Source organism: Gossypium arboreum, chromosome 12 (assembly GCF_025698485.1).
Source record: "Gossypium arboreum isolate Shixiya-1 chromosome 12, ASM2569848v2, whole genome shotgun sequence".
NCBI classification, from domain to species: domain Eukaryota; kingdom Viridiplantae; phylum Streptophyta; class Magnoliopsida; order Malvales; family Malvaceae; genus Gossypium; species Gossypium arboreum.
The window spans coordinates 7560876-7632964 of record NC_069081.1 but is presented as its reverse complement, the minus strand read 5'-3'; the positions used below and the strand labels follow the sequence as shown (position 1 = coordinate 7632964).

Sequence of the window (72089 nt, the reverse complement as noted above, 5' to 3'; positions counted from 1 at the left end):
CATAAAATGGCATTTTTTCCAATTAGGCACCAAATTGGTTTCTTTACATTCTTTTAGCACTTTCTCTATATTATCCAAATATTCCTTAAAGGAATCCCCATACACTAAGAAATAATCCATGAATGCATCTAGGCTTTCTTCTAACATGTCAACAAAAATATCAGTCATACATCTCATAAATGTTGTTCGGGCATCACATAACCCAAGGGGCATACGTTTGAAAGCATATGTGCCAAAGGGACATGTGAACATAGTTTTTCTTAATCATTGGGATGTATTGGGATTTGATGATATCCCAAGTATCCATCAAGAAAACAATAATATTCTTTCTCGGCTAGCCTGTCAAGCATTTGTTCTATAAAGGGAAGAGGAAAATGGTTTTTTTTTGCGACATTTAATTTTCAACAGTCAATGCATACTCTCCATCCAGTTATTATTCTTGTTGGGATCAACTCATTCTTTTCATTCTCGAAAATTGTCAATCATCTTTTCTTCGAAACACACTATGTAGGACTCACCCATTCATTATCAGAGATTGCGTAAACAATACTGGCTTCCAACCACTTAAGTAACTCCATTTTCACTACTTCTTTTATGGTTGGATTTAGACATCATTGTGCATCCACCAATGATTTTTTCCCTTCTTCTAATCTGACCTTGTGTTGATAGATGCGAGATTGATTCCCTTAATATCAGCTATAGTCCATCCAATTACTTTCTTATGCGTCTTTAATATGCTCAATAACCCACATTCCTGTTCAGAAGTTAATCCTGTAGCTATTATTACTAGCAAGGTGTTCTGCTCTCCCAAATATCCATGCTTTAAGTGTTCAGTTAATGGTTTCAGTTCTAATTCAAGTGGTTTAATAATAAAATGAACCATTTTAGCTGTGGTAAGGATTACCAACTTTGGATGTTCTCTACTTTTACGCCATCAATCAAGTTGAAGGGCTAGATTGCTATTCTCTTGTTCTACGTCAATCAAGCTTTCCTCCACTGGTTCATCCTCATTATGTTTAATAGAATCTAATGTTGTTGATTCTAGGTTATCAGATGTAGGCGAAGATTCTACCAAGTTGGCATTCTCTATTTCCCAGTTAATTCCCCATGTAAGCTCGTTTTCGTTGACCTTTTCTAATATGTCAATTATTTCTCCTCTGATTTTTGCCCAGATGCACCCTCAGCTATAATATCAAACTGTCTCTTGTTTTATCCATCCAATCTATCATAGAAATGTTGTAGTTGGATTGCAAAATTTACACCTCCTCCCAATATTGACCGAATAATCATTTTAAACCTTTCCCATGCCTATCCCTATGTCTTAGCAACATCTTGCTTAAATTTAAATAACTTTTCATATGCAATGATTACCTGGGTCATAGGCACAACTCGGCATAAGAATAATTGCACAAATTTAGTCCAAGTTGTAATTGTATATGGCAGAAGTGCATTTAACTAAGCTTTTTTCTTGGTCCTCTAAGATGGACGAGATTAGCAACAATTAAAATCAATATTGTAATGTTGCTTCCCTGAAAACAATGCCAAAAACTTGATCGCCTCCAAACATACTAAAGTCCAAAGTTTGAATACCGCAACTGAAGATATGAATTTGAGGCAGTGTCCGCAAGTATACAGTTCAGGTTATAATATAGTTTTTACAATGAAATTGGTGAGTACTTTGAGGATCGTACCCAATGAAAGCGAGTACTAAATTAATATTAACCTAAACATAAATAGATCTAATTAGTACTTTAAATAAATTATATTACGAAGAACACATAAATAAAGAAATTATCTATAAATCTAAGGAAATAAATAACATGCATAAACTAATGTCAATAGAAAATTTAATTTTTAAACTCAATCAAATCTAAGCATAGGTGGTTAGCTTGCTTTGGTGGTCATAAATAATTCTTATTTTGGGTTTCTAATCAATCAACTAGTCTTTACCCTAACAAGACCTCTCCATCTTCCACTAAACTAACAAGCCAACAAGAACTACTTATTTCTCAACCTCACTGTCCACACCAGTTTAGGGGTAAGGGGTTCGCAGATAGGCAATACTAATTTTGGGTTAATTCCCACCTAACTGACTTCCTAGGGTTGTTAGGCTTAGGGTTTAAGTTCTTCTTATCCCAAATAACTGATACATTAAGAAAATCCTGCATAACAATTAATTAATCACACCTGTACTCACTAATCACCCATAAGAGGATTAGTTCCTCATGGAATCCCTAAACACAATAAACTTGATAAATAGAATAAGCATAAAGAACAACTCAAGAATAAGGTTTAAAAGAATCCTGATGATATTGATTGATGAAAGTGCAAAATCCACAGAGAGTTGGTTGAACCCATAATTCAGATTCTCCATTGAGCACGAACAAAACAAATGACAATAAATCTAAAGCTTAAAGAAACTAAAAACTAAAATCTAAATTACATGGAAAATTTTGAACTCTGAAAATTGTCATTAAACAAATGTCTAAAGAGTCTAGTTATAAAGTTCAGGTTGGTTGTCATGCTTAGACCTACGTCAGCTCACATTTTTATGTAAAAAATACATTTGTAGATCAAAACGCCCTCAGGTTGTAATTTTTTGTCGTGCAAGGCTGGTATCACAACATCTAATGCCTATGTCGTGACATCAAAGGCAGTTTGTTGGGTCTCAAGTTCAGCTTCAGGGGTGTGTCACGACACCCTCTGGTTGTGTGGCCAAAGACAGTATTGGAATTCTTGTATTCTGCTCCCTATGTTGTGACATTGGACTCTCGTGTTGCAACACTGCAACTAGCCTCGAACTCTTATGCCTTTGAATGGTGTCCTGCACACTCACTAAGTATGTTAGCCCACCTTTAGGCCTCATTCAGCCCCTAAGGTCATAAAATAACTCATTTTACACCTTTTATTGAATTAAACCTAAAATAGAAAAACTACTTAAAACATAACAGAATTACTCGTATTCAAGCTTCTTAAGAATTAAAATTAGTTTAATCTACTACAACGAATTACGATAGACCAGTAGAGCCTTCATGAAGGAAAAGAAAAATGAGAGTCATCGACGAGTGACACGAGGATTCGATATGTACTTCTATGATTTGATATCAATTTATTTGTTGCATATTCAGGAAAATTTCATGCTTAAGTATCGAGGTGAGTATATAATTGTCTGATGAATTGATTCATTGTGATTGATATTGAATATCAAGATATCAGATTGAATTGAATAGAATAGAAAGTAGCATGCTTTAATTAATATTTGTTATGTGATTTGAGAAAATTGTGAATTGATGATTATTTGAATTGAGATTGTGAAATTGAATGAGAAATATTATATATATTGAATTGTATAATAAAAATTGGATTATTGTTACCTTATTAACTATTCGAGCAAAGTCGAATATAGTTGTCATGCCATAGGATAGATTGTGTACGGGTTAATTCGACTACATGTCAATGAACGCTAGGCATATTTCTCTTCAGACATTCCTATGAGTTTTGGTCACACCTTTCACATTGATTATACCGATGAGTGTTAGAGGGAATTTATATACTTCGAACATTCTAATAAGGCACTAGGTGTCAAATTGGTGTGTTGGTTGGAATTCATGTATCCGTTCGAGTCCAAGTCATGTTAATAGGGAATATAAAATGTAAATTGGTGAAGTGATGCTCATATTGAAATGATAAAATAAATTATATTATAATTACCTATATGCAATATATGAATATCAATAGCATGTGAAAGACCATGCGCATTGGTTATACAAGCTTGAGGGACGATATGGAAATATGAAAAATCAATAAATTTGGTATGCAAATGAAAAATGATATGTATAATGCTTAAGGCACGCCATTTGGGATCCCCCACTTCCAATTCGGACCTTTTCCATAAATAACTATATATTGTCAAGGCTCCACGAGCAGCCCAAAGAGGATTTAAGTTACCATATCATCTGAGCTGAAGAGCCATGACTTATCATAAGGATTCTATCTCCCACCATTAGCGAAACCCACCATAAAATGGGAGTTACTGATACTGTTCAAGCCAGCATTGAACAAGTAGTAGATAAACACCTTTCGGAGGGTAATGTCCCGAGACACAACAACAAGAGCCCCTCTTGTAGATCATCGAGTTGCAACATTTATAATGTTACAACGTAGCACTGGAGTATTCCAATGATTGAACCCAAAGGAGATGGCGATTGATGATAAATAATACACATGATAGAGTCTAAGTGGTTGCTGATATAATTTTATAGTATGACAAATCATGAAAAGAAAATTATTGCAAGAAAATTGAATGTGCTAATCTAAGGACTAAATTGAAAAGAATATAAAACTAATAATTTAACCAAATGACTGATGAATTGTGGCTGGTTGATTTTAATGTGGTTCACTGATTCTTAAACAAGGGACTTAAATCGCACAAATTACTAAGTGGATCCATTTCATCTTCTGATCTCAATTTTCCTGACTTAGACAAATTAGTTCCTATTTATCTTCTAATCTCACCGGTTAATCAGGGACTAATGAACGGGTGCGCAACAAGATTACCTTCCAATCTCACTTGCCTAAATATTCCCTTAAGGGCGTCACTTTCTAAATTTTTAGGTGTATTTGATTTAGTCCAATTTATTATGATTTTGTAACACCCCTTACCCGTATCTAAGGTCGGAACAGGGTACGAGGCATTACCAGACTTAACCATACACATAGACGAAAACCGAGCCATAAAATTTCATTTAATTCAAAACTTTTCAAACTCATATTTAAAGACATATAACGTGGCATAAATGAGCACTTACACATCCATAATCATGCAATAACATGCCATTCACTTTAAACATATTTGCTTACCATGTTGTATATAATATACATTCTTACATTAACTAGAACTAGACATGCTAAATCTTATTCTCATTTTATACCATCATAATGTAGTTACCAATTTGTCCATTAAACATCCATATTTAAGGAAACATTACTCATTTCCATTTAATTCATGATCCACTGGTCTGCATTTAACTTACCTGATGTATTACCAATCATGCATAACAAACAAAGCTAACTATATCATCACATCAAAACATAGGACATGGCATGATTAATTAAACTTATAAACCATAATGGATAAGGACCGCATCTCATGATCATATACGATAACTCAATGTAGACTGATACGTATGGTCAAAGTCATAATAATAATACATATCACAAACCAACTTCCTATACATGCCACTCACTTGATATTTCTAATATTTGAATTAATTCTCTCAAAAATTATAGTTTGATAGTGTGACTTTGCCTCCGATGATCTCCAACCCCGAGCTGACCTGCCAATACTAAAGAAATGTTGAGGATGGATAAGCTTTACGCTTAGTAAGTCCATATGAAATTAATAAGCAATTACTAACATGCTTTTCAAGATAAAATACTATAATTGTACAATTACACATGTTCAGGTTAAGCTGTTTTATCGAGTTACAGTTGCTAAATCATTCATATCTAGAGCTACAAAACTCCAAATTTAATTTCGTTAATTTTCCCTGAAACTAAACTCATAGACCTTTCTCCCATAAAATTTCCATAATTTTTGGTTTAGCCAATTAGTACAGTTTATTCATTAAAGTTTCCCCTATTTTGCTGTCCAATAATTCTGACCTCTCTTCACTAAAAATTATTTATCTCATATTTCGGGACTCGGATGATGTCCTTGTCTATTCCTCCTAAAAGTAGACTCATTGAGGATTCCATTCATATAAATTATAACTCATAATTATTTTTTTACAATTTTTAACGATTTTTCCAAGTTAGAATAGGGGATCTCAAATTCATTCTGACACTGTCTCACAAAAATAGAACTCTTTTGCTCCCCCTGTTTCTTTTATATGAAAATAGACTCATTAATCTTTAATTCCATAATTTTTTTTGAAATTTAATTCAACTTACAAGATTTTTGGTGAATTTTCAAAGTCACGCAACTGCTGCTATCCAACACTGTTTTACTACTAAAATTCACTCTTACATAATTTCATTTAATCAATTTTGTCTTATTGAAGTTCACTCAAATATCGAGCACATTGCTCATAATTTTCATAAACATATACCTGCACTTATTCATCATATAATCATGTTCACACATATTTTTACTTAATCGATTTTCCCGTTGAACTCTTTGGAATAATAATTGATACTCAGTTGCCTGCACATATTTTCACACTTGCAGACAAGGCTATCTGGTAAGCATAGTAGCCTGCACTTAATACTACACATGTAACCAATTATTTGGCACACGTAGGAGCCTACACTTAGTACTACACACGTGACCTAACCATCTGATACACGTAGTAGCCTGCACTTAATACTACACACGTGATCGAAGTTATCGAGTACGCATACTAGCCTGCACTTAGTACTACACATGTGACCAATTATCCAGTACACGTAGTAGCCTGCACTTAGTACTTCACACGTGACCTCACAATAGATCATTCATATTGTTTCTATTTCAAAGGCTCAACCGGGAAATTCCTCACTTTCCAACATGTTACAAATTTATTCATAGTCCTTTTTCAATTTGCAATTTTCAACAAATAATCATTCTATAGGCAGCCACATTTTATATGATAACAAAATATAATAAAATAAAAAGAATCGATAAATTACTTACGTACAAACTTGTCGAAATCTCATCAGGTACAACTGTGTAGAAATTCATACAACCCATGTAATAGTAATTTAACATTCAATTCATGTAACAATAATTTTCCATTCAATTTCACATGACACAACAAGTATCACATGTTCCATATTATACACACCATCCATCAACTTCTCCTAAACATATTAAATCATACAATTTATGCCATAACAATAGAAAATTACAATTCAAGTATGTATTGCATTATTATTAACACACGAACTTACCTCGTATACGAAAATGACCATTTTTTACCATTTTATCCACAACTTGGTATTTTGCCGATTTTAGCCCGAATTTCAATTTTCCTTGCTCTATCATTACAAATATAGCCTAATTAGGACTCACATTATTCAAATTGACCCAAAATCATATTTTGGAAAAATTACAATTTTTCCCCTAAACTTTGTCAAAATTACATTTTTACCCCTAGGCTCGTAAATTAAACTTCATCCTATTTTCTTATGTTTTATGACATGATGATCATTTTTTCCTTCTATAGAAATATCAAATTCACACTCTAACATGTACTTATGAACATTAGGTATTTTTACTGATTATGTCGTTTTATTCGTTTTCACGTAAAATCGCTTAGTAAAAGTTGTTTAACACAATTTCAAGCTTCATATTCTACCATAAAACATCAAAATAAACACATTTCACCTATGGGTATTTTTCCAAATATAAACCCTAGGTTAAATTATTGCTAGAATAAGCTTAACCAAGTTACCGTGATTTCAAAAATGTAAAGAACTTTAAAAACGGGGCTAAGGAGCACTTACAATCGAGCTTGGGAGTTTGAACAAACCTTAACCATGGCTGCTTCTGGTAGAAACAGTTGAATGAAGAAGATGATAGCTAATTTGACTTATTTCCCTTTTTAATTCTTTTAATTATTAGTTTACCAAAATACCCCTAACTTAAAAATATTTTATTACACCCATTTCATGTCTATTTTTGTCCAGAAATTAACCAATGGTCTAATTACCATTTAAGGACCCTCAATTTAAAATTTCATAACAATTGGACACCTCTATATGTAGAACTCAACTTTTACATTTTTTACGATTTAGTCCTTTTGACTAAATTAAGTACCCGAATGTCAAAATTTTCGAACGAAATTTTCACGAAATTATTCCGTGAAATCATAGACCATAAAAATATAATAAAAAATAAAATTTTCATCGTCGGATTTGTGGTACCGAAACCATTGTTTCGACTAGGCCCAAAATCAGAGTGTTACAGATTTGGTCCTTTGTCCAAAAATTTTAGCTTACCCACATCTAGAGGTGATCATAGGTCAGGCCGAGCCGGGCCCAGACAAATTTTTAGGCCTATCTATTAGGCCCGAGCCCAAAATATGGGCCTAAAAATTTGTCTAAGCTCGGCCCAAAATAAAATTGCTAAGCCCGAGCCTGGCCCGGCCCGACCCATATTAATTTTTTTGCTTATTTCATTAAACAAAAAAAATTTAAAAATATAATAAATCAAATATATTTAAAAACATAAAACAAATATTAAAACAAATAAAAATGATACTAAAACAATTCTTAAAACAATACACAAATTGACAATATAATAAAAAATGGCTATATTAAAAATTTAAAATGATTAAAATAAAATAAAAATATATATTAATATATAATTCGGGCCAGGCCCAGGCCAAAAAATCTTACCCGAGGCCCGACCCATTTTCTAAACGGGCCTCGTTTTTTTGCCCAAGCTCATTTTTCGGGCCTATATTTTTACCCAAACCCTCCCATTTTTCGAGCGGGCCTTCAGGCCGGGCCGGGCTGCCCAACCCATGATCAGCTCTACCTACATCTCCCTTTTTGGTTTACCTACTCAAGCTGAAAGTTAAGAGAATGAACATGAAAATGAAAAAAAAAACATCCATTAAAGTAAAGCTTAAGAAAGTATAAAAGTTGGGATTTTTTTTCAAGAAAACTTAAAGAACATGGGACAAAAAGGATTCAATAAGAAAATAAACGGAAAGAAATAAACATGAAAGTACTAACTTAACAGATTTAAAGTAAAAGAAACTAAAATACATTAAACTAAAGCTAAAAGTGTCTTACAAATAAGGTACAGGGACTGAAAGTGTAAATAAACCTAAGCTACAATGATAACTAACTTAACTAACACTAAAAAATCAAGAATAAGAAGTAAATGCAGAAAAATAAACTCTAAACTAAGGAAGAAGAAGAGAAAATGAAAAACCCTAGAAAAAGTGCAGAAAGCTAAGAGAAAACCTAGAGAAAACTAAACCTAAAACTAAGCTAACGTGTGTGTCTCTCCTCCTCAGCCAATTTTGGTTGTTTTAGGTTGTATTCTGATGAGTTTTCGTCACAAAAAATTCCCCAAAATGGGCCTTGGATGATTGGTGGATCGAGTGGACAAAGACTAACCTTTTTGTCCAAGTTTGTCCCCCTGACGATGTCAGTGTCGCGATATCTAGAAGAGGATATCGCAATATCTCGGGCAGTGTCAAGCCTTGGTGTCTTTTTTGAAGGGCAGATATCACGATACCACTGAAGGGTGTCTACTTCTTTAATACTATTGGAGGTATCACTATTCCAAGGTGTGAATATAGTGATACCATTTTCCTTAGTGCCATTCTTACTTGTTTTCAACATCCAACACATCACTACACCACTCAATCACACGTTAGGCCCCTAATGGAACTATTGGCCAAATTAGGTTACAAAATGAGCAAAATTGAAACATGTTCACTTATTAACTTAAAATCTAAAAATAAAGAAAAATTATGCAAAATACGTTATTTTGCTCGAGAATAAACTCCTTAAGTATACCAGGAAAGCCTAATTTGCCATATCAATTTGTGGCAGATCATGTGTTTAGCAACCTAATAGCCTTAATGATTCACGACTAGTCCCAATCGAACATGTTTTCCCATGAAAGGACATAATGCCTACTCCATCATTGGCATCATTTCCGAAGGCATAACTAAAAAGCTTTATCATTAATGCAAGCATTCTAGAACCTTTGATACATCGCCTTTTCCTTGAAGCGTCCTCAACACACACAAAACAGAACTCTTCATTTGCTAATCTATCCACCACATTGTTTACCTGAGTGGCTATCCATTAGGATAACTGTTTGGAAGGTCTCGAGGTAGGCCACTTTATAACCTACCTCTCAATTAGGGATCAGTTTTTATACCTCTACCCAAGAATGGCATTGGTAGACATGAGACAACCTAGTAATGACCCCTTATTGTATGCGACTCACGAGCAACCCTTCGTTAGAAACCCTCTATGATGCCCTTACGTCCAAAACCATCCATGAATCCCTCTCAAACCATCTTGGAACCACCCTAAAGACCATTAGCTACAGACCCTTCATGGGGACCACTAAGGCATGGCACCTCACACAACCTTAGCAAGGAGAATATCAGAGTAGGACCACATAGTACTATACATGGAAACAATTGACCTATAACGGCCTTGCCACCTAGCTGACTACACAGATAGGCCTACCATTCGTATTGTTGGCTATGTGGAACTACCAGATAGGGGCACCCTTCTGTATATACCGATAGCATAAGAGATAAAGGATCCTTCTTCCTCCTCAAGAGAAACCTAATTGTTTCCCTTAGCTGTGTTCATCCTCCTCTATTCACCTCTCCTTCCCATCCTTCAACCTCCTAAACCAACTCTAGCTCTCTGCCTGTCTCAGGTGAACGACTCTCTAGTCACTACCACCTTCTCCTCCTTGTTGAACACTTGTAATTTTTTTAGTAATCACATTTTAAAAAAAAATACATTCTTTTGGAATTATAATATAAGAAAACACTAAACTTTACCTAAAGGATTACTAAATTCTTATGAGGTGTAAAGTGAGATTGGGATCCTAGGTTTCATGATATAAGAACTCAAACAATATTTTTAGGTTAATTTTCAATTTAATAATCAATTAATTTCTAGTTTAAAATCTGAAGAATGAAATTCCATTAAATTGGCTGTATTAATCAAAGCTAGTGTTCGAATTTCGATATCCATTATTTTATTACGAATTGTGATATGTGCACTTGCAATAGAACATATAATATGTGGAGCTCCAAATCCAAATTAAGGGATGTAAAATATTATAGGTGCATCCGTCGCACCAAATTGCGAAGCAAAGGATCTAACTTAGGTGATCAAACCAAACCAGCCATGAGAGAATCAACTTTAGATCTACTTATATATTCTTTATCATAAGAAGGTTAGAATAAGTCGCACCAAAACGAAACTCCTTCCTCTTGTTATTGGATATTCTAAAGGAAGAAATCATATCCATGTAGAAAGCTTATAATACAATTAACCTTTTTTCTTATAAATAGCAAAACAAACTTTCAAAAACACCACCATTTCTCCATTTACATATAATTTAATTCTATCATCTTTAGTACCCACTTATTTGTTAATTTAAAAGTGAACTTGTTGGAGCTTTCGAGTAGTATAATATGCTGCTCTAAACCTCCTTTTGCTTCTCTAATCTTTAATACATTTCATATCATATCTAACTTTATCTCCCATTCAAAAAGAATTAAATGAAAATATTGACTAAAATATTATTTTTAACAATATTAATATGAAAACTTACATAATGGTTCATATGTGTTTCATGTTGAAATATTACTATTTATTTTATATGTCACGTTAATAAATAATTTAAAAGCTATAATTTTTAAAATATATATTTTTAAATTCATAAAAAATTGAAAAAAAGTAACATGTTATTATGCAGATTGTCATGTTTAAAAAATCATATTTTAATCAATATTTTCTTTAAAATGATAATTTAATTCTTTTAAAAGATTAATAATTAAATTTAAATTTTTTAAAAAATTGAGGCCAAATTTAATTTAAAAATAAAGATAAATCTGAAAAAAATATTAAAAATAAATTTATTATTATATAATAAATTTTGAAATTAATCTTTTACCAAGAGCAAACCAAACGTCCCGCAAATCTTACTGAAATCTATCAAAGGTAGATAAAGAGTTCGGGTTAGATCTAACCACTATCCTCCATCATACAATGTCAATTATTTTAATTTACTTTTCTTTAATACCAAAAAAAAAAAAGCAAACAGGAAACTTGTTGATTCAATAATTTTAACAGCACTACAATGAATAGACGTGTTTTAATATAAAGAATAATAATTTATGTAGAGTAGATAAATTTTATGTTTTATCAATAAATAATAATATATTATATTATCATTAAATTTTAACTCAAAATAAAAATATGGGGACTAATTGAGTAATTTAATCTAAAATTTTTGTTTGAAATGATAGTTTAACATGTCAAATCAACTTACAGTTACACCGTTAACGACAATTAATGGCTCAGTGACTAAAATGTTACAACTTATTAACATAAGTGACGAAAACGTAACATTTCGAACATAAGTGACTAAAATGTAACCTGAAGTAAACAAAAGTTACTATTTTGATAATTTACCCTATAAAGAATAATAATTGATGTAGAGTACATAAATTTTATGTATTGAGTACATAAATTTTATGTATTATCAAACAATAATAATGTAAGATATTATCATTAAATTAAATAAAAATATAAAGGATTTGTGAAAAAAATTATAATTTTATTTAAACATTAATTGTAACTAATATAAATAAATATTAATAACTCTCAAGTTTAGGATATTGAGTTTAAGAGTTTAAGGTCTTGATCGGTCTAGGATTTTAGCATTTATTTATAATTAATTATTACTTGATTATGTTCAAACAAATTTGTTAGTATTTATTTATAAGTCCGCCGCTATTTTTTATTTAATAATAATGTATCATGTTATCAACTATTAATGGTACATGAAATTTATGCACAAACAGTATATCAAATGTTCTCCCTTAATATATTGTTACTCTCTATTCGTGGCTATCATCTCTTGCTTTTTCAAACCATTAAAACTCTTTAGGGAAAAAATATTGTTATGCTCAGTAATATTTATTACAGTCAGGGGCATAGTTAGGGGGCTGACAAAGGCCTCGCCCCCTCCCCCCAAAATGAAAACCATTTAGGCCTTTAAAATTTTAAATTTGTAAAGATAAAATTGCATTTTGGCCTCTTAAAATGATAAAAATCTTATTTTGATCATTTATAAATTATAAAGATATAGGTCATTAAAATAGTGATATTACATTTTATTATTATAAAATTACAATTTAATTTTGGCCCCTAAAAAGGTTTTCGACTTCACCCTTGATTATAGTGATATTTATATAAAAGAATTAATAATAAATATACAATTTTTTAAAAAATTTCATTAAAAAACTTTATACAAAATAGAGACTATAAAAATCAACGATAATAGTACATGTATCACCATTAATTAAAGAATTCATAGGCTCAACCCTAGAAAAAAACTCAAAAACTAAACAAATTAAAACCCAAACCCTTTAGAAACAAAGCCAAAGTAGGCAATTCAATCCACAAGTTGAGTAGATCACATGAAGAAGGGGCGATCGAAGTGTGTAGCAAGCATAATCATGAAAAAAATCAACATATCAACATGCTTTGATAAAACAAACCAAGACAAGATTAGAGTAGATGGTCAACCACAAAAGGTAAGCTCTTGGCAAAAATCGTTAAGCCCTAACGACATTAGAACAATGGAAAGGAGGCCCATTAGCCATAGAGCTCGAAAAAAAGAACAAGGGAAATAAATGTAGTCAATACTGTATTGGTGGACTTACTGTTTTTCTACTGGAACCGGTACCAGTCTATTTCAGTATATTGTTTTAGATTTATTGCTATTTTTGTAAAAAAATTCATATATGCATATAAAATGTATTTACAAATATAAAATAATGAAATTAAATAAATCTCAAATATAAAATGCTCATCAACAATAAAACTTTGGTTGGTTGGAGTGGTAAAAAAGATTTTATAAGCTTCACAAATACAATCCATCATTAAACACAAACTCAAAATAAGAAAGTAAAAATTATTGCATAAATTAAGCAAGAAGGTTATCTCATTTTATGCATAAAACAATTCATAATTCAACAAGTCTAAAATAAATAAAAATTTAATTTAAATTTAAAATATATTTTGAAATTATTTTGGTGTAAATAAATAATAAAAATTTAAATTTAAATTTAAAATATATTTAAATTTCTATTTTTGGTACCAGTCGATACACCATATTCCGACCAGTACGGGCAAAATCAACCGGTACGACTGGTACCAAATGAAATTTGCACCAGAATGGAACCTAAAGTTTGTTGTTCCGATTTACTACTAGAACAAAGCGTTTCAGTCGGTACAAGCGGTACTGAAATTGTACCTATTACAATTGGGGAAACACAAAAAGAAATATCTGAGATAATCAAGGAGAGAAAGTTGACAAGAACAGCGGTCGTAGTGACGAGAAGAGAAGCATGACCAAGGGATCGTGGAGAGGGTAAGCGGAGTTGTCTAGATAGCCAAACGACCACTTACACATAAAGTATTGTTTTTTCTTTCAAACAGCACATGGTGAAAATAGGGAGAAAAGAAAATGATTTGTTTCTTGATACCTTTTCCATTGAAAGATTTCTTCCTTTTTAAATTCAATAAAAGCAATACATTAAATGTAATATTTCTAGATAATTATTAACTAAAGTCTATAAACACTTTTGTTATACCTCCACTCCTTAACACCTCATGTCATAAAGAGAACATCGCCACAACACCTTGATGCCATCAAGGATAGTCCCACATTTGATCCAGTATTATTAATGCTTCCAAATTCCCAAGCTCATCTACCTCAAAGATGTTCACATTAAGATACATCCAAGCCATATCCTAACATGAGTCTAAATCGGATGCTACTAAGGCAATTATTATATGAGGGACTAACTCCAAGTCCTCTTTTAGCCTAAAAGTACTGGGACCGTATTGTAACTTTTGGGATTTACTTTAGAATTTCAATAGATTCCAAGTACTTTTGCTATCCAAACCTACAATTTTGGTGATTGGGTTATGGAACTTTAAGATTTACCATACTTTTCATCACTAAATTTAAGGATTTCTCTAAAATTACTAAGCATTTCTCAACTTTTATCTCTTTTGTGTTATTTGATTGCTCAACTTAGCATGAAATTGATTAGGTTTTGTGTACTAATGATGGGTATGAACTAAATCTAATTGTGATTGATTAATTGAAGTGCCAATTGACTGATTTAAGGTTTAAGGTTTAAGGACTAGATCGTAAGAATTAAATTAAATCGAATGAATTGAGGAACCTAGAATTGATGACTCTAGGAGAACAAATAGATAAGTAAGATTGAGAGATCTTATCGAGCATAAATTTCACTATACTAATTTAGTTTAGTGAGGTCGAAAGATAAATTGGACTAAGTGTGGGTTTGGATGAGCGGTGCGGTGTATTTAACTTACTTTTTATCTCATACTATTGTATCGCTATAGTATCTAATCTCACCACCACCTCTATTTTTACACTAACCATAAGTAAACGCACTGTCTATCTAAACCCACCCTAAATCACTTAATTAGGTAAAATGGTGACCAAAAGGTAAAATTGGACCAATTAAGGATTTAGACAGTTTAGATCTCTATTCCAAGAATTAATTGGTTGGCATGGATGTTAATCAACTGATTGCTTTTCCCGATTATTGAAATTGTGAATTTGGTTTTATTGCATTTTTGTCTTCTAGGTTATAGTTTAGTTTAAATCCATCTTCTTTATAAATTGTAGTATTATGCTGCTTGGTTATTACCTAGCTAGACTCCTTGCTTGCAAGCTTAATTTTGTTAATTCATCTTATCATTTGATCTCCTTGTCGTTCTACCTTGGGAATACTTCGTGTTTCATTGTAACACATATAAATATTACAACTCGACACTGCACATTTGTAGTTAAAACCACACTTTTAAATTGTTTTATAACATTGTTTGTTTTTTGTGCACGTATTATAGCGGTCATGCACCGTAAGGGTAGGGCAAACTAAGATGACCTAGTTTGCAGCTCTAACATGTGGCTCTAGGTCAAATAATTAAATAGGTGGCTTTGGCTTCGAATGGATAAGTTGGGATGCTTAGCCACAACTTCATTGATGTTTTTGTTGATGACTCAAGGGTATGTGTCATTCACTAACATGCAAACACCTTTACAATTTAAACATAATTGACCATACGCTTAAACCACTAAGAAGGTAAGAAACCACCAACTTAGATAATGTTCCTATCGAAGGCAAGCTGACATGTTGGTTCTAAAGCATAATATACTATTCATGCTTTGTAGGCAAATACTTCTCCTACCTGCTTAAATCTATTATATGAAGTTGATTGAGATTATTTGGGTTATCCAAAATATCTAGCACTAACCTAAACTATCATTTCACCTGGTCAAGGTGGTGTCGCTCAACAATGTGGAAACAAATGATGGCACCCGTGACCTTTACTCATATGTTGTCACTGGTATGACATTAATAATTGTGTTGTCTAGGTATGACCTCCACATATACTACAAACACTTACATTAAATACAATTATATTAATTTACAATACTTCCATTGAATATGAATATAACATCATTATACTTCTTAATCAGCTAGTTGATTGATTTTTCATCACATCCAAGTAAGGTCCCTTCTAAAACCGGTATGATCCAAAGGACCCTTAAATCTGTTCAAATATAAAATGAAAAAGACATTATAAATATTCATCATTACATTTATATTTTTAGCTTAGATAATAAGGAACTTCCATGACTCAAAACGGATGTTCACTGATCACGCATTTGTATCCATGTTCAAGTTTGCAAAAGTAGACAAAAACAATTTATTTCAACGATTTGATGTCGAGTTTGTTGGGACTTTATGCCTTTGGTGTAGTTATTTTGTCATTCATGGTAATTTTTTTGAACGTATTGGTTAATAAAATTTCATAGTTAAATTATTATCTTTCATATATTGTCCTCATTGGTTTTTGCATGAAAAGCAAAATAAAAAAGTATTGGTTCACTGATTACCCAAGATTTAATTAATACTAAGTTGCATCATATGGTCGGATAATGATACAAGAAGACAACTTGTATTAGCAGGTAATCCAAATGGGTTGTAGTATGAGGAATCAAAATTGAGCAATTGATTCAAAGGACTATTATATTGTCTATCGAGTCCAATTAGGGAGATACATTGTCTTGGGTATATAAGTGAATGACTCTTAGAAAAGACATAATGTTTGGATTGATAATACATTAGATAGGATCCAATTTGAATTAATCTTGAATCTGTTTACGAATAAATTTTCTTGTGCACTCATAATGTTGCTTACCTTAATCTAGAGTAAATGGCTAACTATGCATATATAAATTATATGCTTTGATATATTGAAAGCTTGAGCTCGGCCAATGTTAGAGCCAAAAGTTGGTTTGTTGGGTTTATGACTTATATATGGCATAACTTAATTTATAATGGTGGAATCCATAGCTCGATTAAAGAATAAATAATATTCTTTCATTGGAATTACAGGAATTATAAAAAAGAAACGTGGCCATGGGTTTTTCGTCAGGAGAAAATGATTATTATTGTTTGTTAATAATAATATTTTCATCATAGAAAGATATAATGGTGACCATGAGATAAATAAGACCATATTGACTGAATGAATATAACCATAAAAGATTAAGGATATCCTATGAGGGTAATCACTTATGACAAGGTCATTGGATAAGGCATAAATCTTAGTTGACTTCATAATGGTATATAATGGGGAGCTCAATTATGGTACTTTTAGTGGATTGACTCCATGACTAAATAACGTTGTAATTAATAGATAAAGAGTCAGAACTTAATTACAAATTACTTAACCCTTGATTGTTTATTTCCAATTGATCCCTTCGCTATCTTGACACAACTTTTTATGTATTGCATTTAGATTCGATATGATTTACAAATGAAAATGACGAAATTAAATAGGTTACGTGTAGTACTATCCCCAATAAATGCATTTTCTCTAATAAGACAAAAGATAACTTAAAATATTAATTTAATTTTCTTGAATTATTATTTAATTGATTGTAATTAATTAATTGAGTTCAAAGTGAAAATTAATTGAATGTTACCATTTATAGATTTTAATTCGATAAAGTCATCATGACTTTGATGAAATTAAAATTGGGTTAAAAAATAATTTAATTAAATAAAATAATATTTTGGGAATAGAAAACTGATTTTGGGTTGGATAAATGTTTGGGTTTTTTTTTAATAAAATTAGACAGCATATATAATTGTACTAAATACAAGAAAATACTTAATAATACCATACAATAAAGGGTGGGTGAGACACTCGGTTTCCTAGTGTGTGTGTGTTGCTTGCCACATACACTCTTAGTGGGAATATGAGTTTTCTATTAAAAATATTATTTTCCCCTCTTCCTATTCAGGTAGAGCTCTTGTATTTTTTTTCCTCTATATAAAGGAATCATGGGAAGTCGAAAAATATATACTCATAGATACGTGGTTGCTCTATAAAAAATTAGGGGAATTTTGTGAGATTTGAGTATTTTGGTTTTGGTTATTATAGAGAGAATTAATTTTCCACAATGAAAAATTAATGCTTTCATATTAAGATCTATTCAGGTTTAAGAGTCTACTCTCTTAGCAACCGAGGCTACGAGAATAACAGAGAATATGATTTGGTAGAAAGTCAAGAAATTGACAGATCTCGCTAAACCAAAACACGAAAACTAAATTTGGCAATTTTTTTGTTATAGACAACATAAAAAAAAGTTATGTTTTATGAAATTCTTTAAATTTTTGATGCACAACAAAATTCATTTTCGTAACTAACTTTTCCAACTGAGTTGCCATCTAAAGTGCCTTGTATAGATACACTAGAATTATTGACCTCGACTAAATGTATCGACCATATCAAAATCTTCTAGTAGAGAAAGATACACGGCATGGACCTTATTTCTATACAAGTTTGGGAACAATATTTCTCTTATCATCCAAAGTATCTTAACTCAGGCATATCGATCATATGCTCCATGGTTGCATTACGTAGAGGGGTTGTTTGAGAAGTTTCTTCAACCATGTGCATTTGACCCAATTTGCATTGTATTATTTCTCCTCCTTGTTCGAGACAACCTAACAACCGATGACATAATGATTCCAAATCAATGTTGCTATCTCTGATTATCACATGCCTATTGATTCGAAGATTGATTATTAAAGCGACATCTTCTAGGTTATAGTAGCTTCCCTATATGGAAAATGAAATGTATGCATTTTTTTCGTCCATTGTTCCAATAAGAGTACAAGCAACTTCAGTATTGTTACAAACTTCATTATTATAGAAGCTCCTAATAAATTAGGCTTCCTTAAGTGGTTTTGAATACATCCATTTGGCTTTGAAAAGCTTAAACCATGTCGAGTAGAAACAATTCCATCTCTTTGTTGTTCAAAATATCACAAAAAAATAATATTAGTTTTTGTTAAATATAAATTTTTTTATATAAAAATAAAAATTAATTTTAATAAAATCTAATAAGAACAAATTTTAAAAATCGAGTAAGTAATTTGACCATATTTATGTCATGGTTATGTGTTTTTTTTTTTTTTGAAATCTTAGAGCAACTATTGAGAAGTAAAAAATTTAGGGTATTTTTGTTAGGTGGGAGAGTTTTAGGTTCTTCAAGTGGATTTTCTATGAGAACAAATGAGAATGGTGTGAGATATTATTTATAGTAAGAGACCTCAAAACCCATTCATAGGGTTGTACACATGACAACAAATAGTTATGGACTTAGTGTAGGTTTGGATGGGTGGTACGTTTATATGTGGTTAGTGTAAAAACAATAGTGGCGGTGAGATTAAATACTATAGCGTGAGACAAAAAAATAAGCTAAATGCACCACACAAAAAAAACCATATTACATAAATTTTGTAGAGATTTGACCTTGCCACAATCTTGAAACCATGCCAAAAAACCATATTAAAAAAAAACTTTTTCAAATATATATAAGTATTTTTATATTATTTAAAAAATTCAAGTCTTGTCTATAAAACTTAAACTTTAACAAAATAAAAATTAAGGGTATATTTGATAAACTAAAATTTAAGTGCTTAAAAGTGAGTACTAAATTTTTAGTTTTAAACTTTATAAGTGATAAATTTATATTAGAAAAATATTTGGTAAACAAGTAAATATAAGTACGGAATGTAATTATGTTGTTTGATAAAAACAAATATTAATTTAAAAGATTATTTATTTTTAATTTCAATCTTATTAATATAATATTTTATATTATTTTAGATAGTTTTAAGTAAAAGATAAATATGGTCATTTCAATAATTTTTAAAAAATATAATTTATTTAAATTTTAATAAAATAAAATAAAATAAAATAAATATTTTGATAAGTACTACTTACCTATTTATCTTATTCAACACTTTTTGTTGAAAATAAATTTTACATGGTTTATCAAACATACCTTGACATAAAGAAAATATTAAAATTTTATAAATAATATTAAGAAGATAATACATATATTTTTAAATAGAATAAAAACAAAATGTTTACAAAATCAAAAGGATTTGATGGTAAAATTGACTAAAAAATAAAGAAAATAGAGAGGAAATAAATAAACTGTCATTCATTTATTTATTTTTCTGTAATTCATACATGTTGGTTACGTTAGTGTATTTTATTACGTTATAATAAGATTAAAGATAATATATATGTAAAGAAGAAGACTTGTAGAAGAAGATTACACTAGTGTTGGTAACTATTGTGCAATCAAAGTAGACATCACATCTTTAACTTATGTAGCATAATTATTCTAATTGATTATAAAGGAGATCCTTGACTTATTATTGGTCCACGTGCATGTCCAATATTGATCAACATCCCACTACCCGTTGAGTGAAACCCAAATTACATAAAAGGAAAATAATATAATTATTTAAAAGAAATTCTCCTCCAATCCAAGCAAGTGACCTTTTTTTTTTTTTAATATGTATATATTGTTTTATGACACATTGTCCACCATTTGAATTTCAATTCATAGTGGCACCAACCAAAATACCTCTTTTTAAAAAACTTTTTTATTATTAAGTCGGCATGAAAATATTTTTATTTTTAAATAAAATTAAAATATATGATTGTTTGTAAAATTTAATATTATTTTATTATAAAGAATTAGCTGAAGAAAGTTGGGGGAGGTGCGATGAAATGAAAAAGTGAAAGAGAAATATAGGAGGATAAAATAAGATATTTGTTTTACCACCAAATATTTTAAAATATATTTTCAGTTAATTCGGAATTATTATAGTATTACTATGGGTGCACGTAAAAATAATACCATAAATAATAACTTAACTCCTCTTAATCAAAGAATATGTCCTACTCGTAATGTAAATAAAATAATATTTATTACTCTATAAAAATAATTCAACAGCAAGTAACACTAAAATTGAATCTTGTAATTTCAACTCAATTAAAAGCTTGTGAAATAAAATGAAAGTGAAAAAGGTGAGCGTTATAGAGAGAAAGAGAGAGAAAGAGATAGAGAAAAGGCAGTGTGTAAAAATTTTGTAGTTAATAGACAGAGACAGAGAGAGAGGCAGAGGGCATATGCCCACCATTAACGCTTGTCTTTCAATCCACACGCTTCAACCCTTTGCAAAGTTATTCTTTGTTGCTGTTGTTGGTGATAGAGTGAGTTTTCTAGAGAGCCAAAGTGAAAAAGAAGAGAAGGACCCAGGGCCAGTGAGTTAGAGAGAGAGAGAGAAGTCTTTAGCTTTTTTTGTGCTCTTCCAGATGCTCTTTCAATGGGGAAAAATGAGGATCCAGATCTGCAGCAAAGAGAGCAGAATCTTGAATCAGGGAACGATCAAGGGCGTCCAGGGAGATGTTGGATGCTTTTCTCAAGGCTTTCAAACGAGCTCAGTTTCAAATGTGTTTTTGTTTTGTTTCTCAGTTTGTCGGTTTTGTTGCCAGGGATCTTCTGGATCCTTCCTTTCCGTTCTATAACCACTGGATTTGATGCCAAACAAGCTATTAAGCTCAGTGGTAAGTTCTTCTTTTCTTTTTAAAATTTTAATTTAGTCTCTCGTTTTATTTGTTTGACTAGGGTTTAATCATTGAAGCGGTTTTTTTCTTTTCTGTTTGATTAGGGTTTTTACGGTATCTCCGATAATTGCGCTTAGGTTAATTTTCTTTGCACTTTTTGTTGTTTTAATTGGATCCTCAACTTTCGAGGACTAATGGGTATTTCCCTGATTGATATCTATTTCACCTTTCTGCTTCAATTAGGGTTCTTGGTTGGCTCCTCTTCTAGTTGCACTTGGTTATATTTCATTTTGTAGATTCGAAATCTATCTTTTAAATCTGGAGTTTTGATATTCTAAAATGTGGGTTTTCCCTTGTTTTTCTTTCATACCATTCGGGTTTTCGGATGTTATTTGTTTTGCCTTGTTGTTTTATTGGTTTCTGCTAATTCTTTGGGTAAATAGGTATGCATGTACCTCACCTTTTACTGCAATTACTATGAGGGCAGGTTCTTTATTGATTTCTAGATTGGAACTATATGTGTGTATCTATATATTCAATTTTATGTTTAAAGCCTGGTTCAAGTAAAATTGTATAATAGAAATTGGTTTTTTTCTTTCTATTTTTAGAGTATTTCTCCTTTTTGTTACATGGGAAACGGTTAATGGCTTGTTTCAATGCGTTAACCCCCCTTTTTTTTTTCTTTTAAACAAAAATCTCAAATGTTTGAGGCAAGGATCTGTGGTGATTGTTTTTTTCATACCATAAATTGATAAACAGTTGATCACATAGAAACTGGTAATCTTTTGCAAGATCATGTGCCATCATACGAGTATTCAGTTCTCTATTGAACTCAATGGCCTTTCTTGGCTTGTTACTTCATTTTTTAATGGAGCTGTCAAATTAAGATAATGGACATCAGTTCCTTATTTAGAATTAGCCTTTCCTGATTTGGTGACTTTGGTCTAAATGCTTAGTGAAATACGAGTAATTTTTCTTGTTTGTTACTTACATGCATTCATTTATGCTTTGCAGCCTCAGTTCGTGCTTACTTTAAACTTCAGAAACCAGTTTCAGAGCTTGTTCAGTATGTTGAAAAGTTAGAATATGATATCTATGAAGAAATAGGCATGCCGGCTACTAAGGTTTTACACCCATCTTATGCCATTTATATTTACATGTATTTACTGCCCCATTATGGGAGAAGTTGATCTAAATTTACTCATTTTCACAGGTGGTTGTCTTATCCATGCACCAGTCAGGTGCATCTAACTCTACTGATGTGGTGTTTGGTCTTCTTTCCGACCCCATAAATAGTGCAATAAACCCAGTATCTCTAAGTGTGCTGAGATCATCTTTAATTGAGCTGTTCCTTCAAGAATCCAATCTGACTTTGACTACTTCAATTTTCGGGCAGCCTTCTAAGTTTGAGATTTTGAAGTTTCCTAAGGGCATCACTGTAATCCCTGTACAACCTGCTTTCATCTGGCCAATAACCCAAATGCTATTTAATTTTACTCTGAATAATTCTATAGCTGAAATACTGGCCAACTTCATTCAGTTAAAAGATCAGCTGAAATATGGCCTGCGTCTGAGACCTTATGAGGTACGGTATCTGTTTCTAGCAACACTTGCGCATTTTGATTTCACCAATGTTTGGTTTTTGGGTTCCCATGACCACAGATCTGATCTAATAGTGTTTGGAAGTGGGAATTGGAAGATTTCTTGCTACCAAATTATTCAAAATCAATTGAATTGTTGAATAATAGTAAATTGATTCTCAAAATGGATAAAGAAACACACTGCATCTTAAATGTTCTGTGTTAACTGTATTAACACTCTTGATTAGCAGCTCCTAGGATATAGGTATAACTGTCCAATCATTTTTTAGTAACTGCATCTTAGCCTGAGTTTAGAAAATTAAACCCTTGAAGTTTCTTCATTGCAATGGACCAGAAATTGGGAGTTCGGAGGGAAGAGCATATGTCCTAATGTTTGATTCCTATTTATGGTGCTACTTGCTAATAATTATTATTATTTTTAATTGCAGAATTTGTTTGTGCAATTAACAAACCAAAAAGGGTCGACGATATCCTCCCCAGTCATCATTCAGGCTTCAGTGACATCATCTGATTTTGGTAACCTTCTGCCTCAGAGATTAAAGCAATTGGCTCAAACCATCACAGAGTCTCCTGCTAAGAATCTTGGTCTTAATAACTCAGTCTTTGGTAAAGTTAAAAGCATTAGTTTATCATCTTATCTCAAGGGTACACTTCATGCTACTGCTCCCACTGCTTCACCAGCTCCATCTCCAGGGCCATCTATTTCCCCACATCCTACTTTTAAGCCTACTCATCCTCCAGCATCATCACCAAAGAGTCATCATCCCCAACCTTGCCGTAAGTGTAAAGCTGCTTCTCCATCTGGTAATAGTCCCCTGCATTCACCAGGTCCTGAAAGTGGTCCCTACCCTTCTTTTCCTCCTTTGATTTCTCCTGCACCCTCTACTACAGCTCCTCCGCCCTGTCCGTACTCTCGCCCTGCCACTCCACCAAGATCTCATTCTAACCTAACTCCTCATCATCCACATTCCACGTCACAGTTGTCCCCAGATCTACCACCATTACCTTCAGTGTCTTACGGGTCTCGTCCAGGCCAGGGTATAGACAGCGTGAAGGGCCCAGTTTCTGCACCCCTTGCTCAGTCACCATCAGTGCAATCACCTTCATGTAAGCATCTAACGCTTAGTGACTTATACTATTCTCCCGAAAGAAATATTTATATGATTCTGCATATGTATTTTGTTTTTAAAAAATGCTCTCCTTTGTATTGTCGCAAACTTGGCATTTTTGTGTTGAGCTTGTTTGTTAAGATTCATCCGTCTCCCATCTATCCATATTTTGTTAATGATGCTTTAGCTGATTGTAATGATTGTTCTTGTGATTGTTGTGCATTTGCAGCTAAAGCAGTTAGTGTTCTACCCAAGGAATTCTGGTTATTGGGATCTTTAGGAGTCTTGATCTTTCGTCTCCTTTTATGATCGAATTGATTCATTATGTGCCATGCCACCCAAAGTTCCAAGTCATCCATGATAGATGTTCATTTCCAAATTTTGATATGGCAAGGGTGGTATAAGCACGTACGAAAAGTTTCATAGTTTTTCTTTTTTTTTTTCCTTCAGGCAAGCAATGTACATGTAAATGAGATGGATGATGAGCTGATGGTCCAAGCCAGAAAGCTGGCAGGCCACTCATCTTACTTCGAGTGTTTATGAGAAAAAAAAAACGCAGGATGTTTTTCCCAAAGGGAATAACACCTAGAGATGGTGTGGCTACGGAAGAAGCAGGCATCACAAAGAACTCTCTTATATTGATTCAAAGTGTAAAGAATATATACCCTGCTTCTTTTTGAGCCCCTATATGGAAATTGTAAAAACTAGTGTCTTATAATACTCATGGAATGATAAAAAGAATATATATATATATGACTTCAGTATGTTAAATAGATTCTAAAATTTTAAAATATCATTTAGCAGTCAATAGTTATATTTTGTTACAACCTTGCTAGGATGTAGGCATGTTGGTGTGGGATTGTAGCTGGTGTGTCGGGTTCATTTTCGCATGTTTGGTGCACCATACGAAACGGAAGAAGGAAAGAATTTATCGTGTACAGCACTGAACTGGACTTCTTAGTCAAATAAAATGATAAAATCAAGTTGAAAAGAAATGTTTCATTTGGTTTCTTTATCACATGAAATCAACAAATCAAGCTGAAAACTAAGTCTTGGAAAATAACAACCGTGGATGGTTGAATTTTTTTTAAAATAAAAAATTAGAGAACAAGAGTAATTTACATTTAACATCACTCAATTTTCATATAAATCATTAATTTTAATTTAATCAAATACCATTAAATTAAACCATTTCTATTAACAAGGTTAAAATGAACTAACGAAAGTCATTTTTACAGTTGAAAAACAAAAAATTCAATATCCTTTTATTTCATAAATGAAATCATTGAAACATATATTGATGGTGCATAAAACTTATGCATCGATAATGCATCAAATATTTTATATATATATATGAGATATGATTGGAGAAGGATCTACTTGCACATTATATCCTTTCGTATATTTTTATACGATTGATATTTTAATGATTCAATCATATTTATTCATATAGATCATGCATGTCAAATTTGATGTAAACTAAAAATTTCTAGCAATTTGTTTTATGTAAAAAAAACTTTCAAACATTCAATAAATATTAATATACACTTTTTAGATCATTATGATAAAGATATCAAATTTGTTCGAAAATTTACACGATGACAAATACAATTATATTGATAAATTTAATAATTGAATTGTTAGAATATTAATGGTACAAAAATATATAAAAATATGTAAAATGTTGTGAAATAATAAAGAAAGAATAAACTAAAATGTGATAGAAGAAAGAGTGTAGAGAGAATGTAAAAGAGAAAGTGTATCTTCTTTCTTTTATATATATTTCATGAGTACATGAGCCCCATATATATAGGGGTTAAAAGTAACTCTTTAATTATTATAGGGCATGTAAATGGTCATGACCTTTTATCTCTCATATTAATGGGGTATAGGAAAAGTCTCATAACTTATGGGGTATAGGAAGAGTTTTATAACTTATGGGGTTGATAATGACATCCACATAAATATTTCATAACACTCCCCCTTGGATGTTCATTATCTAATTATGCCTCGTTAAAACCTTACTAAGAAAAACCCAGTAGGACAAAAACTTAGTGAAGGAAAAAGAGTACATAATTATACGTTTGATATGCTGCCTCATTAAAAACCTTACCTGAAAAACCCAGTGGGATAAAACCAAGGTTAAGGGAAAAATAGTACAGTGCGTATTAACTCCCCCTAATGGCTACATCACTTGAGATCTCGAAGGTGACGCATTCCAATGTAGTAAACAAGCTTCTGAAACACTAATGTAGGAAGCGCCTTAGTGAATAAATCTGCTAAATTCTCACTTGAACTGACCTGCTTAACTTTTATCTCCTTAATCTTCTAGAGGTCATGAGTGAAGAAGAATTTTGGTGCAATGTGTTTTGTTCTGTCACCTTTGATGTATCCACTATCGAGCTGATCAATGTATGTTGTGTTGTCTTCAAACAAGACAGTTGTAGTTTCCTTTTCAGATGATAAACCACAATTATTCCTTTTATGCTGGATCATAGATCTTAGCCATACACATTCACGACTTGCTTCATGGATTGCTAAGATTTCTGCATGATTAGACGAGGTTGCTGCAATTGTTTGCTTCATTAAGCGCCAAGAGATTGCAGTACCTCCATATGTAAAAACATATCCAGTTTGTGATTTTCCATTATGAGGATCTGACATAAATCCTGCATCTGCAAAACCAATCAACTCTGTCTTGGATTTATTAGGGAAAAATAGACCCATATTCTTTATGCCTTGGAGATAACGAAATATCTGTTTTACTCGGTCAATGTCTCCGAGTTGGGCATGAGCTAATCTTGCTAGCAAATTTGAGAAAAAGATATATCGGTCGGTATGGCTAGCAAGATACATTAATGCCCCAATTGCACCGAGGTATGACACTTGGGACCAAGAAAATCTTCACAATCTTCCGAGGACGGAAAGGGTCTTTACTTGGATCAAGTGATCTTACAACCATCGGGGTAGTTATTGGATGTGCCTTATCCATATAAAATCTCTTTAGCACCTTTTCAATATACGTTGATTGATGCACAAAGATTCCTTCTTTTATGTGCTCAATTTGTAACCTCAAACAAAATTTCGTTCTTTTAAGGTCTTTCATTTCAAATTCTTTCTTCAAGCACTCAACAGTCTTTTGGATCTCTTCTGGAGTTCCAATGATATTCAAATCATCAACATATACTACAATAATTACATATCCAGATCTAAACTTCTTAATGAAAATGCATGGGCAAATTGGATCATTCTTGTATCCTTCTTTCAACAAATACTCGCTTAGGCAATTTATACCACATGCGTCCGGATTGTTTCAATCCATAAAGGGATTTGTGCAATTTGATCGAATAATGTTCTCTAGAACCTGAACTCACTGCTTTAGGCAGTTTAAATCCTTCAAGGAGTTTCATATAAATGTTAGTATCTAGTGGGCCATACAAATAAGCTGTTACCACATCCATAGGCGTAAATCAAGCCCTTCTCTTATAGCCAGGCTTATCAAAAATATAAATGTAGTTGCATCCACCACAGGAGAATATGTCTCCTCATAATCAATTCCAGGTCTTTGTGAGAATCCTTGTGCAACTAAACGTTCTTTATACCTTACAATTTCACTCTTTTCATTTCTTTTATGCACAAAAACCCATTTGTATCCCACTGGTTTCACACCTGTAGGTATACGGACTACAGGACCAAACACTTCTCTTTTAGCTAGCGATTTCAATTCATTTTCAATTGCTTCTTTCCATTTTGGCCAATCATCTCTTTATTTACATTCCTCAATCGATTTTGGTTCATAATCCTCTTTATTATTTATAACATCTAGTGCTATATTGCATGCAAAAATATCATCAACGTCGATTTGATTTCGGTTCCATTTTATACCGGACATGACATAATCAATAGAGATCTCTTCATTGTCAGGTACCTGATTTTCTTCTGAAACTATTCTTTCAGTCATGTCTATAGTCTCTTCAGGAGATCCCGGTATAATTATTTTTTCTTTGATTTCGCCATCATTAATCTTTGCTCTTTTCTTTTTTCGAGGATTCTTATCTTTGGAACCAATTGGTCTACCACGCTTCAGGCATGTATTAGACTCAGTAGCAACTAGATTTTGTCCTTTTGGGACATCAAGTTTTATTGGAGCATTCATAGCTGGTATATGTGACTTAGTCACTTTCTTTGGGTCAGAAAATACGTCTGGCAATTCATTAGCTAAACTTTGTAAATGAATAATCTTTTGAACTTCTAAATCACATTGCTTAGTTTGAGGATCAAGATGAGCTAATGACAACTCTTTCCAACTAATTTTCTTATCCAGTTGTTTGATTTCTCCCCCTAATGTTGGAAAAATTGACTCGTCAAAATGACAATCTGCAAAGCAGTAGTAAATAGATTCCTGTAGATGGTTCTAGATATTTAATTATGGATAGGGATTCAAATCCAACATATATTCCCAACCTTCTTTGAGGTCCCATCTTAGTTCTATATGGTGGAGCAATCAGAACATATACGGCACATCTAAATGTTCTTAGATGGGAAATATTTAGTTCCTGACCATGAACTATTTGTAAGAGGGAGACTTTATGATAACTTGTTGGCCTGATGCGAATTAATGCAGCTGCATGCCCCCAAGCAGTGATTGGGAGTTTTGACTTCATAAATAATGGCCTTGCTATCAATTGAAATCGTTTTATTAAAGATTCTGCTAGACCATTTTGTGTGTGAACATGAGCTACAGGATGTTCAACACTTATTCCGATGAACATGCAATAATTATTAAAAGATTGAGAAGTAAATTCACCAGCATTATCAAGACGGATGGTCTTAATAGGAAAATCTGAGAAATGGGCTTGTAATCGAATCAATTGAGCAAGCAATCTCGCAAATGCCAGGTTGCAAGTTGATAACAAAGATACATGAGACCATCTACTTGATGCATCGATTAAAACCATAAAGTACCTAAATGGTCCACATGGGGATGTATAGGCCCACATATATCCCCTTGAATTCGCTCAAGAAAAGTAAGTGGTTTGTTATTTATCTTAGCTGGTGATGATCAGATTATTAATTTCCCTAGTGAACATGTAGCACATGTAATGTTTTGAAGAATCTGCTGGCTCTTCAATGAATGTCTACATGAATTTTCAATTATTTTTCGCATCATTATTGAACTGGGATGGCCTAACCGATCATGCCAAAGAACAAAGTCATTAGTAAACTTCTAGTTTACTATAGCATGTGTTTCTATAGAACTGATCTTTGTATAGTACAAACCAGTAAAGAATGCAGGCAATTTCTTAACAATTTGTTTATTGCTTTGAGCAATACTCGTAATTTGAAGGAATTCACAATTTCCTTCATTTAAAGTCTTAATATGATATCCATTTTGGCAAATATCTTTAAAACTCAATAAATTTCTTTGAGACTTAGGGGAGTATAATGTATTAATAATTTCAATTTTTGTTCCCCTTGGTAATAAAATAATTGCTCTTCCGGAGCCTTCTATAATAGTTGTACTACCAGATATAGTGCTCACACTTTCTTCTTTCATTATTAAATGAGAAAAATATCTCTTGTCTTTCAATATGGTGTGAGTAGTTGCACTGTCTACTAGACATATATTTTCACCATTCATAGCTGATTGCCTTTGCGAGATAATGTTCTTCAAAGAAAAAAAATAACCAAAAAATGTCACACATAATGGTGAAAATAGGTATTCAAATTTCAAATTACTAAAAGATCTATAGAACAAAATTATCACATAAAACATAACACTAGTAAAGGTCATAACATCATTATTAAAGTTGCTAAATGAAACATAGAGTAGTAGAGCTTTATTTTATTATTTATCGAAATTTGTGGCTTTAATAATTTTCTTCAGGGGTAGAAAGAAAATCAGCCACTTCTAAGTGGGTTGCATTGCCATCATCAAAATCACCTTCGCCATATTTATACACAAGATTGGTTTCTACTTTCTTTCCCTTCTGTTTTATGGACTGTTGATAAAGATCAACTAGATGCTTTTGTGTGCGACATACACGAGACCAATGTCCTTTTCCTCCACAACGATAGCATACAGTAGTCACATTTTCACATTTTTCTTTCTCTTCCCTGTTACCATTTTTCCGATCCCACTTCTGGTAGGAATATGAATTTTTAAAACGACCACCTCGACCATATCCATATCTATGTCTACGGCCACGGCCACGGCCACGACCACGGCCACGCACATTACTATTTGCATGGTGTGTTTCTTTTAATTCTTGCTCATTGTGTAAACTCACATTCACTTCAGGGAATGGAGCAGAGCCAGTTGGGCGTAATTCATGGTTTTTCATTAGCAGCTCGTTGTTTTGCTCCGCTACTAGGAGACAAGAAATTAATTCAGAATATTTTTAGAAGCCTTTTTCACGATATTGTGTCTGCAGAACAACTTTATTTGCATGGAAAGTTGAATATGTTTTTTCTAACATTTCTGCATCAGTAATCTTCTCTCCACATAAATTCAATTGTGAAGTGATTCTGAACATGGCCGAGTTATAATCACTAACAGACTTAAAGTCTTGCAATCTTAAATTCAGCCACTCATAACGAGCTTTAGGCAAAATCACAGTTTTCTTGTGGTCATATCTTTCCTTTAGATTGGCCCAAAGAATTTGAGGGTCCTTAACAGTCAAATATTCGGTCTTTAGACCTTCATGGAGGTGATGGCGAAGAAAAGTCATGGCCTTGGCCTTATCTTGTGTACTTTTTTCATTTCCTTCCTTAATAGTCTCACCAAGACCCTTTGCATCTAAGTGAATTTCAGCATCTAGTACCCATGATAAATAGTTATTTCCAGTGATGTCTAGAGCCACAAATTCGAGTTTTGTAAGATTTGACATTATAAAACTATAATACAAAATATACAAGTCAATAATGTAAAATAAAGCATGTTAATATGCAAATGAAATAACACATATGCAAATGAAATAGATCAACTTGTTACCCTTACTTCACCTAAGCGTCCTTCGACAATCTTTAAGGAAAAATTTGTTGGCCTTGATTTCTTGTATTAGAGACTCGTGCTGATAATGTGTTGTGAAATAATAAAGAAAGAATAAACTAAAATGTGATAAAAGAAAGAGTGTAGAGAAAATGTAAAAGAGAGAGTGTATCTTCTTTCTTTTATATATATTTCATGAGTACATGAGCCCCATATATATAGGGGTTAAAAGTAACTCTCTAATTATTATAGGGCATGTAAAGGGTCAAGACCTTTTATCTCCCATATTAATGGGGTATAGGAAAAGTCTCATAACTTATGGGGTATAGGAAGAGTTTTATAACTTATGGGATTGATAATGACATCCACATAAATATTTCATAACATAAAATTATTTTATGAATGTAAGTGAATTCTTTCTTTTGGACGTCTAAATAAATTGAATTAAAGAAAAACGAAAAAAAGAAATAGAAAAACAAGGAAAAATGGCGAAAGGAAAAATAAGAAAAATATCGAAGCTCGGAGCTGACATTTTAGTTAGGATAATTTAAATTTTTTAGATTTTGTTATTATTAAAATAGTTTAGATTAATTTTTAATAGATATTAGGATAATAATTAAAATATAATATATTAAGATAATTAAATGTTTTAATCGATTAATTTAATTTCAATGAAATAATTAGGAGTTTAAAATAGATTAGGATAATTAGGGTTTTGTTTTTAATTGCCATGGTTCAACGAAAGTTTAGTAGTAGGAAAAAAAACCTATGATGGTTTAACAAAAGAGACATACAAAATTTGCAAAGAGGATAAACGCCCAAGTAATATGTCATCATGTTTTCAACTAAGGCTTACACAATTTCTCAATCTGTTTACTCTTTATTCCACAATTTGGAACCTTGTTGTTAAATATTTTGTTCATTTTTATTGTTAAAATTTAATATAATTGACGGAATAACTACGTGTATTTCATTCTAATGTATAATCATCAGTTTTTAATAATAGAAATTAATAAAAATTTAATAGAAGGACCAAACAACATACAATGACTAATTTACTATTTTTGAATAAAGATAGTAAAATACAACCCACCTCTTAATATAAAGGCCTTCATGATAGTTTTATCCAACTAGCTAACATAGTTTTCCAAGAGAAGCGATAGCATGAAGATACTAATACTATTATAACTAGTTTATGAATTAAGGCTAATTATTCACCATAATTTACGTTTCATAAAAATATAAAGAATCACTTTCATTATACCTTCCAAATTTAAGACTTAGAGCTAGTGATCTTCAAAATTCTAATAAGGAAATTTTTTTGAAAAAACCTTAAATATTTGCTCTATTTCAAATTTAAAAAAAAAAAAAAAAAAGGCAAAACCGAAAGACAAACTTTGTACCATTATAATTTGGTGCCTAGAAAATAATTGCACTTAGGTCCTATGGCCCAAAAAGATTGATCCCAAACTCGGCCCCGAGCCGGTTGATCCTACTCACTAGAAACTCACCCGAGTCAACTGTTTCGTCAACCGGATTGGGTTGTCGTGTAGTCGCAAGACTATCCATCAAAACCCCTCTCCAATCCTTTCTTCCGCTTTCTCTTCGACTTTCTCTCCCTGTTGAGAGAAAAAGAAAATTTAAACAAGAACTTCGTTCACATAATATTTTCTCGCAAAAGAAAATAGAAAACCATAATCTTTCTCTCCGTCCAAACATAGAAAATGTCTCATATAATGTTCCAAACCTCTCCACTTCCCAAAACCTTGTTATTAAAGCCGAGTCTGCCGCCCCCACCCGGTAAGCATAGGAAAAATCTGACTTTGAGATGTTCATCTTCATCTTTAATCGACGGTGGGGAGTCCTCCGTCGCTTCTCTAGAGCGCTGTTTCTTGGCACCACCGGCGCCTGTGGAGTCCGCTTCTTCAGGTTCAGGTGAGGTTGGACCTGTTATGAAAGGAGGGCAATACGGTGCGTTTGGTGCGGTTACCTTGGAGAAGGGGAAGCTTGATTTGTCTCAGAAGCAGTCTACTTCTAGCCCTGAGGTTGGTTTTCATTTTTGTTTTTTTTTGCCCTTGGGCATGAAGAGTTAGTTTTTAACTTAATTAAGCTTAATTTAGGAAATAGGAATTAATCAGTTTTTTCCCCTTGAAATTAGAGCACGAAATGATTTAGTCTTTAGCTATTAAAACTATAGAAGTACTTCAGAGTTTTTTTTTTTAATTAAATATCAGGAGAAAAGGGGTTCTGTTTAATTTCGTTAACTATAGGAAATGCTTTCTTGAAATTTATTGAATGAATTCAAATGAAAAATTTATCCTATTTCTATTATTTAAGTTTAAAGGAAGAAATGGAAGAATATTGAGCAAGATTAAATGTGCTTTTTCAAAAATGAGGTATAAGTATTTAGTTGTGGGAATCTGAAGAAATGGAAATATGATGAATCTTTATATGTTCAACTGAATGTTCTATCCAACAGAGAATCACATGTACCATACAGAAGCTCAAACTGATTTTTGAGTTAAACTAGCTTAATGTATCACTGTTTCTATCCCATCCTTGCAATGATCATATTCTCCATTAGTGGAAGATTGTAACGATATCTTACAACAATTTTCACCTTATATATGTTTCTTTATTCCTTCTGTATAATTCTTAAGCTTAACCTTCTCCAGTGTTAAATCAGGAATGGAAATGTTTTCGTTCAGATGTTATTTCTTAGATGTCCTTGCTACTCTTGATTTGACATGCTTGATTTACATATCAAATTTCAAATATAGTAGTTGCTTTCTAAAATGTTGATTAGTGCCAAGTTATGGACTTATGGTTAGGTCAAGGAGTTGAATATACATTGGGTTGATGCCGATTTATTTTCTAGATATCTGTATATTTGTTCTGTTTTATATTGGTTGGTGTGAGGATTTGGGTTTGCACGCTCCTTGTACTAATAACTTTAATAAATTGCTGCTAGTGATTGAAGCTTGATGTTCTATTATTTATTTATTTATTTATATATTGTAATCAGCTGATTATTTCTTTCGAGTCTTTTATACCATTTTTTGCCTTGAAAACATCATCCACAAATTGTTAAGGATTAATTTAAATTCATTGAAATTACAGCTTGCAACTGGGGGAGGTGGTGGAGATATTGGAAAGAAAATTAATCATGGAGGTGGAGATGGGGGTGATGATGATGGAGATGATGATGATTATTTTGATGACTTTGATGATGATGGTGAGGGAGAGGAGGGGGGACTATTTAGAAAGCGTATGTTTCTTGAAGAGGTAAGAGATCAAGAACAGCGCATACATTATGCATGTTTAAGGACTTATATTTGTCAGGTTCTTAAAGAATAAGTTCTCCCAAATTATTGATTTTCCATCATTTTCTTGTCCAGCTCTTTGATCGAAAATTTGTAGATGCCGTATTAAATGAGTGGCACAAGACGATGATGGACTTGCCTGCTGGCTTCCGACAAGCTTATGAAATGGTTTTTTGTCTTTTTATATCAGTTTATCACATCCAAGTATCTTGTGATTTGTGTCAGCTACTGACTAAAACTGTGCCTCCAGGGATTGGTCAGTTCAGCCCAGATGGTAAAATTCTTGGCAATTAATGCCAGACCAACCACTAGTAGATTTATTTCTCGGACTCTTCCTCAAGGAATGTCTCGGGCATTTATTGGCAGGTAACCCCAGATATGCTGCTATGCCTTCTCAAGGATGTCTCCGGCATTCTAAATAAAATGAATATTTGATATTGTTTAATCTGTTATTGGATGCTTATGTGTGATGTTCTTATTGACAGGATGCTTGCAGATCCTGCCTTTCTATACAGGCTTCTTTTGGAGGAGGCTGCTACTATTGGCTCTTCTGTTTGGTGGGAGGTGAAGAATCGAAAAGATAGGTAGTTTTTCTTACACATAATATGCCTACTTGCCTTGTTGATCCATTTTATCAAATCAAGCTAATAAAGACTTACTTTACTGCATCTACAGGATTAAGCAAGAATGGGATCTGGCACTTATTAATGTGCTTACAGTAGCAGCATGCAATGCTCTTGTAGTTTGGTCTCTTGCTCCTTGTCGTTCTTATGGCAATACCTTCCGGTTTGACTTGCAAAACACGTTGCAGAAGCTTCCCAACAATATATTTGAACGGAGTTACCCACTTAGAGAATTTGACTTGCAAAAGAGAATCCATTCTCTTTTCTACAAGGCTGCAGAGTTGTGTATTGTTGGATTAACTGCTGGAGCAGTACAAGGTTCTTTGTCAAATATTTTGGCCAGTAAAAAGAAGGAAAAGTAAGTAGAGCCAATGGTGTCTCAATTATATTTTTGTTCCATTTATTTGGAAAAGGAAAAAAAAAATTATTTGTTGCTTGCAAGGTTCTTATATATTAATGGTTGATTTTTTGATAATATTGTCAGGTTATCTGTGACAATTCCGTCCATGAGTACCAATGCGCTGGGTTATGGTGCTTTCCTTGGACTCTATGCAAACCTTAGATATCAGCTTTTGTGTGGGTTTGATCAAGCAATGGTCAACCATTTTGATGTCATTGGTGTAGCATTGTTCTTCAGCACTGCTTTAAGGTAGGACTCGACCTCTCTTGCTTCCCCCCAGCCCCTTTTGAACTACCAGCACCACATGCCCTTCATTTCTCTTGTTTATGTTGTGTTAAGTACGTATGATTGTGTTGCTTGGGCATTCCTTTATTCTTCTCGGTACCTTTTCTCTAGTTGTGCTGCTAAACTGTAGTCCTAAGCAGTAAGTATCCGTATTTTCTTAGATTTTCTACTTACCTTTCCCATTGCTTTTTGATCGTCATGGTTACTTTCTTAGGGTCTAGATAGACAGAACAGCAAGCACTAGCATTTTATCATTTGATGACTGCACTGTTAGTTTTGCACTTAGAAGTCTTCATTGTTGGTTAGTTTGCTTCTATGGAGTTTGTGTTATTGCTTACCTTGCTTGACTGGGTTTTTGCAGGGTTCTGAATGTTCAATTAGGAGAGAGATCAAGGTTGGCTTGGCTAGGTGTTGAGGTGGATCCACTGGTTCAGTCAGATGACCTCTTGAAGGCTTATAACAGACCTCCTGAGGATTGGACCAGATCCTCCTCTAAATGGTTTATATCAAAGAATGCCATTGTTTCTGGTCTTGGACTTCTTGGCATCAGACAAGGAAATGCTGAATCTGCTGCCAATGAAGAAACAAGAGCTCCAAAGGCCCGGAGAAAGAGAATTGTGAGGAAGAAGGTAACTGCAAGCTCTGCGTAGTTAATTGACATAAATTTGATTGCTGTCCAATTTTGCTGCTTGACACAGAGAATACAATACGAAAGAGAACCTCTTGCTAAGATTTTTGTTTGGTGCTGATCGCTGGCTAAACAAATCCAAATGGCACCAGCACAGTAACTGAAGAGTTCTTGACTGCTGCTACTCAATTTCATCAATTTCATTTGATGTTAAATATTTGTTATACCAATGAAGTGCTATACTCCAAGTTGAGTCAGTTCGATTTCATTTGCACCGCAAATAATTGGCAGGGATGTTTCTGGCAGATGCTTGGTCTTAGATGACCTACGATAGAGTGATGTGCAGTTAAGTGTTCAGTAAGTTTCTAAATATGATTGTCATATTTTTTCTTTTCAAATGAAGTTAGAGTCGATTGCACTGCATTTCCTATAACTCATTGTCGTTTAGGATGTGTTTCTATGAACCATTGGTTGCCCATGACAACATTTTCTACTTTCTTTATAAAGAGCATTGACGGTTGAAGCTTGAACCTAGGCCCATAGCCTCAAAGGTTGAAGCTTGAACCCCTACTCACTGTCACGGTCCTCCACTACCTCAAGGGCATTGGCTGCACTGTCTCCATTATCTCCCGTGCACCACATCATTTGCTACCCCTTTTTTTCTTGGCCACCCAGGATTCTTGAAATGCATAGCTACCCTTTTGCATATCTTAAGCAAAATCAAAGCAAAGGGTGACGTTTCTCTGCGTTTACTACCATGGAACTTTAGTTGCGCTACCTTTGCTTATGCATTTGCCAGTATTGTTCCCTGTAGCACAGCACTTGTCATCAATGCAACAGTACATGTAGTAATGTACTTTTACTATATCTGCTATGTGCGATGGGGATTTGTCCCAAGTGGAAGAAGAGATTGGTGTCCAGCTTTCTAGTCTCTGTTTTGATGCCTTTGCTAGTTGCTGGGGAATGTGGGGTTGATGTTTGGATGCTGTTTTCAATCCCTCTGTTTTGTTGACTTCCATGGCAAGGGCTATGCGAACAAAAATTGATAAAGCTCTCATGATTCTAAACAACCAGAGAATAGCTTCACTATGTTTTCATCTTGTTTTTAATAATTTGGAATTGTACATTGGAGGAGAAACGTGTTAATGAGCTGGTGTATAAGACTTCCAAACTCCACGTCAAGCCTCGTTGAGAAATACCCTAAAAGGCCCAAGTTGTTGAAATGCAGGCATTTGGTTATTGTTTTCCCCATACAAGACGAAGTTGACTAGATGCAGTTCCGCACGCATTGAGTGGTTTGCGACTATTAATGAATCTGAAAGGCTTCAACATTTGTACCAGCTGGCTTTATCTCGACAAGTGACTTAACCACGTTTACCATGCATGTAGACAGTTGAAAGGAGGAGGATATGGTAAGCAAAGTGATGGGTTGCGGTACATTTATCGCTCAGACGTCTTTCGGATTGCATGTTCAAGTGCAGTTAATCTCTTTATGCTTATATTTGTTGATTGGAGCATTTAACTCCAGTGAAATCTCCCAACACCACTTGGGGTTCCCTACCGATTATGTCCATTAAATATTTTTGTCCTTTCCTTTTTGTCTTGTCACACATATCCATTTTTTCACCTTTTTTATTTACAAATTTTAATTAACTCTACTAAATATGTAATAAGAGCAGTTCATGGGTCGGGCTTGGATAAAAATTTTTATTTCTCAAGTCATTTTGGTCTGACTTAAATTCAATTTAAATAATAAAAAATATCTTAAATTTAAATTTGATCATATTATATATAAAACATTAATATACAATTTTTAACATTTTATTAATTTTGAAAAATGAAATGAGTTTTTTGAATGAAAATGCAGAATAAAAGAGTGATACTCTCATTTTTTTTTTTTTGTAGCCTTTTGGCGACATGGCCGAGTGATAAGGTGGGGGACTGCAAATCCCTTATTCTCCAGTTCAAATCCGGGTGTTGCTTGATCAACAAAAAACTCAAAATCCTAACGCCTCCTAGTGTTTAGGATTTAAGGAAAAACTAAAATAGTAGAAGGAAATTAGTGAATCTTGATACGGGAGCCTCTTACTAATGGAGTGACTACTAGAGGAGTCTTGAATTAGATTGGATAATGGGAATGTTTAATTAACTGATGAATAAAGAGGTTTAGGCTTGAAAATTTTTTTAGAACTAAATCGCTACTCTACTCATAAATTCCTCTATTTAGTATCTTATTATCAAATTTCAACATATATCTTATTTTAATTTTTTTAAAATTAAAAGAACGTTTAATTATTTATTATTTTAGTTTTAAATAATAATTTTCATTCATTTACTATAAATGAAATTATATAATTATAAATTAATGAATCAAAATCTTTTAAATAAATATATAATATGTCTATATTTTAGTAGTTTTAATATTTTAAATAACTTAAGTTTTTAATATGTTATAAGTTTCACCATATATAAATATTATTCTAATTTATCTAATGATCATGTTCTTTTTTATTGTAATTTATCTTACCATCACCGTTACGATTAAATTCAAATGCATTTCACCATTAATTTTAACTTAATCGCCAGGACTTATAATCAGGAAGTAGGGTCCTGACCTTGCTATACTCTATGCTGATTGTTAAGTAGGACACTGCTAGCTGTTTCTGTTTCCCCATAAATTTTACTTCTCTGCCCATTGATCAGTCACTTTTCAGCTAACTGTTTCTTCTTTCATCTTTAATACCCATAACTTGGTAGATTTATGTAAGCTACCTATCATTATTATTCCTTACATATACATTTTATTTGTAATGACATAGTCTTTACACTTCTCTCAAACTGTTTTTTACGGTTACTACCAAACCAAGAAAATTAAATTCATTGCACTTGTCAACTTCAACTTTGTTTAGAAGCGTATAGTGCATAGAGAGTAAGGATTGTTAACAGGGAAATTGTCGTGGGAAGAAAATATTTTAAAATTTTATAAACGTAATTAAGATGTTAACATGTATTTCATTTATTTATTTTAATTTTTAAATATACTTCATAAAATACGGTTGTGGAATCCTTATATATAATATCACATAATCATAATTACAATTGAGAGTAAAAATATACAGTATACGCTATAATGGCCGTACCATTTAATTTTAAGTTTTTAATCCTAATTTTGTTGGTGATTATAAAAATATAATTTCAAATATCAAGTGAATTGAAGTAAAAACAAAAATAGAGGTTTAATAAATTCTAGTGTTAATTAATGTAGAACGGAAAGTGCATGCAATATGAGAAAACTACCAAAATCACCCGTAGGTTTTGTTTTTTATCATATCAGATACGGTCTTTATTGATGATTATATGTCATACAATAAAATTTTTTTATACATTAATTTCATTAGTGATATTGTGCCAATTTTCTTTATTTGTATGAAGCAATGATTAAAGTTTTTGTCAGACATTTATTTGACACGGATTCAAATTGTGTTATTCCATCCTTATTTTAATATTTTATATATAAAAAAGTGATGTGTCAAGTAACATTATCAATCCAAACGACCCTTCTCATTGTTGTTCTAAATCCACGATAACTCTTTCTCAATTCAACTCTATTTGCATTCATCATCATATAGGTTTTGATATGAATTTAAATAAAACAATAGTGATAAATCAACCCCTCTCAATTTTTAGTCCATCTCCCTTCATTTCAATTCTAGAACAACCACTAAACAAACTAAAAAAGCAATCACTTTCTTAGTGGAACACTCAAGGGAGATAATATGTAACCTTTCCATCAGCAAGATGCTTACATGTGGTACCTCCATTATCTTATATATAAGCCCTATTGTTTAATTTCACTTCCCTCATCTAGTTAACCTTTCTCTCTCTCTCTCTCTCTCTCTCTCTCTCTCTCTCTTTCATTCTATCTTTTCTTCTATAATCCTCCCCCCAGCCCTACCTTAACAGCTTTTTTCCCTCTAAGGGTGAACTGTCACCCACCTTTGTTGGATCCTCTCCCTATTGATTCTTCACATAAAAATTGGTGTGGTGAGCATGAATGCTTATGGCTAATCTAGATTTGAATATCATGCCAATCATAAAGGAAAATCCCTGTTTCAACTGATAGACACTCCTAAGAAACACCATCCATGTAACACTCCTCACTCGTCACCGTCATCAGATTAGGATTACGAAAAGTTACAATAATTCGTAGAACACAAGTAGAACACTTCATTTCAAAAAAATTATTTTCGAAACAATCAACAATAATTTCATTTAATAAACGTGTATCTCAATCATATACGAAACTTAATTCGAGCCTACAAGGCCTTAAAAATGATTTAGAAACAATTAGGGATTAAATCAAATCAAAATATGAAAACAAGGTAAAAACTGAAAATAAGGGTCACACGACAGTGTGAAAAAGACCAGCTCGTGTGGCCTCAGACCATGTACAAATCGAAAATAGGGTCACACAGTCGTGTTGCCAGACCATGTGCCAAATCGTGTGCAATTCAAAATAGGGTCACACGGCTATGTTGCCAAGCCATGTAACAAACTGAACCCATATGAAAAATCCTGCACCTAAAAATCAATAAGACACACAGCCGTGTGCCACCAAATGACTTCATATTCAAGCCAATTCATCAACCATTTCTTGGGTACCAAGCCAAACCATTTCCAACCACTTTCACCTATACAAAACATATATGAACACACCTAAAACATACCAAAACCACACAACCTAAGTGCCTAACCAATATGCTTTTATTGGCACCACACTTTTTATATATCAACAAATAATATAACCAAAAACATAACCATCTAGTAAATCTTATTCAAACATCAACAGAGCTCAAAATACCAAATGCTAAGCTCCTTCATTTATACCACATATCAGGGACCAACAAATTTATCCAAAACTATAAACTACTTAGACCATAATGTCCACTTCACATTTACACACAAATAATACATCAAAGCTACTACCATATCAATGTAACAAACATCTTCATGCTTGTCATATTAATGACACAAAACATTTCTCCACCCATTAAAGCCATCAAGACAATTCAATTAGACTTTTCCACCAACATCACAAATTAAACACAAATCATGGTATTACTATTATATATCATTATGAACCAAATTTACAAATCCAACTAGAAGTCTAAACTCATTAACTTCAAAGACCTATATACATGCCATAAACCAAATTAGTCAAGTCAAAAACTACCGAACAAAGGTTGGATAGTGTGAACTCTGAAGTTGATTCGTCTGACCGATTCCACTTAATGTCAACTATAGAAAACAAGAATTAAATGAGTAAGCTTAAAAAGCTTAGTAAGTTCATAGGTATTTAAAAAAAAAAAACTCTTACCTTAGTTTATAATTAAGTAAACGAATATAACTAAATTTAATACGAGTTCTTGTCAATACATTTTAAAAAGTTAGGTGAGCATTTCACATATCAATCGTATAATCTCTCAGTCATGTAATATGACATATTTCCGTATCATTCAATAGGAAAGATTCGACACATATAAACCATATCAAGTTATCAACAATTCGATCATGTCAATTCATAATCATATTCCATTTCTTTTAAACACGACTTTGTCACCAATATGACATTCACAAAGCGAATGTTTCATATTTATAACTCTAAACTTTCCAGATATTTCATATCGTTTTAAACAACCTTTAAACACATAATTATTATTTATTCAATATCATCATTTAACATTTCAATATTTATATAAACATATCATCTCCAAATAATTCATGAAATCAATACATATATGTTTTTTTTTCAACAAATGGCCCAATGAACTATAGCAAAGTAATTCGGATACTCGGGTACCCCAAAACACACCGGAAAGCATCAAAATGCTAACAGAGGCACCGATTTGCAAACAGAGGCATCAAAGCGCATACAGAGGCACTGAATGCAAACCTGTACAAGCATGCGTTCTAGCCCTATTGACATGCCAATTGTATCCTAATCATTTACTGCGTTCAAACAAGCATTTAAAACAAAATTTTTAACATTTATAAATTAGAGGAACTTCCATAATATTCATACACATGCTATAAATTTGTTACATTCATTCTGAGATTGTATAACTCACATTTCACAATCATTCATCAATTCCAATTAATTACTCTCTCACTTTATACTTAATTGTAAAAGATATATAATTATAATCCGATCTTAAATATTCAACCACAAATCAATTTAATCTAATCCAAAATAGCATAAATTATAAATATTTATATATACATTCATCACATATCAAGTAATTCTCACTTGCCTTACATTCAACCGTAAACAATTAATATCCTAAATTCAATATTAATAATTCAACCACAAATTAATTAACTAATTCATGCAACATATAACTTGAACGTATAAACATATATCTATTCTATGAACTTACCTAGTATATGCTATTGGTTGATTCGTAGAGACTAATCTGCGATTTTTCCTTTTTCTTTGGTTATGTTCTGTTCGGTTCAATTCTTGATTTATGTAATAATTAAATTAAATTTATTAATTTAAAATACATTATCATATTCATTTTTATGTATATGGCTTATAATTTCCATTTTACAAAATTTTCCTAAACTTTTACACTTTGTTCAATTTAGTCCCTAAAACCGAAACTATTAAAAAGTTCACATTTAAACCCCAATACACATAACTGATTCTACATCCATCCATAATCGGCCTTCAATTACTAAAATAATTACAATATTTTCATGCTATGTATAACATATTTACATTTTAGTCCTTAAGTGCAAAACTAACAAAATTCACTTAACAAAATAGTCCTAAAACATTTCCAAGCTTCAAAATCTTCCATTTAATATCAAGAAAATCCAAAATCATCAATGATAATTTTAACAAACTTTAATAGTTCTGAAAACAGATGTACGAGTTAGCTAGACCTAGTTGCAACGATCTCAAAAACATAAAAATTATAAGAAATGTGATTAATTTGCTTACCATGCAAGAGTGACGAAGGTTTCTTGAAACTCGTCAAATTCTTCTTGGTTTATTTTACTCTCAATCGGTGAAGAAGATGATAAAATAAAAGATAATGCTTTTCTTTTTCTTTTAATTTTATGATAAACATATGTTTATTATTTATTTTACTCAATAATCAATAAAACAAAGTTAAAGTAAATGATCCAACCGTCCATCATAGTAAATTATGGCATAATTGCCTTATAAATACTTAAAAATTTACCTTTTAAACCCTTTTAACCAATACAATCAATAGCGATTAATTTTTACAATTTTTACGATTTAGTCCTTAAATCTTAATTAGTCATTTAATCACTAAAATTTCCGGATCAAAATTTAATACACTTATATAAAAAAAATTTAAATATTTAATAAATATATTTATGGGCTCGGTTTATAGAAATGAGGTCTCGATATCTCATTTTCCAAAACCACTAACTTTCGGTATAAACCACTTGTACATTGACTAACAAACCATTTAATAAAATCTATAAAATCATGATTCACTACTATGCTATATTTAACTCATAACAAACCACTAACTGTTGTTTTTGACACCACTAAAAAATAGATTGTTACAATCCATGACTAGCCCCAAACAAGTGACTTAGGAAACTCAATATGCATATTTTAGACCTTATCAATAGTATTACCAATACCCACCACCCTGGTACTATAGCAAATACCTTTAGAGCCACACTAGTGCCTCCCCAGCTGATTAGAATTCTTAGATATAACATCCTACACGTGGTTTATCCTTCAGTATGTGTTTAGAGCATCCAAACTGTTGTGCTTTACTCCTCAATGCTCCAACACACTTACAAGAGACACTTATTTGAATTTTTGGTACTCAAATTGCTTTGGGTCCTTGAACAATAATCACTAAGTCTCTTGTTCCTTTTAGAACCGATTTTTGTCTAATTTTATTTTGAATTATTATCTTTACTGGACAGGGATGTAATATTTGACCATGAAAATGGAAATGGTCACACTTTGCCATATTTGAAAAAGAATTTTCCAAAATAATTTCATTTTCCTTTTTCAGGCTCTCAAATTTCATCTTCAACTCAAAATTTTCTTTTTCAAACAATTCAACTTTATTTTGCAAAGCCTTAAAATTTATTTTCAATTTTTTCATTTTGGCTTTCCAAATCAATTTTTGTTTTTAAAAAAATAATTTTCAAATTTGAATTTTGAATTCATTTTCCTGTATTTGGAATTCATGGTCTCAAATTTCAATACTGGCTCATTGAAAGCATCGTGTAGCTCATCAAATGAATATGAATGTAAAGAGTTAGAACATGCCCTTGGATTTTTAAGAGCCATGAAATAAAGGTTGCCGAAGTCTTTATCAATGGACTCATTATCATTAGAAATGTCACTATTACTCCAAGTAGCTACCATGACTTTCTTCTTTTCCTTTTGCTTCTTCCTCAAAGGACAATCATATTTGTTGTACCCAAGTTCTTACAAATGTAGCAAACTACATTCTTTTCTTAAAGTCTCTTGCATTTTTCTATTTTCATGAACCTTTTGAAATTCTTAGTAAGTATGACCACCTTTTCACTATCCTCACCCTTATGATCTTCATCTTCATCATCATCATTTTCTTTTCGGGTGATGTAATGGCCTAAATTCAAAGTTATCGGAATAGTGGTTTTGTAACCACAAATCCGATTTAAAGAGAAATTTATTTCAATATTTTTACATGAAAATTGATATGATAGAAAAATCGTATAAAAATATTGATAGAAAATTTTTACCGATTTAGTGGTTAGTTAGAAAAAGAAATTATTGAAGAAATTGGGTAAAAACAAGGTATCTGGACCTCTATCTCGTAAAACCGAGTCGAAAATAATTTTATAAATATTTATGAAATGTTAGTAATGTAGTATTAAAATTTCGATAGGAAATTTTAATGTTTGGGTAGTCAATTAAATGAAAAGGACTAAATTGTAATAGGTGTAAAAATTGCTAGAATGATTAAATAGTTTAAGAGTCTAATGAGAAAGGATTTAAAAGGCAATTAGACCCAAAAGTTATTATGGCTGGACGGCAAGGGCATGAAATCAGCAGGAAAATTGATAAATTAAGGGCAAAATTGGAATATTGCAAAATTAACTAAATAAAACTAAGACTAAATAGGAAATATCTAGATTTCTCTTCATTTCTCTTCAATTCCAGCAACTAAAAACGCCGTAGGAGGGTTATCTAAGCTGATATTTCATAATTTTTGCACCAAGTGAGTTAATCCTTGCCTTTTTCTTGTAATTTTTGTGTTTCTAAGACTTTTACAACTAGGTCCTACTATTAAATTCATTAGTTTTTGATGTCATGAATGAAATTGAAAGTCACCATGGTTGAGTGCTGTAATTTTATGATGAAATAGAATTAAATTAAAGCTTTAATTTGTTTATGAGATGATTTTATTAGGTAATTTCAATAGAAATTGATTTTTAGGACCTAATTGTGAAAATGCTTGGAATTAAAGTCTATTGCTAAAATTATGATTCCTAAAGGTTGTAAACTAGTTTAAGGTGATAGAATAAAATGTTAATTGAGAAAAATCAGCTCAATTGAGAGGCTAATTGAGTAGGGACGAAATTATCATTTTATTAAAAGCTTAGGGGAAAAATGGTAATAAACAACTTGCACAAAAACAGTTTGGACAGCAGCAGTAGACTAACTTTGAAAAATCACCATAAATTTTAGAAATCGAATTAAAAGATGAACAAAATATGTAATTGAAGCTTATTGAGTCTAGTTTCTCATAGAAGAAATAGTGTAAGCAATGGACTTGTAAATTTTGAGATATAATGAATTTTGTGAGACAAGGTCAGAATGAATTTGGGTTCCCCTGTTCTGACTTTGAAAAATCATAAAAAATTTAAGAAAAATAATTATAGGCTTAAATTTATATGTATAAAATCCTGAATGAGTATATTTTTAATAGAAACAAACAAGAACATCATTTGAATCCTGTATGAAGAGATAATTAATTTTTAGTGAAGAAGGGTAAGAACTGTCAGACAGCAGAATAGGGGTTGCTTTAAAGAATAAAATGTACTTATTTGCTAAACCAAAAATTCTGAAAATTTTATGGTAAGAATATATATGAGTCTAGTTTCAGAGAAAATTAACGGATCTTAATTTGGAGTTCTGTAGCTCGAGTTATAAATAATTTAGGAACTATGGCTCAAATAGACAGCTTTGAATAAACTATAAATAATAATAGTTGAATTATAGAGAATGTTGCATATGAACATGAAATGTATTAAATTGATAATTAAATTTATTTATTTAGATCCAGAAGATTCAAATACGAAGCTAGATCGAGGAAAGGAAAAAGTTCGGGATTAGTAGATTTTTTTTTACAAACAAGTATCAAGGTAAGTTCGTGTAACTTGAATTATATTCTTAAATGCTTGAAATGTATGTTATTTATGTGAATATGATTTGAATGTTCATTGTATGAAAATTGATGAAACATTGATATATTTGATAAAAAGGGGAAGAAATCCTTGTTGGATGTCAGGAAAATTCGATGGATGTCTGAGAAGGAATTGACGTTAAAAAGGATCTAGCCCGGACGGGTGATCCTATCCTGATATAGCCCTCCCGAAGAATATGTGGAAAATGGATTTAGCCCGAATAGGTAATCCGAATTAGGGTCTGAATTTAGTCTAGACTGGTAATTCAGATCCAAGCTCATTAGAGTAATTGTCATTACAGGGGATTTAGCCTGGACCGGTAATCTCGACAATACTCTATGAGTTTATATTACCGGGGATTTAGCCTGGACTCGTAATCCCTCTGTAAAGATGAGGTTCGCGGGAGTGTGCTCTCTGAAATGGAAATGTGTGCACATGTATACGAATTGACGGACCCAAAAATTGTACACTAAAAGTGTACCTCTGAAAAATCCATCGAAATTCTGAGAAATTCAATGGGATAAATATAGAAAAATAACAAGGGAATGGAAATCATGGTATTAATGAGCTCATCAATCATGGTATATATTATTGGTACATGAAATTATTGTACTAACTTGAATGTTGAGTTTGTGCATACTAGGGTAATAATGCATTGAATGGATATATGAATGTTTATTGTATTGTATTGAAAATATTAGGTAAGTATAATTCTTGTTACATGAGCTTATTAAGCACGAAGTGTTTACCCCATTTTCTTTTTCCCTGTTTTGTAGTGTTAAGAGCTCGGAGGTCAGATTTGGTCGGAGACACATCACACTATCAACCTCAGGATTTCGGTATATAAAGAAACTTTATTTTGGAAATCAATGGCATGTATAAGCTAATAAAGTAAATGATTCTGTGAAATGAATATAGAATTAGTTATTGGTATAGCTAACAAATCTTGGTTTTGGGTATGTGATGACGTTATTTTATAAATATGCATGAATTTATCTTGAAAATATGTTGAATTGGATTGGTTGATGTGGATTGTTTTTGGTTTAAAATTTCAGGGAAGATTAGATATCTATAAAGGGGCTATATTGAGTTAAAAAAAATTTTAATTCGTAAACTCCGGTAATACATCGTACCCTATTCCGGCAATGAATACGGGTAAGGGTATTACAGGTGAGGACTTAGAGCAACTCCTACTTGTCTTGGTTTTTCTTTTCTTGTTTCAATTTCATCTCATAGATGAGGAGTGAACCTATGAGCTCATCTAGACCTTTATATTCTTCGATAATGGTAACTTTAGCTTCCCAATCCTTTGGTAGGCTATTGAGCAATTTTTTTGTTTTTTACCATTTCCTTGTTTGAATAAGCCTTCCCAAGTGCCTTCAAACCATTGATTATGTCAATGAATCTATCGAACATTTCTTTGATGCTCTCTTCCAACTTTATCTTGAAAAGATCATAGTCAAAGGTGAGTAGACTAATCTTGGATTCCTTGAATTGGCTTGTTCCTTCATCAGTGGTGGTAAGCTTGTCCCAAATCTCCTTGATACTTTGACATTGGGATACTTTATTGTACTTGTTAGGCCATAATGTACAAAAGGTAGTGTACATGACTTTACATTGATTTGAGCCTTTTTCTTGTCACTTTCTTCCTATTAATCTTCATCATTGAGCACCTTCAACTCTCCATTTGAGATTATCCTCCATACATAGTATTCATTGGCTTAAACAAAGACCTCTTATAACAACTTATTTTTAGTGGTGTCAAAATAGTAATTTCGAAACTACAAATAAGGCGTGTGAGCTCGTAAATATTATTTATTTAATATTTATAAAGTATTTTAAATTTCAGTATTAAGATTTGATTCGATAATTTTGAAGTTTGTATAGTTAATTAAGGAAAAATGACTAAATCGTAAAAGAAATAAAATTTCATCTCTAGTGATTAATATTAGCTAAAATGTATAATTAAAGTTTGTTTAAGGATTTATAAGGCAATTGGACCATTTTTATTAATGTGGGACTGTTAGTGGAAATTTTCTTACATTTTATACATTAATTTTAATGTTAAAATAATTATAATAAGTAAAAACATAAAAAAAAATATCATCATCTTCCTTAATTGAGTTTTCCACTGAAAAACAAAATAAAAACCTCCATTAAAGGAGCTTGAAGGTTCGTTGACTTTGTGTGTGTGCATGTAAGTGATTTCTTTACCTATTTTTAGTAATTTTTATGTTTCTAGATTATTGTAGCTTAGTCTAGCTAACCCAGTGACTATTTCGTAAAAATGTTAAAGATTGTGAAACTTACCACTAATGAATCTTAGTTGTTATTGATTAATGATCCATAATCTAGCTAACTCAGAGACTAATATGAAAACATGTATGGTCTAGCATGAAAATTCTATAAGTTTTAGTACTTGAAGGCTGATTATGGATGAAGTTATAATCCGTTTTGTGTATATGGGTTTAAATATGAAAGTTATACTATTTTCGGCTTTAAGGACTAAATTGTGATAAATGGAAAACTTGAGGAATTGTTGTATAAAGGAAATTGAACTATGGTATGACTTCTATATGCTTTTAAATGTCAATTGAAATATTTAATTTAGTCAAATTATGCTTTAAATAAAGAATTTCAACAATCGGAGGACGTACGCGGAACAGGGAAAATTGCCGACTAGTCCCTCTTAGCTAAAATGTTACAGTTTTTTCAGGTAAGTTCATACACTATAATTATATTGTTAATGCTAATATATTATATTTGATTTGGTAATAGTGATTGTTGGTGACTGTGAATTGTGTTATAATGCGAGATAAATCTCGATGAAATTAGTAAATTTTTCCTATATGAGGTTACGAGTTATTGCCCTTAGGTTCCGAGCTCAAACATGTGTTATGGACTCGAGAATACAAGTATATTAAGCCCTAGCTAGGCTATTTTTTGTGTAAGTTCGAACCTAACGGGTGACTAGGCACTATTATTCGATTCATGTAGGTTTAACCCTAACAGGTAACCAGGCACTATGATTTATTATTCGTGTAGGTTTAACCAAATCGGTTACTAGACACTATTACTTTCACCTATGTATGAATTTTTTTTACAAAGTTTCATCGGGTAATACTGTGAATGGAAATGAGCTGATATGCCATTGAATGTTGGCAAAATAATGTATAAGATTTGGATACAAGATATAAGTTGATTTGAAAAGAAAATGTGAGTAATTGAGGTTATATTTGTGATTGAGCTCGAAACCATATATATTAATGATGTTGTTTGAATCTTGATAGGTATAATTGTATTACATAATGATTTTGTATGTGATAAGAAATTAAGGTAAGTAATTGTTATAATTTATGAGCTTACTAAGCATTTTGAATACTTACTCGTGTTATTACTTTTTCTAGATTTTGGATGTCGTAATGTGTCGATCGGATTAGCGAGAAGCTTACACCTATGGTCTCTTGATTCGATAGACTTTTGATGTTTTGTTTTCGGTACTTGTGGCATGTACATAGGTTGGATTAACTTATATAAGATAGTATGAACTTTGATGTAAAAGCCTTGTATATAAGCTTATGGTTGTGATTTGATATTTGATGTTTGGTAAATGTCAAGTTTGGTATATTTTGAATGGCATTATGCATATGTTTAGACGGTGGCATGAAATGGCTATAAATTTTGGTTTGTGATAAGTAAATGTTATATTTAGCATTGTTGAAGTTGTAAATTGAAATGGTTAAAACATAATCGATTGTTGATTTGAGTTTATAGAATTGTTGGTGCCAATAAGGGCATATTGGTTGTATGTTTAAATGATTATGTGAATTAGTGATTTGACTTTGAAATATGTATGTTTTGTTGTAGGACTGAATGACATAAATTGGCACTGTAGGTCACTTTGCTTGAATGCTATAAAACTTGCACAAATAGGTTATTTATGCTGCACATGGGCTACCACACAGCCGTGTGTCACACATGGGTGGTTGACATGGCCGTGTGTGCTACACGTTCAAGTTGGTTTTTGGTTCACACGGTCACAATTAGTTACACGGTCTAGCGACATGGCCGTGTGACCTTAGATTACACGACATTAGTTTGTTACACGGTTTGGGGATACGACTGTGTTATAGCACCACTCGGCTTGGCCACACAATCGTGTGACCACTGTTTTAAATTTTTACCTATTTTTTTGTAAATGTTTCAAAATGGTCCTGATTTGGTTCCGAGCAGGCTTAAGAGTTTTCGTAAGCTCAATTGAGACTCAATTTTGTTTGTAATGCATGTTAAACATAGACTTAGCTTGTATTTATTGATTTAATGAAAATTATTAAATAAATTGCATGTGAATGTTCCTGCTTATTGTTGGATCGGGTATAGGGTGTTACACCTCTATCCTTATCTTCTAATATGAATAACACTCTACATTAAAGTAAGAAGGTCTCACAACAGATTGACCTTCACCCAAGCTAGTTGAGCTAAAATCTTGTGCCATCATCAAACTTAGTATTTTTGCATTGGATCGCCTCTTTCAATTGTGAAGCCTTTGATGGAGAACTAGCTCTTATACCAATTTTTAGGCCCAAAAATACAAAAGAGGTGAATTGGTATTTTAAAAATCTCTACAAGATTTTCTAAATAAAAAGAAAATGAAAGAAAATTTGGACAATTCAATTTATAGTGGTTTGGCCTTAATTTCCTACCTCCACTATGTTGGTATAGTTCAATCAATGATTTTCCAATTCACTATACTGAATTGTTACCTTTCAAGGAAAAGGTATAACCTTCATAGTACCATCTTTTTTACAAGGCTAACATAACAACTTCCCCTTAGCTTTTATGTCTAAGCTAGAACCCTCTAGTTTTTACAAGGCACAACTAGCAACTCTTCTTATCCCCATAAGATTTTATATCTCACAAACCTTAAGTATACTCTTTACAAAAAAAAAAAAGAAGATGAAAAAATCAATAATGAACTTCTAGTAGATGTTTGTTTGCAAATTGAAGCTATGAGAGTAAAAGAAGATTTTATAATAAGCTCTTAATAAATATGTACAAAAGAAATGAAGAAAAAGAATCATTTCTCTTGAACTTTTTGCTTGGATGTTGCTCTCTTTTTTCTTGATGTGTCCTCGAAGAGTATTTATATCAAGGAACAAGTTTGTGAATGTTTATGGTTCGTTGGGGATGAATTATAGTAATTAAAAGCATAAATTCGAGCTTAAAAATTGCCCCTACAATGTATGTCTAGAGACTCGAGTAAAAATAATCATTATATAGCCATTGGTAGGCTATGCCTTGAGACATAAATACCATGTCTTAAGACATACATGCCAATGTCTCTAGACATGCAACCCCTGAAGTAAAGTTTTGCATTCAAAAGTTCATGTCTTAAGACTTGACTACCAAAGTGCCACAAAAATATTTTAAATACCTTAGAACACTTTGGTTTGACTCAAAAACACTTGGTAAGGATGAAACACATTTAAAACATGCTATTGTGTATTTTTGCAAGTATTTGAAAATGTTTGATAAAAATTTAACCATATTTTCACCACATGACTTAGGAAATATAATATATAAATATTATCTTAAATGTTTTTATATAAAAAAACTTGAGGCATTAAAGCTGACATAAATAAATAAAAAAAGAGAAAAGAGAAAAGATAAAAATTATCTCATATTCCTTCCCCAAAATCGTCACCATCAAAGGAGAAGATGGAAAATTTTCCTCTTTGCTATTTTTTCTTCTTTCTTCAATCTCATTCAAATTTCACACACCTATCTTGACCCCCTCACTAAAATCAAATAGGAAACATTCCTTTGATCTTGATTTCCATAATAATATTTTCCATCAACCTAAGTTTTTAATGAATTAACTAGAGAAACTTGGGTTAGTGAAAGAAAGCTTTTAGGTAAAAATGATATTTTCATCGTCCTTGTTTCTATTTGAAGTTTTTATGTGTGAGAATATGTGAGCATTATTTAATGAGAAATATGTTAATATTTATGTGAATAAAAAAAATGGAAAAAGAGAGTCCAAGCAAAAAAAAGGAAAGTTATGGATATTGATAAGTTATGTCAATACGAGAAAGTATGGAACAGTAAAAAATAGAAAGTTGTTGACAATAGTTTTGCACACAATAGTATTATTGAGATACTGACATAAAAGGAGGATCTTGAATAAATTTGTCAAGAAATATAGACATGGAATAGATAGGCCAAAATGGAAAAACATAATTCAAGTAGAATAAAATTCGTGAAGTTTCTAGACCAGTAGTCCAAGCACCTAAAGGTATAAAGCCAGTGGAGTACAAATGAGTAATTTTGTGAAAATGAAATAACAAAATAAAGTTTTTCTCTAAAGTCCTGATAATGATTATGAAAAGATATTCTTTTTGGGTGAATGTAATAACCTTTAGATATCTTATTAGTCTAGCAATTCATGAAGAATTTGACATGTGTCTAATGTTGTCATTAAAATTTTTATATAAATAACTATATAGTGGAAGTTTATACTAAAATCTTTGAAGGATTTAGAATGTTAGAAGCATATAGAAATTTCTAGGAAATTGTTTAATATGTTTGCGTAAACATTTATATGTATTGAAGTGATTTGGACATATGTGGTAAATTTGACTTAATAAATAGTAATAGAAGGAAGATTATATAATGATCCAACATTTGCACATATAGAAGGATTATGATAAAAGTTTGTTATGATTATTGTTGAAACTCTTAAAGAAATCAAAATACCTTTTCCCAAAATTCTTCTTCACTCGTGACTTTTAGAAGAATGATGATATAAACATTTATCAAACTCATTCAAGTGATCATTTAAAAAGTTAATACTCAAGATTAAATATGTAGAATGCGAGATATAATGTGATGTTGTCATGGGGGGAGTAAATACGTGTTGTACTCTTTTTCTCTTAACCGAGGTTTTATTCCACTAGGTTTTCTTGGTAAGGTTTTTAATGAGGCAACATGTTATGTGTATTTTATATGTCTAATCTTTTTCCTTCACTAAGAATTTCCTACAAAACTTTTATCTTTGTAAGGTTTTAACAATGTACATTATCTACTAATGGATATTGAAGGGGGAGTGGTGTAAATATTTTATTATTAAGTTTATATCCATCAAAATCAAGATAAATTTAATATACTCCAGAGCTCCAATGTTCATTAGAAGTAGAGTTTTATTTCGTTTATACTTTCTATATCTATAAATATATACTTTGGAAAAACATTGTAAATATCCCTATTGATCAATAAAATTCAAAGTTCTCTTGCTTCTTTTATTTCTTTCATTCTTTGTTCTCTTTATTATTTATTTCATACAAATTTAGTTTTATTTGATTTTTTTTGGGGTGTTTTCTTAATATTCCAAACTCAAAAATGAGAAGAAAATTTGAATAGTAAAATATAGAAAAATAATATATAACCTAAAATAAAATAATAATATATAACCTAAAATAAAATTTAAAAAGAGAGTAAATAAACAAAAACTGAGCCAAATTTTGGACTTGAACCTAATCAAGAAAGGGGTCTTGTGACTAACCTAATATTAAAACCCAACTGCCATCCAAATATCGTTTCAATTTAAGACATTGATTTGAGACACGAAAATGACCCAAACAAAATCGGAATAAACATGTTTTTTTGGGGATACAATTTATTATAGTATTATGCTAAAAATGTTATTAGTAAATATAACAATTATTTTATTATTTATTAATAGTTTATATAATTTTTATAATTATAGTTTTGAAGTTGACTATTATATTATTAATCATTTAATCTTAGCTTACACAAGTGTAAATAAGAAGCAGGCAGTGGTCTTGCCTAAAAAATGTTTAGATATACATTTTACTCCCTTTAAAATTTATGAAATTATAAATAGTATAATATTAAAATTTTACTTTGTCTCCTCTTAATTTATAATTCATCTTTGGTCCTCTTAAAATAATTTTCTAGCTTTGTCGTTGTTGGTTTGTATAATATTTTAACAAGTATTTTTTTTATACAAGGCCTATAACTATCGATAACCCTTCTCTAACTATTAAATATGAGTATAAACACACTTCTACTCACTCGAATTGACGTCCTTTTATATTAATAATAAGATTAAATATCAACTAAGTTAAAGCTCAATTCGCTTTTAATATGAATTTTAAATATGCTATATAAACTTAGTTGTGAATTAGCCTACTAAATATTATAATTTAAAACTTAACTATTAAATAATATTTTCATACTAAATATGATTATATTCTTAAACGCGTAATTTTTCTTAATTATATAAAATTTTAAACAATATATTATTATTTTATTATGTATTCAAAATTTTCTTGTAGCATTTTAAAATTTTAAAATTTAATGGCTTGATGATAAGTTAATTTACTATATTTTCAATTAAGGTAGTGGTAGAAAAATTATTTAGTAATTGAATTTGGGTGTAATTGTTAGTAATTAGCATGTTTAGGTAATCATTACAATTAGTGGATCCTATTGAATTGGGTGTAATTGGAGCACTCAATTATACTTTTCAATTCTTAAGGAGAGAGTGAGAACTTGAGTAAATACATGAGTAATTACACCCAAGTCTAATTACCTTATAACTTTCTACACACTCATAAATGATTTAATTTTAAAAAATTATTTTTATACAAGTTTAAGTTATAAAAATTATAGTATAAGCATGAACACGTATGAATGTTTGGGATGATTATAGCAATTTTTAAATCATATTATAAATCCTAAAAGAATATATTATAAAAATAATTTATGTGTATTTTATAAAATTATAACAAAAAAATTATATTATTTAAATTATAAAAATTCTAAATTTATGATAAAAATTAAATTATAAAAATAAATTATGTGTTATAAAAGTGTTATAATATACTTATTTATACAAAGTTATAACAAAAAAGTATGAAGATAATTTATTTGTATCCATGCTATATATTATAAATAAAAAGACATACTTATTTATAAAAAAATGTTATAATTTTTGGTCATAACTTATTGATAAAAATAACTTTCTAAAGTTACGAATAAAACTTATATTATTTAAAATAAATATAATAGAAGATATTGGATACTTTATAAATTTTTATAAAGTTTATATATTTTATAAATTTAATAATAATTTAAACTTCATCAGTGTATTATAAGAAGGTTATAATCTAGAATAACTTTTTTTTTCAAATTAAATTTATGTAAATTTTTATAATCAAATCTACTAATTGTTCGCACCGTGAATCCAAGATTATGTGATTGATTCTAGTTAAGCAAATACAAAAGATTTTTTTTTACTATATCGTGGAGTATAATACCACTTAAGAGAATGGAGTCAAACACAAACACTAAAGACGACTCTCACAAACTCTTTAATTTGAAATATTCAAAACTTTAAAATGTAGTTGAGAGGACATTTATATTAAAAAAAATTCTCTTATTAATAATACCACCTTAGTATAATATAGTATCAATTAGTTGGGCCAAACAATTCTCTTAGGTATATAGAGATGAGAGGATTGAAGGCTTTAAATCCTCTTATGGGGATCAACGGATAGGGCTGGGGTTGGAATTTTATTAACATTGATGGTGCTGTCAAATTGGAATTAGGGAGTGCAGCAGTTGAGGGAGTTATGCATGATGAGAACGGTGATTGGGGCTTTGGATACAATCGATTCCTAAGAAAATGCTCAATTTTTGACACAAAACTCTGGGGCACTTTAGATGACCTAAAGATTATCTAACAAAGAGGCCATGACAAGGTGATTATCCAATCAGACAGTTTGAGGTTGTTAAAGCTATACATGAAAGCTTTTTGAAGACTTAAAGTTTTGCCCTCATCAGAAGAATCCATCGTATTTTGTCTCAAGAAAATCAGTGAATATTAAGATACATTGCTATGGAGCACAATCAAAGCGCAGATTGCTTAGCCAAATTGGCCTTTGTAGAAAAGGAGAACTTACAAGTGTTTGAGACCCCTCCATGGGAAGCGTTAGAATTTCTTGAAACTGACAGGGAAAGAAGTATTTGTATCCCTTAGTATTCTTCTATGTAAATTAGTATAGCAATGTTTTTTATTCACAAAAAAAAAAAACCCAATGTTACATAGTTTATAATTTTATTCTTGGGTAGAATTGAGGTGATCTATATTTTGATGAGTACATATGGAAGAAAGAGATCTTGACAGTTATAATAGTACATATTTAGATTCAAATTATGAAGAACTTGGTCAGAGACTAACGGATGTTGATAATGAGCATATGTTAACTGTTAAAGAGGGAATAATACAACAAACATGAAATGATAAAGAAATCAGATAAAATTGCATATGATGTTTATTTTTCTTATGACTACTTTTTTGGACTAACATATTACATATGATTATTTGATTTTAATTTCATCTGCTTTTAAAAAAAATATCATATTGATAATTTCTTTTATAGTAGCTAATATTTTTCAAAAATATAAATTATGTAACTATGTAATTACACTTTATCCTACCAAATACGATATAGAAAATTGTGATGTAATAACACTCTCTTAACCAAACATGTCTAGAGAATTACAATTTTTATAATTTCAATTCCAAGAGAATATAATTATTACCCTAATAATTACACTTTCATCATGTTACTCTATATTATCCAAACAGATTCTAAGATAATACAATTTATTTTATATATTAAATTCATTTAAATTTAAAATAATAAAAATATGCATCTTACATATATATTATATATACTTGTGTATTTGCATTATATTTAATAATAGTTGAACTCAAATACTTTAATTAATTTAAATATACTCACAAACATAGCAAATGAAAAACTGAATACTTCTTAAATTTAATCATTCATGCACCCAATAAAAGCACATTTAATTCACTTCACTTGATAGGTACTTGATTTGATTTGATTTGACTTTTATTTTTGAGGAATGATTTTAAGCATTTAAAATTTAAGATATAAATATATATTGTTTATTGATTTTAATTTTAAAATTTATAAGTATGATTAAATAATAATATAATCTCATTAGATAGTTTAATAATTAAGATATTCGTCATTTTAAATATGACTTAAATTTAAATTGTATTAGTAATGCTTATTGCAACTTTAACTTACTTTTGTAATTAAAAGAATTATAGCATTAATTTTTACAGTAACAAGTATTATCTGTTAAAGTTGTTAGTGCTGGTTTTTCTTTTGTCAGAATTGGTGAGGACTCTTGTTCTACATTCTTGAAATCTTGAAGTAAAAATAGTCCTCTCATCTTTTTATCCTCCTTTAATATTGTAATAATATAAAAGGGATTTATCAGGTATAAATTTTAGGTTAAATTTTATATTTTAATTCGATTAGTTTTAATATTTTTATTTTTGAATTTGTCAATTTTAATTTTTATATTTTTTTAAAATTTAAAATTTTAGTCTTAACCAGTGATTAAATTCATTTGGTTAAATTTAATTATTAATTTTGTACTATACGCACCATAGTAGATCTAGTTTATATTATCCAATTGAATTATTTTAAGCTTTTATACTTTTTGAATTTTAAAGTTTCAATATGCATACAAATGACATCGTTAATTTATGAACTGAATTTTTAATGAATAATAAGTGAAAATAACAAGTTAATATGACATTATGCATATGATGATATGTATGCTGCATTAAATTTTAGAAATAATAGAATTTAACTTAATAAATTGAATCATCATATGTTGAGGACTTCAATTTTAAAATTTAAAAATACAAAGACTAAAAATATAAATTTAAAATATAAAGATTAAATCAAACCTAAATTGTCAAAAATAACCTACACAAAATATAAATGTGACAAACTTATATAAGTTTCAAAATCGATTCATATATGATTGAAGGTTGGATATATGTGTTTGTAAACTTTTTTTTCTATCTTCATTATAATGTAATTATTGAGATGTATAAAAAAATAAAACCTTAAAATGAAAACAAACACTCTGGGATGAAAAATACTAAAATGAAAGCAAATAAAAGAGGAAGAATAGTGGGAGGGTGAGGAAAATGGGGTGTCATGCTCATAATAAAAAGTTGAAAGCCTACTTTAAAGAAGACAGTTGGGCGGGGCAATACTTTTTCTATCTTCATATATTATTAATACTGGTATTATGGGAGAAATTTATGGGACGACACGTTGAAAGAGAGAAGTAGCTTATTTTTGCCCCAATGCATCCAGCGTCCTCTCTGCAACGCCATGTGCTGTCCTTTGTAACACCATTTTTTTCTACTATCCAACAACTGTATTTTATTTATTTTACTTATTTATTGTTTCTTTCTACTTCCTCACCTCCAACTGTTCTGAAAACACTAAAAATTTGGTATATCTAATATATGTATCTGTTCTGCTCTTACTAAAAATATTGATGTATATTTTATAAATTTGATGTTAACATGATTGATAGGGAAAAAATAGACATGCTAATAATGGATAAAAGTTCCTTAATATATATATTATGGAAGCATGAGTCATCTACCAATCTCATTTATAGAATTTTAAATTTTTCTTTGAATGGATATAACACTAAAATTAATATTTGACTTTTATACAATAAGTTGCGTCAGTAGTTATTCCAACAACACATAATTTAATAGATTTATATTTTTTGGTATAATGAGTGAATTATGTGACGTCATTTATTCAAAATATAGTTAAATATTGAATGTTTTAACTGTTTATATTTATTTTAATAAACTGTTAATTTAATGTTGGTTTATATAAATTTATAGACTGATAATAATAATAATAATAATAATAATAATAATAATAATAATAATAATAATATATTTTTAAATTTTATAAATCAAATTCACTAAAGCTTAAACATAGGATCATTATCTTTTGGAAGGATACCATCTACGATAATTGTTTTATAATATAATCTATTGAAATTTATAATTGGTAGATCTTTTTAGGTGATCAATTTCAATAAGTTTTTAAAATTATTTAAAGGTTAAATTTTGCTATTAGTTGTGAAAGTTGTGGATTTAGTTCCTGTACTTTAATTTATTCAATTTTAGCCCTTATACTTTTCAAATTGGTTTTAGCCCCTCTACTTTTTGGATTTTGAAATTCTACTCCTAAACCAAGCAGTAACAGTTAAATTAGTTTTGTTAAATTCAATTACTAGTCTTGTGCTGTGCTTATAATTGTAGATTTAATACATATTTTCCCATTGGATCATTTTAAGTCCCTATACTTTTTTGAATTTTAAAATTTCAGTTTTCACATAAATGGCATTTGTCATCCATTAACTGGATTTTAATGAGTAATATGTGGAAATAATAAGTTGACGTTGCATTACTCATATGATAATATGTTTGCCGCATCCTATTTTGGAAATAGCATAACTTAATAAATTTAACAATTATTGTTTGGTGAGGAATGAAATTTTAAAATTTGAAAAGTATATGGATTAAAACCAAATTAAAGTATAAGGACTAAATCTACAACTTTTATAAAGTACATGGACTAATGGCAGAATTAACCTTATTTGAATAATAAAAACAAAGCTATTTCAATTAAATAATAATTTTAATTATTTCAAATATTTTTACTATCTAAAGATAAATTATTTGTCTCTAGACTAATATCTTAAGAACTATTGTGAGTGTTTGACCATTCTAAAGAACTTTAGTACAAAATAAAAGAGGAAACGAATAATAATGGATGAAGGAAGCTTACTCCAGACATTAAATAGGAGCTGAGTCAAATAAATATGTTGTTAGTAGCATTGGTAAAGTACTAAAATTGATGTATTTTAAAATTTAAATATTTGATATAAGAATTTATTCAAAATTTTTAAAATAAAATTTTAAATAAAATGATTATATTACAATATGTGATTTTTAAATCAAATATTTAATATTTTAAATGCGATTAGCGAATGTATACTTTAGTATAAGATATAACTATTTTTAATTTTTAAAAATAATTTTTACAATCTTTACAATTTCTAATCAGATTTATAATTTTTTACAATATTTTTAATTTCTAATAATTTTTATAGTTTAGATATTTTTAATTTTTTTACAATTTTCATAAAATTCTAACATTTTTAATTTTTTAAAAAGTATATGTTTTATTTTATAATTTTTATATTTTAAAAGATCTTTTACAATTTTTTTTGGATGGTGATACCATTGTGATGTTTGCGTATGACACACGTCAATTCATGATTAGTTGAATATCCCAACCGATTTTTTAACGTTCAAAGAATTGAACCATAGATGTCTGATAACGTTAGGGACTAAAATGAAAATATTTGATAACGTTAGGGACTGAAGTGGACAAAATAATTTTAAAGGTCAATATGTGAAAAACGATTTACTTCAAGAACTAAAGTGTATATTTAAAAAATCATGGAAATTATTATAAAAAGCATTTAAAGCCATACCTTTTTCAATCGGAAATCACAAATATTTCAGTTTTCAAAACATATTACTTTGATTTATTTTTAGTAAAAGTATCACAAGAGTCTTTGTACTATATTTTAGTTTACCTTTTGGTTCTTTTTAATGAAATAACGGGAAAAATGAGTTCATCCAAATCCTATTGAGATGACTCATGGCACATCATAGTACCACTCTATTTAAGCTTAAGGCACCATGTCTACCTTAATTTGGCTTTATAAATAACATCTAATAGTAATGCATATTCATGAAAAAAAAATTAAGCACACGCATTAAGGTCTGCCTTTTGGCACGTCTCTGTCTGCCGTATTTTAGCACGTTTTGGTGATTTTTTTTTGTTTTACTTTCAGTCTTCTTGTTTATTGATTTTTGGGGTGAAGTTTCATTATTATTCTAGTTTTGAGGGTCTGTTTGTCTACTGTGAGAGAAACGTATGGAAAGAGATCTTGAGGAACTGAGTTTAGAGGATGGCGAAGAGGACGCTTTCTCTATTCCAATTGAGGATGATGCACAGTGTCCGGTGTTTGGCTTCTGTTCGGTTGGATGCTTCCTAACTGCAAGTGTAGTTCATTTCCCAACCATGAGAAATACCATGGAAAATCTATGGCACCCTTTGGAAGGGGTTCAAATATCAGATTTGGGGTGAAAAACGTTATCTGTTCAAATTTTTTAATGAAGTTGATATTCATAGAGTTATTACCGGCTCTCCTTGGACTTTCAACAACCATCTATTGATCCTCCATAGAATCCATGAAAATGAAGATCCACTGTCTATTCTTTTGGTATTTTCGGATTGGTGGGTGCAAATCCATGACTTACCTCTAGGGTTTATCAAAGAATCTATGGTTGTGCAATGTGGAAATTTTATTGGTAAATCTTGGAATATAATATGAAGACTTCATCAAATAGTTAAAGGTCAATATGTGAAAAAAAATTTACTTCACGAACTAAAGTATGTATTTAAAAAATCATAGAAATTATTATAAAAAGCATTTAAAGCTATACCTTTTTTCAATCAGAAATCATGAATGTTTCAGTTTTCAAAATATATTACTTTGATTTATTTTTAGTAAAAGTATCATAAGAGTCTTCGTACTATATTTTAGTTTACATTTTGGTCCATTTAATGAAATAATGGGAAAAATGAGTTCATCCAAATCCTATTGAGATAACTCATGACACATCATAGTACTACTCTATTTAAGCTTAAGGCACCATGTCTACCTTAATTTAGCTTTATAAATAACATCTAATAAAAAAAACGATTACAGGAATCTGTCTGTTGACATGTTTTCTCTGTCTGTCTATTGACACGTCTTTCTCACAACTTCTTTTTTTATTTTTCTTTTTTCCCTTAAGAGTTTACTGGTGTTTCTTTCTTCTTCTTTTTTTGGTTTTCATTGTGAGTGTTCTGGTATAGAAAATAAATTAGCCAATCTGCGACTTCTAGATGAAGAAGAGGAGGTGTTTCAGGAGGATGCTGCGGTGGTTGACCAAAACTAACAATACTGTTTGGTGGGGAGATGTCTCACTGATAATATTGTCCATTTCCCTTCTTGGCGTAATACAATGACTGGTTTGTGGCACCCAATTGCAGGAATATGTATCACGGATCTGGGAGACAAAAGGTACCTTTTCCAATTATTCTATGAGGTTGATATACAAAAGGTACTGTCCGTAACACCTTGGTTTTTTAATAACCATCTGCTTATTCTGCAAACAATCCAAAAATGAGAGAACCCGTCAGCTATCTTATTAAATTTTACTAAATTTTAGGTCCAAGTTCATGATTTGCCACTAGGTCTGATGTCTGAATCTATGGCAAAACAATTTGGTAATTTTTTGGGGAAATTTTTAGAGTATGATACTGCTATTCCGACTTTGGGCATTATAAGATTCATGCGTTTTCGAGTTCGATTAGATGTCTCTAATCCCTTCAAATGAAAGAAAAAGATTCGGTTGGGAATGACCATTTATTCTAAGTTCCAATATGAGAAATTGAGTCTCTTTTGTTTTATTTATGGTAAATTGAGACATGGCGAGAGTTTTTGTCCTTTTAGATTACGGATTGAACCAGCCAAGATTGTTTTTGGGTAGGATGTATCTTTACGCGCAGTGTCACGGTGATGGAGTGTGGTGTCGAGTAGGTGGCTTCGACAGGTTGATGGCTCACAATGGAGTAGTGAAAGTATGGAAAGTAGTGAAAGTATGGAAAGAAGTGATCGGAACAATAAATGGGGGCATGATTCTGGAAGCAATTTTAGGGGGGATCCAAGGAATCAATCCGCAAATCCTAATTTATTCCCGTTGGAATCCAATCACTAGATTTTTCACAAAGAATCTGATAATTGGCACAATTTGGGCAGTGGGGTTTTAAATGGCAATGTTTCTGGAAATGGGCCCATGGATTTGGTTCTAGAAGAGGAAAATGATTCGTTATTTAATTTAGAAGGTAAAAAAAGGCAACAAAAAGTGGAAAGTTCATTAAGTCGTATAGGGAATATTGTGGAAACAGATCAATTTGATTTAACGGCTAGCTTTGGGGAGCAGAGTATCCGAATGCAATGAAAGTCCTTAGCTGGAATGTTCGTGGCTTGGGGAGGTCACAAACTGTCAAGAGGCTCAAGAACAAATTGAGAACCATTAATCCCCGAATTTTGTTTCTAATGGAAACAAAATTGAGTGGAAGACGATGGAATTAGTGAGAATGCAATGTGGGTTTGAAAACGGTATTGATGTTAAATGCTTTTATTCAACTTAAGAGTTTTAGCTCTTTTCACATTGATGTCGAGATCTATGACCATGAATGTGATGCTATGTGGCGATTAACGGGATTTTATAGGAACCCGGAAGAGAAGAATAGAGGTGAATCATGGGATTTACTTAGAAGGTTAGGGCAAGAACAAATGATACCTTAGGTTCTTGTGGGTGATTTTCACGAAATTGCGAACTCGTTTGAAAAGAAGAGTGGTCAGCTAAGAGCTGATCGTCAGATGTCTGATTTTAGAAGGGCCTTGGATGACTGCGGGCTTAACAATCTTAGGTTTATTGGTAAATGGTTTACTTGGGAACGAGGAAGGTTTTTGTCAATAAACATAAGAGAGAGATTAGATTGGGGGGTTGCAACTTTGAATTGGGTCAACTTTTGCCCTAGCTATCAACTAGAACATTTGACTCATTCCTTTTCGGATCACTACCCTATCCTTTTGGATACATTTGGGAAACTAAAGATGTCATGTATTAATGAAAAACCGTTCAGGTTTGAGGCCAAATGGTGTTTAGAAGACTCTTTTGAAGAGGTGATTAGAAGAAATTGGAATGATATTTCCAGAAGTGTCCCTGAAAAGCTTGGAAGATTAGGTCAGCAGCTTCAAAGGTGGAGTGGATCCAAAGAAAGAGATAAAAAGAAAAATCAGGCATTACTTGAAGAAAGACTAAACTGCCTTTATGAGCTAGATCCAACTGATGAGATTTTGGGTGAAATCGCAGATATTCAATGAGCCTGAATTTAGAGGCTGATCAAGAAGAAATCTTTTGGGAACAACGTGCCTATGTCAATTGGTTGCAAAATGGTAATAAGAATACCAATTTTTTCCATAAAGTTGTTGTTCAATGTCAAATCAGAGGTCAAATTAAAGAGTTAAAAGGGGAAAATGGGGAAAGATTTTCCACGACTGAGGAGATGCTCAAGATTGCCTCGGACTACTTTGGGAAGCTATTTTCGGCTTCAGATTCGGGTTCAGATGAGCGGGTTTATGGTTTAGTGGAGAAAAGAGTTAATGATAATATGAATGCCTTTTTACTTCAAAAATTCACAGAGGAGGAGATTTCCTGCACGGTTAAATCTATGGTGCCGTTGAAAGCTCCTAGGACTGATGGATTTTTGGCTATCTTTTTTCAAAGGTATTGTCATATTTTTGGATCTGATATTTTTAGATACTGTTTGTCTAATATTGAATGGTGTTTCTAAAATAGGTGATATTAATAAAACACGAATTTTTTTATCCCAAAAATAAACAAATCAAAAAATCTATCACATTTTAGGCCCATAAGTCTTTGTAATGTTATTTACAAAATTTTCGTGAAGGTCTTGGTGAATTGTATGAGCTTTATGTTGGGAAGTTACATAAATGAAGCCAAAGGGGCTTTTATCCCAGGAAGACTTATTTCAGACAATGTATTAATTGCTTATGAGGTCCTTCATTCTATGAAAATGAAGAAGAAAGGCAAGAAGGGGAATTTTGTGCTTAAACTCGACATGAGTAAAGCATATGATCGTGTTGAATGAGATTTTTTGGCAAGGATGATGACCCATTTGAGATTTCATGCGGATTTGATAACTCTTATTATGAGGTGTGTTTGCTCAATTTCCTATTTGGTGAGTCTTAATGGGTTGAATAGTGACTTGTTTTCACCATCTAGAGGTTTAAGGTAGGGTGATCCACTTAGCCCTTACCTTTTTCTTCTTTGTGTAGAAGGTTTTTCTATGCTAATTGAAGATGCCAAGCGAAAGGGTACGATGAGGGGGGCTGCTGTTGGAAGGGAAAGATTCTCTATTAATCACTTATTCTTTGCGGATGATTGTGTTCTTTTCGGAGATGCTTCTAAAAAGGGAGCAAAGGTAGTCCACGAGATTATCAAGGAGTATGAGGAGGTATTAGGTTAGAGGGTGAACTTTGAAAAATCACTAATCTATTTTGGGGCCAATGTTAATGCAAATGTCAAGGACACTATAACCAGTACTTTAGGAGTGAGGGTTGCGTCAAATCCTGAGAAGTATTTAGGTTTACCTATGATGGTCGGTCGAAAGAAGAATTGGGCTTTCGTAAACTTTATTGATCGGTTTTGGAAACATATCACAGGATGGAGTTTGCGCTACTTATCTATAAGGGGAAAGGAAATTTTTGTTAAAGCGGTCTTACAGTCTATTCCGGTTTACGTTATGCAATGTTTTGCTTTGCCAAAACTGTTAAATATGACTCCTATTTTCAGTCAAATTTGAAAAATAGTCTTTCAGTTAAACTCTGTTTACTTGTTTTAATCAAACACTGATTAGTTTAGATTATTTTATTATTATTTGATCTATGAATTTAGCCTATAAATAGGCTCTTTTACAACCTTAGAAAAAACACCCATTAGAGATTAGAACTCATAGCACATTTAGAGAATTTTGTGTTTACGTTTTGTGGGTCCTTTGTTTTCGGGTTTTCGAGGTTTAGTTTTTATCTCCATCTTTCATACTCTTCGTTCTTTTGCCATTATAGTAAAATTATCTTTGCCCGTGGTTTTTTATCCTCTTTGGAGGGGTTTTTCCACGTTAAATTTGTGTGTTCAATTTCTCAATTTATTCTGCTATTTTTTTATTCGTTACTTAATCGGGTTAAAATCTGAACAAGTGGTATCAAAACTAGTTTAATTTTCATAGATTAGCCCGTTCAGAGATGGCAACAACAAGGTTTGAAATTGAGAAGTTCGATGGTGAGACAAATTTCAATCTGTGGCAAGTTAAGATGATGGCAATTCTAGCTCAATCAGGCTTAAAAAAGGTTGTTATCGAAAAAAGCCTGAGAATCTAAATAAAACAGAATGGGAAGAGCTTGATGAAAAGGCTTTATCTGCAATCCAGTTATGCCTCACGAATACGGTATTGCAGGAGGTATTGATGGAAAAGACCTCATCTGCCTTGTGGAAAAGGTTAGAAACTCTTTATGCGACTAAGTCTCTAGCTAACCGTTTAGTGTTGAAACAACGTCTATTTACGTTTCGCATGAACGAATGTGAGCTTCTTAGAGATCACATCAGTCAATTCATTACTCTTTTAAATGATTTAAAGAATGTTGAGGTTCATATTGACGATGAAGATCAGGTTATGCTATTATTGTGCTCTTTACCCCCTTCATACAAGTTTTTCAGGGAGACCCTGATTTATGGCAAAGACAAACTCTCGTTCGAAGATGTGAAGGGTCATTTGTTGAGTAGAGACAAACTCAACAATGAGCTTTATTTTAATAGCAAGACAGATAGGCAAGCTTCCGTTTTGGTAGCATCAAAGAAACGAGATAAAATATGTCGCTATTGTAAAAAGTTAGGTCACGTCAAAGCAGATTGTTATAAACTGCAAAATAAAAAAGCTGTTGAGAGTAACGAGGAAGATGTAGCTGGTGCTAATTTGGCCGATAAAAATGGGGATGATTTCTTGTTAGTGTCAACAAGTGATAACACTAAGCTCACGTCCGAGTGAATCCTAGATTCAGGATGTTCTTTCCACATGTGTCCCAATAGAGAATGGTTCTCCACATACAGTTCGATTGAAGGTGGAGTTGTGCGTATGGGAAACGATTCATCTAGTAAGGTAATTGGTATTGGTACTGTTAAAATTAAGATGCAGAATAGGACGATTAGGACACTCTCAGATGTCAGGTATGTACCTGATTTACGAAAGAATCTCATCTCCTTAAGTATTTTAGACTTGAAAGGATGCAAAATCAACATCGAGTCGAGCGATATTAAAGTATCTTATGGAGCTCTCGTTTTGTTAAAAGGTAAAAGAACAGGCAGTCTTTATATTCTGGAAGGTGAAATCGGATGTCCCTCATCCGTTACGGAGTTGAAGTCAACTTGTTTGGAGTGGAGGTAACTTGGTCATAGGAGGGAAAAATGTATGACTGTTTCGTTGAAGAGAGGTTCTCTTTTGGATGCAGATTTTGAAAAGTTAAGGCTCTGTGTTCGTGAAAATCAGACCCGGGTTAGTTTTGATTTGACAGTGTACAAGTCGAAGGCTAGAAGTCTTCCAGTTTTTAAGCACAAATTCGACTCAGTTAATTCCCTGCATAGTTCAAGATAGGCTCGTGGAGGCTTTGGCAAAGATGGCGTTGTGGAAATATGAGTCAAGGTGGAGATTTATTAAATATGACTCCTATTTTCAGTCAAATTTGAAAAATAGTCTTTCAGTTAAACTCTGTTTATTGTTTCAATCAAACACTGATTAGTTTAGATTATTTTATTATTATTTGATCTATGAATTTAGCCTATAAATAGGCTCTTTTACAACATTAGAAAAAACACCCATTAGAGATTAGAACTCATAACACATTTAGAGAATTTTGTGTTTACGTTTTGTGGGCTCTTTGTTTTCAGGTTTTCGGGGTTTAGTTTTTATCTCCATCTTTTGTACTCTTCGTTCTTTTGCCATTATAGTAAAATTATCTTTGCCCGTGGTTTTTTATCCTCTTTGGAGGGGTTTTTCCACGTTAAATTTGTGTGTTCAATTTCTCAATTTATTCTGCTATTTTTTTGTTCGTTACTTAATCGGGTTAAAATCCTAACAAAAACTTTTATGTCGTAAACTTGAAGGCATTGTGAATAAATTCTGGTGGTCTAATAATAAGTCTAGTAAGGGCATTCATTGAAGCACCTGGGATGCGTTATGTAAACCAAAATATGTTGGTAGGTTGGGTTTCAAAAACTTGGGTTTGTTTAATAAAGCCTTATTAGCAAAACATGTGTGGCGTATTTTAACCCAGCCTAATTGTCTTTTAACCAAAGTTCTTAAGGCCCGTTATTTTCCCAATTTAAACATTTTATCAGCAAAGATAGGCTTATACCCTTCATTTACCTAGAGGAGTATTTGTAGTGCTCGAGATTTTATTGAAAACGGAGTTTTGTGGAAAATTGGTAATAGTTATAGTGTCAATATTTGGAATGAACCTTGGCTGCCTGGATTAGAAAAAAAACAGAGTATCAGTTCATCACATTCTTCCGAATTAGATGACAGTTAATCAGTTGATTAATGAAACAACAAATACCTGGAACAGGGATTTGATTTTTAATATTTGTTGATGAAGAGTAGGTAAGCCGCATTCTTCCCATCCCATTTTCTAGCTAGTCCGGAGGATATATTGGTCTAGAAATATGAGGGTTCTGCAGATTACTTTGTTGGGAGTGGTTATCGGGCCCTTGTTACAAAGTATTTACAGGACAATAATTACACCACGCCTAATTTTGAGGCTCATAAGGATTTCTACAAGTCCTTATGGATTTTACATATTCCAGAAAAAACCAAAATACATCTATGGAGATTGGTTAATAATTTTCTGCTCCATTACAATAATTTGCTACAAAGGACCTTAAAGGTTGATGTTCTATGCCCTATTTGCAAGAAATGACCGGAAGACACGGATCATCTTCTATGGACCTGCGATATCCTTTAGAATGTTTGGGCGTCTCTTCAAATCCGATCTGTTTCACTTGATAGTATTATGAATTACAAATCCTTTTTCGTTAATAATTTTTGTGCAGTAGATAACCAAAGCAAACATTTAATTACTATTTCTATATAGGCTTTGTGGAACAGAAGAAATAAACTGATTAATGAGGGTCTGAAGTTTTCTCTATAGGATCTTTTAGGTTTTTTCCGTGGATATATTAAGGAATTAAATCAGTATCAAGAAAAGATGGGAGTTGTCTACAGATCGTTATCGGTTATACTATAGAGTCCTCCAGATTTGGGTGTTATTATTAAAATAAATTTTGATGCTACTTTTCAGAGTGATACTAGGACTTCTACATCTGCGATTATTACCAAAGATCACAAAGGAGACTATATAGGAGCAACAACTTATCTTTTCAATGACGTGGTTGATGCATTCATGGCTAAAGCAAGGGCGCCATTGATAAGGGCTTCCGAAAACTGGTGGTGGAAGGTGATTCTATGACAGTCATTAAAAAACTCAAGTCAAAGGAAGAGGATAGATCGATTATCAAACCAACTATTTACCACATACGTAACTTGGAAAATTACTTTGACGAAATTAGTTACTTTTTTGTTCCCCGACTGGTTAATAGAGTGGCTCATACCTGGCGATGGAAGGAAGGAGAAGCAATCGTTCTGGTTCTTGGGTGGATGAGATTCCAGTTTCTGTCCAGCGGCTGATGGAGGAGGATCGGAGAGGTTGGGTACAGAGACAACAAAGTTTGCTATAAAACGCTTTGAATATGGAAAAGGTTCTTTGAATCTCCATGGCTGGTCTCAAAGTTTTGGGTTTCCTCTGGTTCATAGTTTTGATCTTCTCTTCAAAGGATAAATAAACTACTTGGCTGATGTTTAGTTGGTTTTGCTTTGCTGTTTGGTTTAGGGTGGTTTTTGTTTTTTCTTTCATTTATGGTTTTGTTTTTTCTAGGTGCGAGGTTAATTGTTTTCTGCCCGTTGGTCTGCTACTGATAAGACTTCCTTTAATTTTTAGCTGTTTTTTCTCTGTCACATTGAGCCATGCAATTAATAAATGTCAGCCTTTTTCTTTAAAAAAAAAATCTAATAGTAATGCATATTCAATCAACTAGCATTTAAGAAAAATTATTGGTAAAAAATGGAGATTGTTATTAATAAGTTAGAATTATATAAAAATAATGGACCATTAAAGTAATTGTTCTTCAAAGTGGCAATATGGAATCATATTTGAACAACAATGACGGAGGAGAGTGATGAACGATTATTTTAATTGATGATAATATAATATAATATTATGATTTTTTAAAATTTCCGTAAGTTGTTTATATTGTGTGAAGCACTCTTAAAATTGTTTCTTCTTTTATCTATCTACTATTTGTTTGGTGTAAATAAAAGTATTTTGTGACTTTATTTTGAAAATAAAGTCAAATTTCATAAATTATTTTATAATCATTATTATTTAATGTGTTTATTAATTTAGTATAAATATTTTTTGTATTCATAAACTATTATTATAATTATTGCATGTTACTTTACCTATATATTTTTTCAAATTAATACTATAGTTTATTATAAGGAAAATAATTAAAACAAAGGCAAATCGAAGGGCAAAGCGACCTTGTCCCCTTTTCAAATGGGCTAATTTCTCTTTTAATACTTTTAAAAAATTCATTCAATTTAAAGGTTTTTATAGAATATTTATATTTTGACCTCCCAAGAACTTTGAATTTTATTTCAATCCCTATACTAAAAAAATCTGATTCTACTCATGATTAAAAGTACATTATTTAAAAATAATTAAAATTTAAATGCATAAATTACCCAATATATTAAAAATTAGTATATATTAAAAAGCATGAGTCATCTACTAATCTAATTTATAATTTAAAAAATCAATTAATGAATATAACAAGTAAAATTAAAATTTGACTCGAGAGCATGACTAGTTATTTAAAAACCTATAATTTAATAAATTTACATTATAATGAATTATATGATGCCATTTACTAATAAATGTAATTAGAAACTATTTTTAATACATTGTTAATTTAATGTTGGTATATATACACTTAAGATATATCACAAACAAAACAAAATTTAATTTTTTGGGTGGCCAGCCATACCAAACGTCATCTAAAACTTTGTTTGATTGCAGTAAGTTTTTGTTTTTATTGTATCCGGTAATCAAGGTATCATATTATATTAAAAGAAT

The 72089-nt window shown here is 31.5% G+C and overlaps 6 protein-coding genes and 1 long non-coding RNA gene across 7 annotated transcripts; 3 read left to right on the top strand and 4 right to left on the bottom strand.

Moving 5' to 3' along the window:
- The first annotated feature begins 21139 nt into the window (after nt 1-21139).
- LOC108476726 (uncharacterized) lies at nt 21140-25260 on the top strand. The gene is made up of 5 exons (XM_017779015.2): nt 21140-21759; nt 22774-22883; nt 22973-23344; nt 23789-24467; nt 24699-25260. The coding sequence occupies exons 1-5, from the start codon at nt 21519-21521 to the stop codon at nt 24776-24778; spliced, it is 1482 nt and encodes a 493-aa protein (XP_017634504.1). The 5' UTR covers nt 21140-21518; the 3' UTR covers nt 24779-25260.
- A 1537-nt stretch (nt 25261-26797) lies between these two features.
- LOC128285372 (secreted RxLR effector protein 161-like) lies at nt 26798-27325 on the bottom strand. Its single transcript, XM_053022880.1, has one exon. The coding sequence runs from the start codon at nt 27323-27325 to the stop codon at nt 26798-26800; it is 528 nt and encodes a 175-aa protein (XP_052878840.1).
- A 592-nt stretch (nt 27326-27917) lies between these two features.
- Nucleotides 27918-28625, bottom strand: LOC128285371 (uncharacterized). Its single transcript, XM_053022879.1, has 2 exons — nt 28244-28625; nt 27918-28138 (listed from the first exon to the last, which is right to left on the bottom strand). The coding sequence occupies exons 1-2, from the start codon at nt 28623-28625 to the stop codon at nt 27918-27920; spliced, it is 603 nt and encodes a 200-aa protein (XP_052878839.1).
- Nucleotides 28626-30870: 2245 nt separating this feature from the next.
- On the bottom strand, nt 30871-31359 carry LOC128285370 (uncharacterized). Its single transcript, XM_053022878.1, has one exon. The coding sequence runs from the start codon at nt 31357-31359 to the stop codon at nt 30871-30873; it is 489 nt and encodes a 162-aa protein (XP_052878838.1).
- Nucleotides 31360-32962: 1603 nt separating this feature from the next.
- Nucleotides 32963-37152, top strand: LOC108479712 (protein RETICULATA-RELATED 1, chloroplastic). Its single transcript, XM_017782456.2, has 8 exons — nt 32963-33505; nt 34581-34745; nt 34859-34951; nt 35034-35149; nt 35269-35367; nt 35459-35764; nt 35891-36055; nt 36453-37152. The coding sequence occupies exons 1-8, from the start codon at nt 33185-33187 to the stop codon at nt 36739-36741; spliced, it is 1554 nt and encodes a 517-aa protein (XP_017637945.1). The 5' UTR covers nt 32963-33184; the 3' UTR covers nt 36742-37152.
- Nucleotides 37153-64643: 27491 nt separating this feature from the next.
- On the top strand, nt 64644-65150 carry LOC108477634 (uncharacterized). Its single transcript, XM_017780154.1, has one exon. It carries the CDS (start codon nt 64644-64646, stop codon nt 65148-65150), a length of 507 nt encoding a protein of 168 aa, XP_017635643.1.
- Nucleotides 65151-69413: 4263 nt separating this feature from the next.
- On the bottom strand, nt 69414-70848 carry LOC128285107 (uncharacterized). The gene is made up of 2 exons (XR_008275519.1): nt 70507-70848; nt 69414-70358 (listed from the first exon to the last, which is right to left on the bottom strand). It is a non-coding gene; the product is annotated as an uncharacterized LOC128285107 (long non-coding RNA).
- Between the last annotated feature and the right edge of the window lie 1241 nt (nt 70849-72089).

What these genes read in the sequence shown, in the direction of transcription:
- LOC108476726 (XM_017779015.2), top strand. Translation starts at nt 21,519, where the DNA reads ATGGGGAAAAATGAGGATCCAGATCTGCAGCAAAGAGAGCAGAATCTT. An exon ending in ACAAGCTATTAAGCTCAGTG is followed by an intron (nt 21,760 to 22,773) that starts GTAAGTTCTTCT and finishes TATGCTTTGCAG; the next exon opens with CCTCAGTTCGTGCTTACTTT. An exon ending in TGCGTCTGAGACCTTATGAG is followed by an intron (nt 23,345 to 23,788) that starts GTACGGTATCTG and finishes TTTTAATTGCAG; the next exon opens with AATTTGTTTGTGCAATTAAC.
- LOC128285372 (XM_053022880.1), bottom strand. Translation starts at nt 27,325, where the DNA reads ATGTATCTTGCTAGCCATACCGACCGATATATCTTTTTCTCAAATTTG.
- LOC128285371 (XM_053022879.1), bottom strand. Translation starts at nt 28,625, where the DNA reads ATGAATGCTCCAATAAAACTTGATGTCCCAAAAGGACAAAATCTAGTT. An exon ending in ACCAAAATCGATTGAGGAAT is followed by an intron (nt 28,139 to 28,243) that starts GTAAATAAAGAG and finishes GTATACCTACAG; the next exon opens with GTGTGAAACCAGTGGGATAC.
- LOC128285370 (XM_053022878.1), bottom strand. Translation starts at nt 31,359, where the DNA reads ATGTCAAATCTTACAAAACTCGAATTTGTGGCTCTAGACATCACTGGA.
- LOC108479712 (XM_017782456.2), top strand. Translation starts at nt 33,185, where the DNA reads ATGTCTCATATAATGTTCCAAACCTCTCCACTTCCCAAAACCTTGTTA. An exon ending in AGCGTATGTTTCTTGAAGAG is followed by an intron (nt 34,746 to 34,858) that starts GTAAGAGATCAA and finishes TTTCTTGTCCAG; the next exon opens with CTCTTTGATCGAAAATTTGT. An exon ending in TTCTTCAGCACTGCTTTAAG is followed by an intron (nt 36,056 to 36,452) that starts GTAGGACTCGAC and finishes GGGTTTTTGCAG; the next exon opens with GGTTCTGAATGTTCAATTAG.
- LOC108477634 (XM_017780154.1), top strand. Translation starts at nt 64,644, where the DNA reads ATGTCTGATTTTAGAAGGGCCTTGGATGACTGCGGGCTTAACAATCTT.